The sequence below is a fragment of the Nicotiana tabacum genome, chromosome 11 (assembly GCF_000715075.1).
Source record: "Nicotiana tabacum cultivar K326 chromosome 11, ASM71507v2, whole genome shotgun sequence".
NCBI classification, from domain to species: domain Eukaryota; kingdom Viridiplantae; phylum Streptophyta; class Magnoliopsida; order Solanales; family Solanaceae; genus Nicotiana; species Nicotiana tabacum.
The window spans coordinates 174,652,278-174,724,366 of NC_134090.1; the positions used below are offsets into that span (position 1 = coordinate 174,652,278).

The 72,089-nt window shown below is 40.8% G+C and overlaps 3 protein-coding genes across 3 annotated transcripts; 1 reads left to right on the forward strand and 2 right to left on the reverse strand.

Annotated features, from left to right (window-relative positions):
* Positions 1 to 13,016: 13,016 nt before the first annotated feature.
* On the forward strand, positions 13,017 to 13,589 carry LOC142166136 (uncharacterized). The gene is made up of 2 exons (XM_075224561.1): positions 13,017 to 13,180; positions 13,223 to 13,589. The coding sequence occupies exons 1-2, from the start codon at positions 13,017 to 13,019 to the stop codon at positions 13,587 to 13,589; spliced, it is 531 nt and encodes a 176-aa protein (XP_075080662.1).
* Positions 13,590 to 38,982: 25,393 nt separating this feature from the next.
* LOC107801164 (uncharacterized) lies at positions 38,983 to 39,366 on the reverse strand. The gene has a single exon (XM_016624450.1). The coding sequence runs from the start codon at positions 39,364 to 39,366 to the stop codon at positions 38,983 to 38,985; it is 384 nt and encodes a 127-aa protein (XP_016479936.1).
* Positions 39,367 to 39,491: 125 nt separating this feature from the next.
* On the reverse strand, positions 39,492 to 40,027 carry LOC142166138 (uncharacterized). Its single transcript, XM_075224563.1, has 2 exons — positions 39,901 to 40,027; positions 39,492 to 39,790 (listed from the first exon to the last, which is right to left on the reverse strand). The coding sequence occupies exons 1-2, from the start codon at positions 40,025 to 40,027 to the stop codon at positions 39,492 to 39,494; spliced, it is 426 nt and encodes a 141-aa protein (XP_075080664.1).
* Between the last annotated feature and the right edge of the window lie 32,062 nt (positions 40,028 to 72,089).

Here is a 72,089-nt window from a genome sequence, read left to right on the forward strand (position 1 = left end):
CTAGATATGCATGCAACATGTATTTTTTTTTATTTTCGTTTAATTATAACAAAGCAAATATTTACGGACAAAACACAAATAATTAATAAATGCCACATAAAATCTAAAAATTGCACACTAAGAGAATTTTTGTTTTATTTTTTGATTTATTTTGGAGTAGTTTTCGTGAGGCAAAAAATCACGTGCTCACAGTTTTTTTTAGAAATTCCACCAATGATGATCGGACAGAACATCTCAGAAACTTCTTGGGTGTGTGTACGATGCACAACCAGAACAACGTCTCAGATGATGCCCTAAGATTGAGGGTGTTCAAGTACTCACTGACTGGAGAGGTGAGGAAATGGATTCAAAATCTACTACCCAACTCAATCCATTCTTGGCCTAAACTTGTCTGATCATTCCTAGCTAAATGGTTCCCGCAAAGCAAAAAATCTGAGCTTCGGGATAAAAATTTCTTTTTCAAGCAACTACCGGGAGAACATCTACATGAGGCATGGGATCGATTCAAGTTATATTTGGTGAGGTCGCCAAATCATGGTTTTCCGGATTCCATCTTGTTGGAGAAATTCTACTTGGGTTTGGATGCTATGAACCAATCTATAGCCAAAAATGCAGCTGATGGATCTTTTATGGATAAAACATTTGCGAGGATCATACAAATCCTTGACAAAATGGAAAAACATAACCAAGCTTATCACTCAGAGGACACCACGGGTGGAATTGCATATGGTACTCCTTCCTTGACCAACATGATTAAGCATACCAAGGTTGTGCCCCCTCAATGAAATGTAATGCTCGATCTTTGCCCGGTCAACCTCTATGCCTTGTTTGGAAATGTTGTGGCCCAAAACAATGCCCTTGTCCACCATGAAGTGGCATTTCTCCCGATTTAGCACAAGATTTGTTTCTTCACATCTTTTGAGAACTTGCCTAAGGTTGTCAAGACAATGCTCAAAGGAATCACCCACTACAGAGAAGTCATCCATAAACACCTCTAAGAAATCTTCTACCATGTCTGAGAAGATTGACATCATGCACCGTTGTAAAGTAGTCAGAGCGTTGTATAGCCCAAATGGCATTCGGCTAAAAGAAAAAGTCCCATATGGGCATGTGAATGTTCTCTTCTCTTGATATTCCAAGGCGTTGTTAATTTGATTATAGCCGGAATATCCATCCAAGAAGCAATAGAATGACCTTCCCGCTAACTGATCAAGCATTTGATCAATAAAAGGCATAGGGAAATGGTCTTTGCAAGTTGCACTGTTTAGCTTCCTCTAATCCATGAAAACCCTCTATCCGGTCACTGTTCTCGTTGGTATGAGCTCATTTTTATCATTTTGAATCACGGTCATGCCTCCTTTCTTTGGCACACATTGCACCGGACTCACCCAAGAACTATCGGCAATAAGGTAGACCACCCCGACATCTAACCATTTGATGATTTCTTTCTTTACCACCTCTTTCATGGAAGGATTTAACCTTCTTTTATGCTCCACACTTGGCTTGTTCTCTTGCTCCAATTGTATCTTGTGTTCACAAATTCCAGCCGGAATCATTCGGATGTCCGCTATTGTCTACCCAATAGCTTTCCTATGCTCCTTCAAGACATTCAATTCTACCTGCACATCATTAAACAAAGAAGAAATGATTACCGATAGAGTGCCATTAGATCCAAGAAATTTATACCTCAAGTGCGGTGGAAGTGGCTTGAGTTCAAGTTGCGGCGGCTCAATGATTGAAGGCTTGGCGGGAGGAGTGACTCTATTCTCTAAGTCAAGAGAAAGTTTCTTTGGAGCATAAGTGTAGAACCCAAGTCCTTCTAATGCATTAACCGATTCCATGTACCCCTCCATATCTTCACCATCAAAATTTACCAAAATAGCCGCCAATGCCTCACCAAGGCATTGTTCTTCCATCTTCATCTTCATCCCCTCCATACTGAGATGATTTTGTATGCATTTGGCAACTTCATACCCTTGCTAGCTTGGAATGTAACCTCTTCGTCATTGACTCAGAACTTGGTCTCATTTTGTTCTGATGGGGATCTCTTTGTCAACAGCACAATCAAGGATCACAAAGTCAGTGGGGAGGAGGAACTTTCTCACTTTCACAAGATATCATCGACAATTCCCACCAGTCTTTTTATTGAACGATCGACCATTTGCAACCTCAAACTTGTGGGCATCAGCATACCTAACCCCGCTTGCTTGTAAATAGCAAGAGGCATTAAATTAATGCTAGCCCCATTATCACAAAGAGCTCTTGCAAAATCGCATGCCCCAATAGTGCATGGAATGGTAATAGCTCCCGACTCTTCTTTTTTTTGAACGGTGGTTGTTGCTATGATGGAACTAACCCGGTGAGTCACATTCACCACTTCATTCTTGGTTGTTTTCTCCTTGATGATTGTACACGGTGAAATCAGAAGACTTGATTTCTCGCTGTCGAGACACTTCGGGAGCATGCCCAGGGACCCCGAGAGCAGGGAGTCGTGACCGAATTCTCTACCTCAGAACTCGTCGAAGCCCGACTCAGAGAAAATGAAGAATGAAGCCAGGACAGAGGGGGAAGCCCTCTAGGCACATGGCTACGTCTGACAGGCCCGGCCTATCCAGAGCCTATGTTGAAGCATCATGTCAAGCGATCCCATCATCGTACATTCTAATTAACCCCCACATACATTCAGCCGAGTCTCCCCTAATATATAAAGGGGACTCGCCCCACCTTGTAAAGGGTTGATATTGCTCCATTTATCCACAAGTGCAATAATATCTCTCTCTTTTCTTCTAAGTGGTTCATTCTCACTGGCCCGAGATCGTTTTGGCATTTATTATTCTCTTATCTGTTCTTCACTACGTTTCTTAATATTGATAACATAGGGCCTTGTTCGATCATATCTCCGTCTGTTATCCCATTCCCAACTGCCCTCAGTAGCTCGAGCTTTGATCGGACCTTGGCCTCGAGGTCTTCATCGACCATCTCTGCACCTGGGCAACATGCCCCTTTGGTTTGATTACTGCCCCGTTTTAGCTCGCATTTTGTCATTATACTTCACGTTCTTAGCATTAACTGCTTTAACAACCAGCTCGGGAATAGATCACGTATTTTTAGAATCCCATTTACAAATTTAATTGTTGTTACCATTTTCACGGTAAACAGTTTGGCGCAAAACCGTGGGGCTAAAAATAATAGTAATTATTTTCTTACTGGTTTCGTCACACAAAAGCACATTATCTTTTAAACTTTTTCTTGTCCAAGATCCTTTGATTTCAGGCCAAAATGTCCAGCTCGGTAAACGGAGTTGAGAACGACAACCTCGAAAATCATGGGGAAAATAGCATGGCTCTCCCAGCCGCTGGAGCACCTCCGCGGAATCCTGATATCGCTCCCGGACCGATCCTAGCAGACGGAGATTCACAGAACGCACAACAAGTCGACGAAACTTCACACACCAACAGGAGCGTACGGCACAACGACCAACAGGAAGCACAAAAAACCCCGGCCCGGGTAGAACGGGAAGTTAGTCTTCATGTTATTTTTGAAATGTTGCAGGCACGTTATTTGACTATCGCTCGGCTGCAAAGTCGTCCGGGGTCCCCCAACGCAGTAGTGCCGGAGATGTCTCCTTACAATGAGCTAGTACCCGAGAGATCAAGTAACGACGGGTCGATAACCGATCCTGCCATAGTGCGGATGCTTGGGAATCTCTTTGAAAGGATCGAATCGGGTTCATGGAAGCTCCTACAACAACCGTCTCCCGAGGAAATGGTCCCGGAACTTGCTTTGTAGAAACCCGGAACACCAGAACTCCCTAGGTACGACAGGACCTCGGATCCCTACGGGCGCACCACCACTTGCGCATGCTCATTCAGAGGCAGCGACACCCGAGATGATGAGTTTGATCCCGTCTCATTGAGGAAGTTTGAAGAAACTCTTTCGAGAGAAACCGTGATGCAGCGCCATTTCCTGGAACCTAACCTCACAGACTCGCTTACCGTACCAGCGTGGTCCTCCGCAAAAGTGCGTGCCAGTGCCATCAAAGCAGTACCGATAGGGCCCGATACACCTGAGGCCGAACGAAGAAGAAATGAAATATCGCGGGAAGCCACACCCTATTCCCTGATAGGACGAATGAGATCGCTCCCGATTTTGGATAATCGGCCAACACAGGCCTTAGCCCGAAGCCTAAGCGAAGCATGCCCAACAACTCCGGGTCATCTCGAGTGAAGCCTGATTAGGTACCTAGATGAGGACTGGTTGGATGCCCACACCCGACACCAGCCCCGAATCGTAGCCATGGACAACCCTCCAGTAACCTCCTCGGGTTCGGTATATCCAAGAAGACTCCCAACAAAGAAGCTGATACAAAGCAGATGGAGGTATCGTCCATGTTCGGCGAATGGAAGGAACGACTTGAGATGCAACCTACGTCGCAACAATAGGGAGAAGGCTCTAGGACAGCACCCTCAAGGAACCTCTAATGGAACTAGATTCAACAAGGCACAGTTGGTAGGGAAACCCCGCCCAGCCGAGTGCGATTTCAGCATTGCCATACTAAGCATCGTGATCATTATAAGCGAAGCCGGGAATGCCAGGCGGCTCATACCTGTTCGACCAAGACCCCTTCAAGAGAACTATGGCCCGGTGCATGAACCACGGGACGCGAAGGGTCACAGGATCAAAAGAACGACAACCATGCTATTCAATAGAGGTCGCCACCAAGTATCATCAAGCAGTCAGGATCGAATCCAGCTCCAAGGGAGGAAGGATATCAGGAAAAACGAAGCTGACAAGCCACAACGTATTGACATGACAGTAAAAGGGCAGCGACACCCTTTAAAGATCCATAAAATGCAGAGAGAAGGCGCTCATCACCAGGAAAAGATGGGTCCGGGGAATATACCCAAAGGACACCCTTGCATCCAAGGAAAGGGATGCCGAGACTTTGCCTCGGCCTCGTATTCACGCATTGGTAACCCCTTCCCTCATTTAACCTATTTCAAATAAAGCATGTGTTCATGAGTGCAGGTGGTTCGACCAACTATATCGACGGCGTCAAGCCAAACCCAATAGGGCAGTTCGGACTGACGAACCAAATAACTCCCACACCTCGAATCTTTGGTGGATTCCAGACGTTGATCGCCATAACAATCAGGAAGGCCGCTCCCTCTATATAGCTCGCTTGAGCTCGGACTGGAATACCGAGCCCGCGAAGCGCGGACGTTTTATTCGGATGACAACGGCCACATCGCCCAGAGGCGATTTTGACCCCACTCCGCCAAAGGGATGAAACTCCCCGACAAAGGTGGGACTAAGGCATTAGACAAAAAGCTACACACGACGAGAGAAAATCCCTCACCATATAACCCACCACTGGCATCAACGCCTCCGCCCTCAAAGGGTAAGCAGAACCACATCTTCGGCCAAGCCTGGTTGAACGCGGTGGAAGGCTGCATTAGGGCTCGCGCCCCGAAACGGTAGGAACATACTAGACCTCGAAAACGTAGCCTACACACCCCATAGCAGGGAAGGACTACTCCGCTCCTTTGATTGTTTCTTTCCTTTTACTAACCTACACGCAGGCAGGTAGCCGAGGCGTTCAAAAATTCTAAACTCCACTCGGAGATCCAAGGCCTCTGCGGGACCCGCCGATCTCTCTCTCCTCGACCAGGTTTCCGACCTAAAGGTCACGCCAGAAAGATTATTAGTGGAGCAATGTACCCCCAAGAAAGGAATCCGACAAGATCGCAGTCCTTTCTTCTACAGTCGGACAATGTGTGATGACCTCATCTTAATGGCACCATCCCCTCGGAAGGGCCAATAAATGGCAGGCTAAGTTCCAAAATGGAATCATGTAAATGGATCAGATAATCAGAGGAGTCGCACCCATGCGGGTTGAGCTCACAGCAATAGGACAATATGTGTTTACATCATATATTTATGCCAAGCAATAAAGAATACCTTTTCAGCATTTCGAATTTCGGGAAAGGTGATTTCGACATACTCACGGCAAATGTTTCTCCATCAAATGAGTTCCGATATACTCAGAGACTTAGCGTTAGAGATTTAACAACTTGCATGACCCTAGGGTCGGAACTCCGGGCTCATCAAGCCCTTGGAAGGCAACTCCGAGCTCACGAGAAGCTATCTTCAAGCTTAAACAAACTCGATGACTCAGAGACTGCTGTTAATCGCCATACAACTGGAAAACCCGAAACTGTAAGATACCTAGCGGGTAGACTCGGCGTAACCAGATCTATTCTACAAACTGTAAGACCTCAATAGGCATGACAAACTGTAAGACCTCAACAGGCATGAAAATCCCGAAGTTTAGGCTATACATCACATTTGTAAGAATCCTTAAGGGCATACCCTCGATGTAGGCACCTGAACTATCACTAGGGATCAAAAATGGGTACGGTCAAAACGGATGATACAGCCAAAGTAATGCAACTCGGGGACGCTCGACTGTCTCTAAACAATCGTAGGCCACTACTCCGAATATACTTCGGAAAGAACCGGTTAAAACAGGCTTCCCTTAATAGGCAAAAACGAGGTCTGACCATGTCAGCACCAAATCGCAAGAGCGTCGATCTACTTGACCTACGAGCTATGAACCTTACGAGGTGCTCGAAACATCGCCGACAACGACTTGAAATCGAGGTTCCTCTGGAATTGACGACTGTTCAGGCAAAAATACTATAAAAAGACCTTAACGAGTGGAAACAAAGCCTACAAAAAGCCCACGCACAAAAACAACGTAAGAGCCATTGTCGCCAGCTAAGCAAGACTACGAGCCTCATATTGAAAGGTCTCTACGACCAAACAATGTAAGAGCCATTGTCGCCAGCTAAAAAATCTTGACAACTTGAGGATTAATATGAGCTCGAATCGTAACCCGATTCGGAGACCGGATCCAAAATAATTAACAATGCAAGCCTACGGGACACATACTAAAGGAAACTGTCGCCGACCAGAAACTTAAGGAAATTTAAGGGTCAATTACAGCTCGAATCGCAATGCGACTCGGAGACTGGACCCGAAAATTGTAATATGCCTAAAGGCGGCATAAATGCTGCTATGACCGGCCAGAGAATCATGGAAATTTATGGGTCGATCACAGCTTGAATCGCAACGCGACTCGGAGACTGGCCCCAAAAACTGCAATATGTCCAAAGGCACGGCATAAATGCCACTATCACCGGCCAGAGAATCAAGGAAATTTATGGGTCAATTACAGCATGAATGGCAACACGACTCGAGGACTAGACCCAAAAGCTGCAATATGCCTGAGAGCGCAGCATAAATGTCACTATCACTAGCCGAGTAAACCTCCGGACCAAGCACCTATAAGGTTACTTCGACCCAAAGCACAAAAGTCATCATCATCCGCCCACACAGGCAGGAAAGAGCCTGAGGATCAATTGAATCACGAGTCACAATGCGACTCGGAGACTAAGCCTAAACGGCCAGGCCCGACACAGTGGCCCCAGCACCTGCTCGCGTCAAGGATCGCGCTTAAGAGCCCCCGGATCTTCCCGATCCATTCGGGACCTAGAGGACCTCGCCAAACACAAAAACCGGCCTGACCGGCCAAAAGAAAAAACAAAACAAAAAAAAGAAAAAAGAGAGGTACAGAAGAAATAAAGCTTCAAATTCTTTTTTATATATTACACGCGCGAAAAGGGGCGCATTCTCCATATACGGGCATGTCCTATGTATATCAGAGACAAAGCGACAAAACAACAAAATATACATCTGCGTTAAAGGGATACAGCTTGTCAAATTCACCCTCCGCAATGTCAACAAAAAGTGATCGAGCGACACGCCCATCCACCCTTGCTCAAGCCAATTACTCCGAGAGAACGAAGCCCTTTGCACCGACCTCCTCGAGTACCTCTCTCGGAGATCTACAGTGAATATATTCCTCGATCCTCTTCTCCCGGTCGAGGGCTCACTTCAGTTCATCTTGGGTATCAGCAGCATCTTTCATACGAATCGTCATCTCGCGATCAGCCTTGGTTTGGCTTAATGCCTCTTCTGCCCAGGCATCAATTATCTCGGATCTAACTTTCAAGAGATCAGATTCAAGTTTCTCAATCATATCCACTTGAACTTTGGCGTTGTCATGAGTCAAGCTTAGTTGGGCCTCAAAGGCAGGGACCTTAGCCGAGATGCTCATCTTCTCTAAAGCTCAAGCCTGCACCTGAGCCCTTAGCTCCTCGCAAGCAACTCTGACGCGATTAATGTCGCCCTTGAGGTACTCCAAGGCCTCCGCCTTTTTCTACAATTGATACGGCAAAAGGGAATTAGCCTTAAGGTTAGAAAGGAGCAAAGCACGCACTACAGGAAGTTACCTGCTCCATCAAATAGCTCTCATAGTTTGAGCTCCGGTACGCCTCATATTGCCAATGTTGCAGCTCAACTTCCTTCTCCTTGCTAAGGAGCCCAAGAGATTCACCCTCACCCAGAATTTTTTGAAGCTTGACCCCTTGAGAAAATAGCTCAGACCTAAGACCATCACAGTCTTGCATGAGGAAGATTCAATAGAGGGGGGAGGACACGGGATACAAGGAAACTGTACATAAAACTCACCACAAAGTGAAGCTGATGGATTTCCTCGAAGTCGGAACACACTCCTGTTGATCCTGCCCCTGAGGCCCCAGAAGAACCGACCCCGGGTATAGCATATTTGCTCAAAGGAACCGCCGGTCGGGAATCAGGCACTCCGGGAGCAGTAGACTCGAGCGACGCCCTTTCCTCGGAAATGTGAGCCCGACCAGCGCCACTTAAGGCTCTGTCACACCCCGGGTGTCGATCTCTCTTATCGCCATCGCCCTTCGGCCCGAATGCCAATAACTCCTTCCCCTCTTAGGAAGAATATTGCCCCGTCCTAAGGAACTACCCGATATCTATAAACGGCACAACTAGAAGGGGAAAGGGTTACCTAGGGTATACAAAGGCAAGGCAAAGGTAGCATACGCGCATACCTTGGTATTGCACTCCCCATTTGGTATGGAGTATAGCTCGCCATTTGCGCTCGTCGCAAGATAAATGGGTCACCAGCCTCCGGACCCAGCCGGGCAGGTCATGGACCTTACCCGGCATCCATGAAGTTGCTGCAATAAGGTAAACAACATTATTACTCAGCTGATTTTTGCTATATGCGGAATTTGAAAAACGCCAAACGCCTCACTAACGTGCATAATTTCATCCTTCGGGAAATGGCAAAAACTCCACAGGGATAATATCGGTTGTCCGGACCCGGATAAACCAATTGGCTCACTATCGATCCCCGCTGTCCTCGTCATCAACAATGAAGGGCATGGACTAATGACACATCAGAGTTAGTAGGCCTCGATGATGAAAGGGCTGATATAGCCTGACAAGGTGGTCAAGCGTGAATTCAAGTCCGGCCTTCTCCACGAAGAATCTCATTATCAATGCCATTCTCCAAAACGACGGATGAATCTATGCCGGGGTAACCCGATACTTCAAGCAAAAATCAAGCACAACCTTATTAGGGGGTCCAAATATGAATAGGTACACGCTCAAGAACCCATTAGTAAAGTTTGCAATGCCCTCATATAAGGAAAGCACCTGCAGTGTTACCCCCTCGCTCCAGCCGCAGTACCTCCTTCCCATCTCCAGGTGTTCCTCTCTTATCAAGGACGCCGTCTCCGGAGCAAAATCCCTCGGTTCCTGAACACCAGGAGCAGCGTCCCCCTGTCGCCTGCCGGATCGGCCCCAAAGTGGTTCCTATGACTATGGTGAAACTAACAGGTCAAGGCAAGGGCATGCACCAACACTTTTTACGCCTAAAGAGATGAAGTACCCCGTGCTAAAGCAGAAATGTAGCTATCTAAAAGGGATGAAGTCTTGCCAAGGAAGCCTCAGAAAGATAGCGGACCGAACAATACTCGGTCCCGCTTGCACGGCTACTTTGAATTCACTTCTTGGGACGTCCAGCCGTGTAAGCCCCCAACTCGGAGCAGAGAACCACGTCGAGCTGGGGTATGAAGGTGAGCATCAGTGTATAATCCGAGCCCCCTTTAGAACAGCAGTGTATAATCCGAACGACTGTCTACATAAGGGAGGAGCCGACTTCCCGTCCCTCATCACCTCGGAGCAGCAGCAGTAGCAAGGGCTGGCATACCAACGACCACAGAAATAGCAGGATAGCACGTCTATGTTCGATGAAGGGATACCCCGGAAGAAAGCCACGATGCAGTCTAAGGGAACTCCTCCAAACGGCCTTATGGTCATAAGCCCGTAACATGATGTTCAAGGGTGAAAGAAGATAATTGGAAAGAAAGGGCAAGCAAGCCAACAGAAGCACTGAGATAGGAAAAACAAAGCCAAGGCACCCCCCCCAACAATTTAAAGGGGATTACGACACCGTCATCTAGGCTTTGAAAAACTGAACTGACAGCGGTACCTGTACCTTGGGAAGCAAAAATCAGGGAGTGCGATGAATGAGGTCGAAAAGCACGAGCCAGGGGTCGCATCATCGATATGGTGTTGCCAAAAGAAACTCAAGGATCAAGTGTCAGAATTATTTCCCATCACGTTGTTATAGGAAACGCGGAGACTATCTGTACGCGGCGAAATCAGAAGACTTGATTTCTCGTTGTCAAGACATTTCAGGAGCATGCCAAAGAACCCTGAGAGCAGGGGGTCGCAACCAAATTCTCGACCTTAGAACTCGTCGAAGCCTGACTCGGAGAAAACGGAGAACAAAGTCAGGACAGAGGGGGAAGCCCTCTAGGCACATGGCTACGTCTGACAGGCCCGGCCTATCTAGAGCCTATGCTGAAGCATCATGTCAATCCATACCATCACCGTACGTTGTAATTAACCCCCACATACTTGTAGCCAAGTCTCCCTCCTATATAAAGGGGACTCGCCCTACCTTGTAAAGGGCTGATGTTGCTCCATTTCTCCACAAGTGCAATAATATCTCTCTCTTTTCTTCTAAGTGGTTCATTCTCACTAGCCCGAGATTGCTTTGGCATTTATCATTCTCTTATTTATTCTTCACTTCTTTCCTTAATATTGATAACATAGGGCCTTGCTCGATCATATCTCCGCCTGTTATCCCATTCCCGGCTGCCCTCAGTAGCTCGAGCTTGGCTCGGACCTTGGCCCTAAGGTCTTTATCGACCATCTCTACACCTGGGCAACAGTCCCCTTTGGTTTGATTACTACCCCGTTTTAGCTCGCATTTTATCATTATACTTCACATTCTTAGCATTAACTGCTTTAACAACCAGCTCGAAAATAGATCACGTATTTTTAGAATCCCATTTACAAATTTAATTGTTGTTACCATTTTCACGGTAAACACTGATCAAATCTTTCAAATACTTAGCAAAACCTGGAATCTCTTGAAATTCTTCCACAAATGGAATATTTACCGTTAATTGCTTGAGAATGTCAGAGAACTTCTCGAGTTTGCTATCATTAATCTTTCTAGCAAGTCTTTGAGGAAATGGGGGAGGAGGTCTAGGAATTTGTGCTAGACTTTTTAAAGTCTCTTTCACCTTTTCCTTATCCTTCCCGATTCACTTCTTGAAGTTTTAACTCTTCCGGGACCTTTTTAGCTTCAACAATAATTGACACTTCAACTTGTGCCTCAACTTCTTGTTCGGAATCTTCCACTTTGACCAATTATTCATTCTCTCCTTGAAGTACATTCCGACTACGAGTTGTAATTTCCATGCAATGAGAAGTTGGACCACTCCCACTATCTCTTGGGTTTACATTTGTGTCATTTAGGAGTGTGCCCTTTTGCTTCGGATATTGCTCTCTTGAGAAATCTCTCATTTTCATTTACAACTTTTTAATAGATACGGTATGATAACCAACAAGCTCGGTCATATTCCTCATTGAAGTGTCGGCCCGTTCTTGATTTTGCAATACTCGCTCAAGCATGTTTTCCAACTTGGAATCACTTGAAGAACCTTGATTTGAGTATTACCCTTTTGGTGGAACATACGGGTTTGAACTACGATTAGAAAAGTTGTTGTTGTTACTCCAATTCCCTTGATTTGAACTACGTTGGTCATTTCGCCAATGTTGATTGCCTTGTCCTTGCGCATTAGGCCTCCATTGATTTTGTTGTCCTGAACCTTGGTATTGTTGCCTTTGATAACCTCCTTGGGTGTTGTTGACATAATTTTCTTCCTCATAATCTTCATTTGATATGGGTTGAACATCCTCCACCACATTCACCTTTTTCGTTTGGCTTTCAATGAACATCTTTGTCAACACATTGACGTTGGTGGCAAGTCCGGCGATTACTTGATCTCTTTACTGCGCCAAAATTTGATATGCTCAAATTATACTTTAATTAAATAGTGTAAGGTGGTCGGTGTAAAATATAATAATTCAACAAGGTTGGGGTCGAATCCCGTAGGGAATATGCGTGAAAAGGTTACTTGAATAGTGTGGAACTTGACTTAGGTCGTAGTTATCTTCTTAACTCACAACTATATCATTCTCTTGTACGTTAAAGGAATAGAATTACGACCTAAGTCAAGTTTCACACTACTCAAGTAACCTTTTCACGCCTATTCCTTGTGGAATTCGACCCCAACCTTGTTAGGTTATTATATTTGACACCGACCATCTTACACTATTTAATTAAAGTGTACTTTGAGCGTATCAGAAGCTCATGAGGAGAATCCTCAAAATGTTAAGAAGAACTAAGCTGAGATGGAAAAGGCAACAAAGACTAATCAAGCAGGTAGAAATAAGAGTAGTTACAATACTGAATCAAGGGTTGCACAACATAAGACACAAAGGGAAGAATTCAAAGTACAAATGGATGATGCGCAAAAGAATGTAGGGTGGGTTCAACCTTCAAAGCCTAGGAGATCACCTGTAGTAGGAAAGGATGCAATGGTTGTAGCAAATCCATTCCAAGCATTAGGTAGGGAAGGTACATCAACTTCAAGGGGTGCAAAAATTGGGGGAGTTTGACAGAGGGGATAAACAGTATTCAAATACTGAAAATGGTTAATATACTAAGCTGGAATGTGAGGGGCCTAAATGGGCTCAATAAGCAGAAGGAGGTGAAACTCATATGCAATGAAAATAATGTAGGCTTGATTGGTCTTTTAGAGACCAAAATAAAGTTTAATAGAGTACCAGAGATAGCAAGAACAATTTTTGCAGGGTGACAATTTTCTACTAATCATGAATCTCATTATAATGGCAGAGTTTGGGTGGTGTGGAGACCAGATATCTATAATGTGACTATCAAAGGGATCATATCTCAGGCTATCAGTTGCCAAGCTACTTTTGTACCTTTACAGCTAATTTTTCTGATAACTTTTGTGTATGCTTATAATCTAAAAGAAGACAGGAAAGAATTATGGAAGTACCTTTGCTCCATTAGCCAAGGTAATAATATTCCTTGGATAGTGTTAGGTGATTTTAATGATGTCCTTCATACAGGGGATAGAATAGGGGATAATCCAATATTGTATGTTGAAGTAGTTGATTTTTCAAATTGTATAGATAGTTGTGGGTTATCAGAGCTGCCTAGCATTGGGGGTCAGTACACATGGAATGATAGACAATAGGCAGATAGAGTATTTTCCAAGATAGATTGGGTATTTGTCATTGGAGAATGGATAGATGTAATGCCAAGGTGTATAGTCAACATACTACTAGAGGGAATAAGTGATCACTGCCCAATCAGAGTCTCAATTATACAAGATCAACCAGTAAGGAAGACCTTCAAGTACTGTAATATGTGGAGCACATATCCACTCTTTCTGGAGATTGTTAAAGGGAGTTGGAATAAACAAGTTCAAGGATATATCATGTTCAGGGTGATCAAAAAGCTGAAATCACTCAAACAAAAGTAGAAACAACTAAATAAGCAGCATTTTAGCAACATCCTAAAAGATGTCCAAGTGACAAGATCCTTACTATTAGAAATCTAGGGCAAACAACAACTGCAACCACAGTATCAGAGTCTTCAGACATAGGAGAAAACATCATATCTGAGATATAAGAAAGCCTATATTCTAGCAAAAATGTTTCTTCTACAAAAGAGCAAGGCTACTTGGATTAGACTTGGTGATGATAACACTAAGTATTTTCCACTCAGTAATCAAACAAAAGAAGCTACAGCAAGTAGTAACACAGATACATGATGAACATGGGGTCACTCAAACAGACCCTAATGCAATAGCAGGGGGTTTTGTTAAATTTTATCATAAGTTACTTGGTGAGGTGGAGGGGAATAAGAAGTCATGCTTATATAGGATCCCTGAGAAATGGCCCCATTCTTGAAGCAGAACATCAAATTAATCTAATTAGAGTTTTCATTGAGAAGGAAGTCAAAGATGTTATGTTCAGTATATGTATTAATAAAAGTCCAGGTCCGGATGGGTATGGTAGTGGTTTTTTCGGAGATGCATGGACCATTGTTGACAAGGAAATAACAGAAGCAGTGTTAGAGTTTTTCCAAAATGGGCAGCTCCTGAAATAGATTAATTCAACAATGATAGCATTGATTCCTAAAGTTGATAGACCAATGGAAGCTAGTCAATTCAGTCCAATTTCATGTTGCAATATGGTGTATAAGTGTATTTTAAAGTTGTTATGTAAGAGATTACAGGTTGTCTTACCATTGGTGGTGAATGACACACAAGTTGCTTTTGTTCAAGGGAGGTCAATGATTCAGAATGTATTAATATGCCCTGACCTGCTGCGACACTATAAGAGGAAAACTACACTAAGGTGTATGATGAAAATGAACTTACGAAAGGCATATGATATGGTTAGATGGGAATTCATTGAAGAAATGCTACAAGGATTTGGGTTTCCTAGAAGATTTGTTAAATTAGTTATGAATTGTGTGACTTCAACAAAGTTTTCAGTGAAGGTGAATGGGGAAGGGTATAGATATTTTGAGGAAAGGAAACCCACTCTCTACTCTATTATTTGTCATGGTTATGGAATATTTCTCAAGGGTAATGAATAAAATGGCCCAACTTCCGGATTTCAGATTCCATTCTATGTGTAAAAGTTTGGGACTGACGCACTTAATTTTTGTAGATGACTTAATGATCTTTTGTAAAGGCAATGAAACCTCCATCAACAGATTCATGGAGGCACCTCAGCATTTCACCAATACAACTGGCCTTGTAGCGAACTTGGATAAATCTAACATCTTCATTGTAGGGGTAGATGAAGAGACTAGGAATAGACTAATTACAAGAACTAGCTTTGTAGCAGGAGTGTTTCCAATGAGATACTTGAGGCTTCCACTCTCTCCAAAGAAATGGAATAAACTGGATTGTATGCAACTAATTGATAAAATCACTACTAAAATCAAAGCTTCCTCTGCTACGCATCTATCATATGTGGGACGATTGCAAGTTATCAAGTCAGTATTATTCTCCCTCCACAACTTTTGGGGTTTAGTATTTATCCTGTCACAGAGTATACTTAAGCAGGTGGATAAATAATATATAGAATACTTGTGGGTCAGTATAGATGTCAAGAAGAAAGTTTTTCTAGTAGCATGGGAACATGTATGTTTACCTAAGAAATATGGAGGTCTAAATGTGAAAAATTACCGAGTGTGGAATTTGGCATCAATAGGAAAGCTACTATGGTCATTAGCTGAGAAACAAGATATGATATAGGTCAAGTGGGTACACATGATCTATATGAAAAATGATACTGATATCCGGGAATACAATCTACCTACTAACTGTAGCTGGTATTGGAAAAAAGTTGCATAACGTCAGGCGAGGCATGGCAAAGTGGTATATAAATAGGAAATATTCTTTGTCAGGTAATGGATAATACTCTGTCACACTTAGCTACTTGGCTTTGCTTGGTGTAAGATCTATAGTGGAAGGATCAAAGATAATATGTAGTAGAGTATTGATGCCAAAACATAGTTTTATGTTGTGGTTAGCAGGACAAGAAAATGCTTACCAAGGAGAGAATGATTAGGATGGGACTTGTGTATGAAGATTCCACCTGCTATTTATGTGACACTGTGAATTGGAAACAACACAACACCTGTTTGGAACATGTCCATATGTTACGGATATATGGGAACATATATCTAATTGGATGGGACTAGGCATTGTGCGAGGGAAAGTGATGCAAAGCATTATGAGAATTAGGAGAAAGCATTGGAAAATATTTCAAAAGGAGATCCTCACTGCTGCGCTAGAGGCTACTGTATATCATACCTAGACAACGAGGAATTAGAAAATCTTTAGAGACATTCTAGTGAATAAGGAATTTGTTATACAACAGAATAAAAAGGAAATCAGGGAAAGAGTATATATTTTACAAGGAGCACATAGGGCACATAGATGTAGGATGTTCATACAGAGGATATGTAATTAGTTTCTGTTATTCTGAGGCCTTACGTTATCGGAACTCTTCTTAGAATGAGGTCGAGTATATGGTGATGTTTAGGTGTATTCTTTGTTTTATTTATGGTAATATTTCACATTTATTGCCAAAAGAAATAGCATAAGAGGAGACTTAGAGCAACGGTAAAGTTGTCTCTATGTGACCTACAGGTCACAGGGTTAAACCGTGAAAGTAGTCACTAATTCTTGCATTAGGATAGACTCTCTACATTACATCCCTAGGAGGTACAGTCGCCCTTTCTCAGACTCTATATAAATTTGCGATGCTTTGTCATCGGGATACCCTTTTTTGCCCTTCTGGAAGGGGCGGGGCAGGAACTAGGGTAGGGGTTAGGGGGTGGGTCAGTAGGCAAGGGAGGTAAAGGGAACAAGGGTGTCTATAGGTTGAGAATTGAGTCATGGAACGTAGGTACATTAATGGGTAAGTCTATAGAGTTGGCGAAGATCCTTCAGAAGAGGAAGGTCAATATAGTGTATGTCCAGGAGACAATGTGGGTAGGGTCGAGGGCGAAGGATGCAGACGGGTATAAACTTTGGTACTCAGGAGTCCAGAAAGGTAAGAATGGATTGGATATCTTGGTGGATAGAGAACTTAGAAGAGTCTGTGGTTGAGGTTAGACGTGTGAATGATAGATTGATGATTATTAAGTTGGTGGTTGGAGAGTGCACCCTAAACATCGTTAGCACCTATGCACTGCATGCGGGCCTAGATGAGGAGGTTAAATGGCGCTTCTAGAAGGGGTTAGATGAGATTGTGCGCCAAATCCCACCTGCTGAAAAGTTATTCATATGAGAGGATTTCAATGGTTATATTGGGTCGACCGCAGGTGGTTATGGGGAGGTGTATGGAGGCTTCGGTTTTGGGGAGAAAAACGAAGGAGATACCTCGTTGTTGGACTTCGCTAAGGCTTTTGGGTTGGTGATTGCAAACTCTAGCTTTCCGAAGAGGGAAGAGCATTTGGTTACTTTTTAAAATGCGGTAGCAAAAACTCATATTGACTATCTCTTCCTTAGGAGGTGTGACATAGGGTTGTGCAAGGATTAAGAGGTGATTCTGGGTGAGATACTTGTGACGCAGCATAGGCTCTTGGTGATGGACATTGGTTTTATGTTAAAGATGAGGAAAAGGTCTGCTCGAGGAAGACCGAGAATTAGGTGGGGAGCCTTAACTAAGGATAAAGCCTAGGAGTTGGAGGGGGCGGGTGTCGGCTAAGGGAGCTCGGAGGAGCAGTGGTAACGCGAGTACTATTTGGTTAGCGATAGCAAACTGTATAAGGGAGGCTGCAATAGAGGTGTTAGGGGTCTCGACGGGCGTCTCTAGTAGGCACAAAGGAGACTAGTGGTGGAATGAAGTGGTCCAAGCTAAAGTGGAAGCGAAGAACGCAACGTACCTAAAGTTAGTGGGGAGAATAGGTGAGGAGGATAGGCGAGCGTGCATGGAGAGGTATAAAGTATCTAGGAAGGAAGCTAAGACGGTGGTCACGGAGTCTAATACTGAGGCTTATGGTCGTGTGTGCGAGGAACTGAGGGAAAAAGGTGGGGAGAAGAAGTTATTCCGGCTGGCCAAGTTGAGAGAGAGGAAAGCTCGGGATTTGGACCAAGTGAGATGCATCAAGGACAAAGATGGTATAATATTGATAGAAGATGCCCTGATTAAGAGGAGATAACAGACTTACTTTCATAAACTTCTGAATGAAGAAGGGGATCGGGATATTGTGCTAGGCGATTTGGACCATTTCGAGAGTCTATGAGACTTTGGGTACTGCAGTCGTATCGAGGTTGAGGAGGTCGTGGGAGCTATGTGTAAGATGAGTAAGGGAGAGCGACCGGGCCAGATGACATTCCTGTGGAACTTTGGAAGTGTGTGTGTCACGACCCAGACCAATGGGTCGCGACGGGTGCCTGAGTCCTACTTGTCAAATACCCCTAAGCATGCATCTAAGATATAAACCTGAATAACATCTATGCATTAGGAAAATGACCTACATGAAGGAAACCTGCTATCAAGGCATATGTACGTATACCTACATAATACAGTGGGCGAGCCGGCAAGGCTGCTATAGATAACTATAAATCCAATAACTGAACGTCGACAAGGCCACATACAACCCAACTAGAGATACTGTCTACAGACCTCTAATAGAAACATAACTGTACAAAGACGGGACTGAGCCATGTCATACCCATATACATATATACATATATACATATATATATATATATATACACACACAAACATATCATACCAAAATCAAAAGCAGCTCCGGATCAAGTGGAGTACGCTAACTCTCGCTGATCAGGGATCCTAAGAAAGGAGGCTGTCAGCTTGCTACCTGCACCTACGGGCATGAAACCCAGGCCCTATAAAATAGGGAGTTAGTACGAAAAATGTACTAAGTATGTAAGGCATGAAAATTAGTACATAAAAGACATAGATGAAACGTGGAATACAGAAACACATCTTTAAATCTGAATAACTTTGTAAATTTTGAAATGCTTATAATGTCATGCACGTGCGTATAAATACTGTGCCATGCACAGATATTGGTGTACATAGTATCATCAAGCCACTAAGGGCATCCCATTATATCGTGTCGGCCACTATGGGTAACATCATGAACATATACCAGCTGATTAGGTGGTGGTGCATATATAACGCCGTAACCTTTTTGCATATCCCATATACATATATTTACAGATATACGCATATATAATGTCATATGGTCATGGGTCAATGCACATGTATAAATGAGTGAAATGCATGAAAAATACGTAATAAGCTCAATATTCCTTCCGGATAAACTTTTCCAACTGCATATTATTCTGAGACCCATGAACAGAAGATAATAATAATTCTCATGGGTAATCAAGAATATAGACACCCCTACTATTTCTATGAATAGAGTAATTTATGGAAACTGTGTGTTTGCTCGTTTCTTCAGTATAATTTGGACCATGCCAAAAATGAGGCCACCCTAGCCCATTGAGTGCTCTACCTCGGGCCATCGACATCATACGCTCTACTAAAATAGATTTCGCGGAAAACCAGCTATATCCGATCTTGGTTGGCCTTTCACCCCTAGCCACAAGTCATCCCCGTATTTTGCCACATACGTGGGTTCGGTCCTCCAAGGCCTGTTAGAGCTCTCTTCAACCTGCTCATGGCTAGATCGATCGGTTTCGGGTCAAATAGGAAGAACTAGAAGATTCCACCTCTGGAAAGCGCCTACACCTAATGGCTTAAGCCGCTGTTCCCATTTCCTCGCTGACCCATCATGCAAAAGGTACGCCGTTAGAGTGAGCGGAATGAAGCTTCTGCTTCTGTGAAATGTGTTGAACGAAATTCTGCTTGAATCTCTTGAAATTTTAAAATGAAATTGTGGTTGCTCTTTGAAATTTCAATCGAAATTTAGCAAGAATTTTGGACGAAATGACTTCTGTTTCAAAGTACTTGGTTTCCAGCAAAAGACACGAAATAATTTGGTTTCAAAGTTCTTGGTTTCAATGTTTTTAGGACTTGGTTTCAAAGTTCTTAGGACTTAAATTTAATCCATGATTTAGTTACATTATTCAAGATCCATGTTCTGATCCTAAATGAAAATAAGATTCCTACTAAAGTTCCATTTTACCTTACACATGGATTTAATGACTTATGAGTCATGTTTAGCCATTGTAGTTTCATGCCACGTGGGAGAGTGGGTGAAGATTATTAATCTTTACCCATCTATTAGTTAACTGGGTAATGTCCTGTTACCCGGTAATTAACCAATTACCCGCATAATTTAAAAATTATCTCAAATTACTTAAAATTCTACTTATTTTTAATATACTTTATATATATATATATATATATATATATATATATATATATATATATATATATATATATATATATATATATATATATATATATATATATTTATATGGTACCTTGTATCGTACTAGGCCATAATTATCGGGTAGTATCGCTCGACCCGCACTTTATCCTAAATTGGCCATTTTCAACGAAACTCGTTTTCGTTAATCTGTGTACCCTTTATCCTTTATGACACTTATTTATCGCTTGTTATAAATAGCATAAGTAAGTTAACATCAAGATGATCTCATCCCCGGGTCTACGTCAGTTAACTGAAAACGAAATTTTAAGGTATGAAAACGTGAGATGTAATAGTGTGGGGAGAGCAGGTTTGGAGTGGTTAACTAGGTTGTTTAATGTTTTTTTAAGGCGAAGAGGATGCCGGATGAGTGGAGGTAGAGTACAGTGGTTCCATTGTATAAGAACAAAGGTGATATCCAGAGTTGTAATAATTATAGGGGTATCAAATCATCGAGTCATACCATGAAAGTGTGGGAGAGGGTGGTTGAAGCGAGGGTGAGGTTGATAGTGTTTGTAACCAACAACTAGTTCGGGTTCATGACGGGTCGCTCTACTACAGAAGCTATACACCTTTTTAGGAGGTTAGTGGAACTGTACAGAGAGAGGAAGAAGGATCTGCATATGGTATTCATTGACCTAGAGAAAGCGTATGACAAGGTTCCTAGAGAAGTTCTCTGGAGATGCTTGGAGGCAAAAGGTGTGTCGATTCCTTATATTATGACGATTAAGGACATGTATGATGGGGCTAAGACTCGGGTTAGGATAGTAGGAGGTGACTTTGAGCATGTTCCGGTTGTAATGAGGTGACTCGGGTTATGGACGCGTTAACACACCATATTCAAGGGGAGGTGTCATGGTGCATGCTATTCGTTGATGACATAGTTCTGATTAATGAGTCGCGAGCCAGTGTTACCGAGAGGCTGGAGGTCTAGACACAGGCTCTTGAGTCGAAGGGTTTCAAGCTGAGCAGGACGAAGACAGAATACCTGGAGTGTAAGTTCAGCACTGAGCCGGGGGAAGTGGGCGTGGATGTGAGGCTTGAATCACAGGTCATCCCAAGTAGAGGCATCTTCAAGTACCTTGGATAGGTTATTCAGGGGGAAGGAAGATCGACGAGGATGTCACACACCGTATTGGGGTAGGATGGATGAAGTGGAATTAGCATCTGGAGTCCTGTGCGACAAGAGAGTGCCACTTATACTCAAAAGTAAGCTCTATAAAGCGGTGGTTAGACTGGCTATGATGTATGGGGCTGAGTGTTAGCCTGTTAAGAACTCACATATCCAGAAGATAAAAGTAGCAGAAATGAGGATGTTGAGGTAGATGTGCGGGCACACTAGGATAGATAAGATTAGAAATAATGATATTCGGGAGAAGGTGCACGTGGCTCCCATTGATGACAAGATGCGGGAAGCGGGGCTAAGATGGTTTGGGCATGTTCAGAGGAGAAGCCCAGATGCTCCGATAAGGAGGTGTGAGTGGCTGGTTGTGGAGGGCATGAGAAGAGGTAGAGGGCGGCCTAAGAAGTACGGGGGAGAAGTGATCAGGTAGAATATGGCGAGGCTTCAGATTTTTGAGGACATGACACTTGATAGGAATATGTGGAGGCCGAGTATTAGGGTTGTAGGTTAGGAGGTAGTTGAGTCTTGCCTTACTTCGTGCCATTGTGAGACTAGTCTAGTAGGGTTTTTGTCTAAGATAGCCAGTGGCAATGTTATGTCTTACTATTTCGCCTTTCAGTGCATGACCTATTTACTAGCTATCGTTTTTGCTTTGCATATTTCTTCTGGATTTCATGTTGTTCCTATTTTTCCTATGGTTTATGTGGTGATACTAATATTGTCTCATTTTGTCTTTTTGTTTTCTTGTGTCGAGGGTCTTTCGGAAACAGCCTCTCTACTCCTTCGGAGTAGGGATAAGGTCTGCGTACACACTACCCTCCTCAGACCCCATTAATAGGATTTTACTGGGTTGTTGTTGTTGTTGTTTGTTGTAACTTAAAATAAATGAAGAAAAATTGATTTCACATAATTAGTTCCATTTGGATAAAAGTGATTCGAAATTTATTAGTTGCATCTCGAGACTGAAGCATAGTTATTGATGAGAATAACATTAGTTGCAACTTCCAATATGAGGCATCTAAAGAAAATGAATTTAATATTTTCAAAAAAATAATGTCATTAGATCTTCCTATTTTAGTTGAACAAAATATATTTAAAAATTTATCTCCGTGTTCTTTTCTTGGTATGATCTCATCTACAATGCAACTATCTTTATTTTAATAATTCTCATGTTAGGTAGGTAGCTCATATCCTGGATATGGTTTGAGGGTTAAGAGACTTCTTTATTGTTAAATTCACATAATTTCCTTTTTCTTGTTGCTTTCCTTATAATGGTTCAACCGACTGAGTGCCGTTGTAGGATGGATGGGGCCCTTCATCTTAATAATAGCTTTCGATATTAAGCCTTAAGAATAGAAGAAGAAAAATTAGTAAGGAGCATTTCCTCTTTTAGTGGACTTTACGCAGTGCGAATCGAATTTGTATATATATATATATATATATATATATATATATATATATATATATATATATATATATATATATATATATATATATATATATATATATATATATATATATATATATATATATATATATATATATATATATATATATATATATATATATATATATATATATATATATATATATATATATATATATATATATATATATATATATATATATATATATATATATATATATATATATATATATATATATATATATAGAACATGGAACATGGGAAGTAGTGGCTAAGGTTATCCTTTATTCGTTTACATTGACTTCAACTTCTATATTACTTCTCAACGTCGCTATTGTAGTTTATTGATAAAATAAAATCTTTTGTTATGCATTAATTATATCTAATGTTGTTCTACAAAGTTATTTCTGCTGAATATGTCAAAAGTTCATCCCACATCGGTGGGGGACTTCCTTTGGGGGAGAATTTCACCCTATAAAAGAAGGCCTAATGTTTAGGATTTAAACACACCTCTCATTTGCCTTTTATCTTCTTAAGGCATTTGTATCTTCTCTCTTTAGTATTATTTCACTTGTAATTTTGGAGTGGAATAAAATATTGATTGTGTCCGAGGAAGTAGGCAAAATTGGCCGAACCTCGTAAATTCTGGTGTTCTTTTATTGTTGTCTTATTGTCTTGTTTATTATTTAGTGGTTGTCAAAATTTTTGGTATAGTAGTTGTGACTCATTCACTCTATATACATTTGGCTTCCGCAACAATTGGTATAAGAGCCAAGGTACTGTCTAAGTATGCTCTGTGGTTGCAGCATAGTCTGATCTTCCACATCAGAAAAGATTTATCTTGGTAACTGAGTCAAGGTTCTGTCTGAGTATGCTCTGTGGTTGCAGCTTAGTCTGATCTTCCACACCAGAAAGAAAATAATCTTGATTTTTGTCATCATCTATTAAATAATATTTGTGTCAAAGATGGGAGACAATAAACAAGAAGAATCTACATCAAGTGTCAACAATACGTCATCATTGGCGTCTTCGCTTATGACAAGAATTGTGTCAAATTCAAAATTTGTGGTAGAAATTTTTGACGGGTCAGGACATTTTGGGATGTGGCAAGGTGAGGTTTTAGATGTCCTTTTTCAACAAGGGTTAGATCTTGCCATTGAAGAAAAAAGACCATATATTATTGGAGAATTATCAACCGTGTTGCTTGCTATCCTACCTTGCTAGAGAGCAGAAATATCCATACACAAAGAAACTTCTGCAAGTAAATTATGGAAAGCATTGGAGGATAAATATTTGAAGAAAAACAGTCAAAATAAATTGTACATGAAGAAGAGACTGTTGCACTTCACCTATGTTCCTGGTACCACGATGAATGAACATATCACCAGTTTCAATAAGTTGGTCACAGATTTGCAAAATATGGATGCAACTTTTGATGATGGTGACTTGGCCTTGATGTTGTTGGGGTCACTTCCTGATGAGTACGAGCACCTTAAAACTACTCTACTCCATGGAAATGACGAAATTTCTCTCAGAGAAGTTTGTTCGGCTTTGTACAGCTATGAACAAAGAAAGGGAGAAAAACAGAAGGGCGGAGAAGGAGAAGCACTGGTTGTGAGGGGTCGTCCTCAAAATCAAATGAGGACAAAGAAGGGAAGATCCAAGTCAAGATCTAGACCTAGCAAAGATGAATGTGTCTTTTGTCGAGAAATGGGGCACTAGAAGAAAGAATATCCGAAGTTGAAGAATAAGGCCAAACATAACAATGAAAAGGCCATTATGGATTCAAATTTAGCTGATTGTGATGATTCGGACTTATCATTAGTTACAACAGAGTCATCAACATCATCAGACATATGGTTGATGGAATCGGCTTGTAGCTATCATATGTGTCCCAACAGGGACTGGTTCGTAGATTTTCAAGAAGGACAATACGGAGTCATCCACACAATGGACAACATCCTTCTTACCTCATATGACATTGATTAAATATGATTAAGGAACCATGATGGAATGATTATAACATTAACAGATGTTCGATATGTACCGAATTTGAAGAAAATTCTCATCTCTGTGGGAGCCCTAGAATCAAAAGGGTTCAAAATCATTGCAGAAAATAGAGTGATGAGAGTATGCTCCGGTGCACTAGTGGTAATTAAGGACAATCGGAAAAACAATAACATGTATTGTTATCGCGGTAGTACAGTTATTGGGACAACGATAGTGACATCCAGTGGCAAAAAAGAGGTAGAAGCAACCAGGCTATGACACATGCGCTTGGGACATGCTGGAGAAAAATCCTTGAAAACTCTATTAGATCAAGGATTATTAAAGGGAGTAAAAGCTTGCAACTTGAAATTTTGCGAGCATTGTGTCAAAGGGAAACAGACAAGGGTTAAATTTGGTACAACGTTCCATAATACTACAGGTATTTTGGATTATGTACACTCTGATGTTTGGGGTCCTTCCAAAACACCTTCATTGGGTGGAAAGCTCTATTTTGTAACCTTTGTTGATGATTTTTCCCGAAGAATGTGGGTGTATACAATGAAGAGCAAAGATGAAGTGTTGGGAAATTTTTCTCAAATGGAAAACAATGGTGGAGAATCAAACAGGCAGGAGGATCAAATGTATTCGCACATATAATGGAGGTGAATACAAAAATGATCATTTCAATAAGGTCTATGAAAATGATGGCATCGTCCGACACTTCACTGTCAGACTTACACGACAACAAGATGGAGTGGCAGAACGTATGAACCGGACCTTGCTAGAGAAGGTACAATGTATGTTATCCAATGCTGGCTAGGGCAAAGAATTTTGGGCTGAGGTAATTACATATGCATGCCACCTCATTAATCATCTACATCTGCTGCTATTGATGGCAAGACACTATTTGAAAAATGGCATGGAAAGCCTGTTGTAGATTTTGACTCCTTGCACGTGTTTGGCTCAACTGCATATTATCGTGTGACAGAGTCAAAATTGGATCAAAGGGAAAAGAAGGCTATTTTTATGGGAATTACTTCTAGAGTCAAAGGATACCGCTTATGGTGTCCTATGACAAAGAAAGTAATATTCAGCAGGGATGTTACCTTTGATGAATCTGCTATGGTAAATAAGGTAACAGAAGATACCAAACAAAATGAGGATGCTTCTGGAATTTGAGGGAAAATTTATTTTTCCTACAAAAGAAGCAGAGGAGGAAATAAATGAAGATTATCCTCTGGAAGAAGAGCCAGTAGAGAGGGAGATTCCAACTCAGGAACCTCAACAACAACTTGAATCAATAGCAACCAGCAGGCCAAAAAAGGCAATAACAAAACCTGTTCGTCTTATAGAGACGGTTGCTTGTGCCACCTCAATTGTAGCTGATGATGTTCCTACCACTTATAAAGACGCAGTTCAAAGTTCAGAAGAAGATAAGTGGAGGATTGCCATGAATGATGAAATACATTCCCTTCATCAGAATCATACATGGAGATTGGCCAATCTCCTGAAGGGCAAGAAAGCAATTGGGTGCAAATGGATTTATGCAAAGAAGGAAGGATTTCCTAACCAAGTAAATATTCGCTACAAAGCAAGATTGGTGGCCAAAGGATATGCTCAAAAGTAGGGAGTTGATTACAATGAAGTATTTTCTCCAGTTGTAAAACATTCCTCCATTAGAATTATGTTGGCTTTGGTAGCACAGTTGGATTTGGAACTAGTTCAGATGGATGTAAAAACTGCGTTTTTACATGGAAACTTGGAGGAGGAAATCTACATGACTCAGCCAGAAGGATTCAAAGTTGCTGGAAAAGAAAATATGGTATGTAAACTTGAAAAATCATTGTACGGATTGAAACAATCTTCTAGACAATGGTACAAGCGATTTGACAAGTTTATGTTGCGACAAGGGTACAAAAGAAGCAAATACGATCATTGTGTGTATTTGTGCAAGCTCAAAGATGGTTCCTTTATATATCTTCTCATATATGTTGATGATATGTTGATAGCTTCCAAGAATTTGGAAGAAATTGATAAATTGAAGATTCAACTGAAGAAGGAGTTCGAGATGAAGGATTTGGGTGAGGCAAAGAAAATTCTTGACATGGAGATAATAAGAGATAGGCGTTCAAAGAAACTCTGTTTAACTCAAAAGGAATATTTGAAGAGAGTACTACAACGTTTTGGCATAGATGAAAAGACTAAGCCAGTTAGTACTCCTCTTGCTCCCTATTTTAAGCTAAGTACTACTATGTCGCCAAAGGATGAAGCTGAACGAGAGTATATGTCAAGGGTACCATATGCAAATGTTGTTGGTAGCTTGATGCATGCAATGGTCTGTACGAGACCTGACACTTCACAAGCTGTTGGAGTTATTAACAGATATATGCATAATCCAGGAAAGGAGCATTGGCAAGCTGTGAAGTGGATTCTACTGTATATTCATAGTACTATAGATGTTGGGCTAGTTTTAGAGCAGGAAGACAATCGGTCTGTAGTTGGATATTGTGACTCAGATTTTGTGGGTGATCTGGACAAACGAAGATCAATTACTGGTTATGTGTTTACTTTTGCAAAGGCACCATTTCGTTGGAAGTGTACTTTGCAGTCAACAGTTGCTTTGTCTACAATAGAGGCAGAGTACATGGCTATTACAGAGGCTGTGAAAGAAGCAATTTGGCTTCAGGGGTTGCTAAAAGAGCTTGGTGTTGAACAAAAAAGTATCGCAATTTTTTGTGATAGTCAAAGTGCTATTCAATTAGCGAAGAACCAAGTTTATCATGCAAGGACAAAGCAAATTGATGTTCGGTATCATTTTGTACGAGAAATCATAGAAGAAGGTGGAGTTACGGTGAAGAAAATTCATACTACAGAGAATCCTGCTGATATGTTGACAAAAGTGGTAACTGTGGTCAAGTTTCAACATTATTTGGATTTGATCAACATTGCTGAACACTGAAGATTGAAGATGAAGACACCGCCAAAATTTGTTATTAAGAGAAAATTGAAGATGTGGAATTTTGCCAATGTGGAGATTTGTTGAATATGTCAAAAGTTCATCCCACATCAGTGGGGGACTTCATTTGGGGGAGAATTTCACCATATAAAAGAAGGCCTAATATTTAGGATTTAAACACATCTCTCATTTTCCTTCTTATCTTCTTAAGGCATTTGTATCTTCTCTCATTAGTATTATTTCACTTGTATTTTTGGAGTGGAATAAAATATTGGTTGTGTCCGAGGAAGTAGGCAAAATTGGTCGAACCTCGTAAATTCTGGTTTTCCTTTTATTGTTGTTTTATTGTCTTATTTATTATTTGATGGCTGGCATAACTTTTAGTATAGTAGTTGTGACTCATTCACACTATATACATTTGGCTTCCGTAACAATTTCGTCAAACATCCAAACCTTTAAGATAGCCTTGTCCAAAGTCCACTGGGTTTCCCTAAACCCAAACGGACATCATCACGTTCTGTGCATTTATTTGGAGAACTAAATGCTTCATGCTAATTGTTGATGATAAATAGTCGAGTCTGGTGGGAGTAGGGTCTAACCCTTTTGTTTTGCAGAAAATGAGGCACGAGGTCCCCAGCTTCAGCATGGTTAGCACACCCTCACTCTTACTAGACTGGTGGAGGAGTCTTCCATCGAATGACTAAATCAACTGCTAAACCTAGCGAAAAGTTGGAATATCTTGAATACTGTCTACTGGAATTGGAAGGAAAAATGAGGAAGAGAGTCACCAACTGCCAAAACACTGAGGGAAACGAAGGAGAACAGGGCAAAGGCATTTTTACTAATGAACCTACGCGAACTGGAGGATTTGATTAACGAGAGCATTCAACCTGAGGAAGGTCCTTCTGGGACCAAGTAGATAGGAGTTTACCTTTTTCTCTTTATGGATGTAATAAGGCCAATGACCATTAGTGACTTTTATTTCTTGTTTATTTAGTGTCGTTTTGGGATTCGTCTATTTTTTATCAATAAAATGAGGTATTTAGCATCCTAAGTTCTCCATATCAATTTGTCTCTAGGCCTACCTCGGGCACAAAGAGATCCCAAAATTAGGACATGATTTACATTCCCACACTATGTGTTTAAATATTGCAATACTTTTTATAATCCTCACTAACTTGATTACCTTTTGTTTTTATTTTTATTTTTATTATTTCCTTCGCCAAAGGTTAGTTCGTGCACTCTGGCAACATTATCCTATTCCACGAGATCCAGGGGACCTCCACCCACTCCTCCTCTTAGTCATGTAAAAAGCAAGAATAAAAGCAAGATAGAAGATTTGAACAACGTCAGAAAGGAGAATCCAACTGAACGGGTAGAGGCCACTAATGGCCATGGTACTTAGGTTCATCAAGAGAATGTATCCCAACTTGAACAAAAGCTGTTGAAACTCCAAGAAGAGCTCGATCAGGTTCGGAATCTAGCAAGCCTTTCATTTTCCCTCACCACCCCAGATATCAATTTCCCCAACACTTAAAACCCTACACCACCTCAAAACGTCCCAAAACAACAGAATCATCCTGCTCCTCACCATCACACTATTCCACCAATGACCCAATGCAACACCTGTCATACCCCGAACAATACTCCGCTACTTATCCCGGAACCCCAAAACTCCATAAACGACTACTTTCACACCCACTATAACACCCCTATCTATGTGGAGACCATGCCACACACCACCCAACCTATCTCAAGCACACCCGAGTCTGATGAAAAGGATTTTCTTATCAGGAACCTGGCTGAGGAACTTAAGAAATTGACTAGCCGGATTCAAGGCATAGAAAGAAGCAAGGGAATTGAGGGGATGGACTATGAGGATCATTGCATACAGCCTGATGTCGAACTACCCAAGGGGTACAAACCTCCGAAGTTCGAAATGTTTGACGGTACAGGTGATCCAAGGGTCCATTTGAGGACGTACTGTGACAAGCTGGTTGGAGTAGGGAAAGATGAGAGAATCTGCATGAAGCTGTTCATGAGGAGTTTAAAAGGAGATGCGTTGTCCCGGTATATCATCCAAGATCCAAAGAAGTGGTCAAGCTAGGTAAGCATGGCGTCCTACTTTATGGACAGGTTCAGGTTTAACACAAAGAATGCGCCGGATGTGTCCTATATTTAGAATCTAAAGAATAAGCCTATAGAAACCTTTCGCGAGTATGCTACTCGCTGGAGGTCCGAAGCTGCCAAGGTTAGACCTGCCTTGGAGGAGGAACAGATGAACAAATTCTTTGTCCGGGCTCAGGACCCGCAATATTATGAACGAATAATGATGATTGAGAACTACAAATTTTCCGAAATTATCAAAATGGGTGAAAGAATTGAAGATGGTATCAAAAGCGATATGGTTACAAACTTTGAGGCCTTGCAAGCTACAAATAAGGCTTTACAGTCCAGTGGTGCGTCCAAGAAAAGGAACGTAGGGGTCGTGATGGTTGCACAAAGGACCAAATCTCCCTTTAAATACCAAACGTACCCAACACCTCCACTCACATATCAACCAACCCCAAATTACCAAGAACCTTTACCCTCATACCAAACTCCACCACCAACTTATCAATCACCTCCACCTCCTACATATCAGCCTACTTCACCTAGATACTCCCAACCCGCTCATGTCTACCAAACCTATAATGCTCAACCATCCCACTATCAATCACCTCCTGCATGCCAAAACTTCCCTAGACCCAACCTAACTTTGACCGCAGACCTCCAAAACAATATATGACCATTGCTGAACCCATTGACCAGTTGTACGAGAGACTCAAAGCTACTGGTTATGTCACCCCCATCCCTGCTGCAACCCCTGAGAACCCTTCTCAGTAGGTTAACCCAAACAAATCCTGTGCATACCACTCCAGCATGAAAGGGCACACCATCGATGAATGTCGTTACTTGAAAGACAATATCAAGTCTTTAAATGATAACAAGATTATTTTGGCAAAAGAACCCGCTCCAAATATCCACAAGAACCTTCTGCCAGACCATAAGAGTGGAGGTATCCACATGATTGAAATAGAAGATGATTGGGATCCCAAGAGATCGATCGGGTTGATCATAGAAGGCGATGACCCAAAGAAGCCAATAGTTACTCTCAATCCAATCATAGTCCAGATTCAACCATCTGAGGACGTTGAGGTGAACATGTCTGTGCTACTCGAATTTGAAGCAACATCGTCCGCAAAAACACCAGCACCTATTGAGGTTGAATTTGTGTCTCCGACAAATACACACGTACCATTTGAGGTTGCAGTTTTACCACCCAAGGCACATGCTTCGTTTGGAGTAAGTATAGCCACACCAATCCCAGTGGCAATGTCGATCATGACACCATTCCATACAAAGGTTGTACCCAGGGATTATACAGCAAAGGCGAGGAGAAAAGGCAAGGTTAGGTTCGAAGATACCATTGCAGCACAGGGTATGACGAGAACCGTTAGAGTTTATACCCCTGAACATCTAGCTGAGTCTAGCAAGAAAGACTCTAACCAACCACCTATCATTGAGATGGGTCCAGACAATCTTTGGAGAAAGATACAGGCCAAGGAATACTCGGTCATCGACCAGTTGAACAAAACACCGGCGTAAATCTCTATTCTTGCTTTGCTACAAAATTCTGAGGCACACAAGAATGCTCTATTAAGGGTACTAAGTGAAGCGTACGTGCCAAGCAACATCACCAGCGGGGAAATGGCTAATATGGTAGGAAAAGTGCTGCAGCGCCATAAGATCACCTTTTATGAGGACGAGCAGCCACCTGAAGGGTTGGGGCACAATAAGGCGCTGCACATCAACTTGCAATGCGAAGACTATTTTATCACCATAATCCTGATCGATGGAGGTTCCAGTTTCAACATTTGTCCACTAGTAACACTCAAGAAGTTGGGTAAGGGACTACACGAGATAAAAGATAGAGCTATCAATGTGAAAGACTTCGATAGAGATCCACCATTGGTGAGATTGTCCTATGCTTGCAAATGGGACTAACATGGTTCGATGTCGATTTCCAGGTGATAGACGCGCCAGCATCTTATAATCTGCTATTAGGGCGGCCATGGATTCATGTTGCTGGGGCCGTAGCATCAACACTGCATCAGGCAGTAAATTTCGAATGGAATCACCCATAGGTGATTATTCATGGAGACGGTATCCACCCTATATATAGTCGTCAGGCCATTCCAATAATCGGAGGAAGAAGGAAGCTAGGTGGAGAGACTTACCATCACATCGAACGGGTAAATGTTGTTGACAAGGACAAGTGGTGGGATAACAAAATCGAGAGTATACTTAATTGGAGTAGGTACGATCATGGCAAAGGGCTCGACAAGAACCTCCAAGGAATCTCTAAGCCCATAAAACTCAAGAAACATGGCACTACTTTCGGTCTGGGAAATGATTATACCTGGGAAGAATTCAACAACTGGTCACCACCATGGCGCGGTCCTTATTATCCACTAGAGCAGCCAATACCGCATTTGGAGCAGACTTTCCAACAGGCCGACATTGTTTATGGGTCAGACGAAGAAGAAGCACTGGCAGCGGTGAAGAACTTGTTCCTAGAGGACAATGACATAGACTGTTGTGTTGTTCTCGAGGAGGAGGGGGGAGGAAGGACCTTCCATACAAGCTGTGAGAAGAGGGGCACGCCTCAATAACTGGACCAGCAGGACAATGATATGCTCAAATTACACTTTAATAAATAGTGTAAGGCGGTCAGTGTCAAATATAATAACCCAACAAGGTTGGGGTCTAATCCCACAGGGAATAGGTGTGAAAAGGTTACTCAAATAGTGTGTTACTTGACTCAAGTCGTAATTCTATTCAGTTAATGGTAACAAGAGTATGAAATGATTTTGGTTTGAAGTAATGACTAATTGTAATGTTGAGAATGTAAATAATTTGATTAGAGAAACCAAGGTTGTGTTCTCTTTAATGAAGTGTAATGCTATCAGTGTTAATATGATATATTTCTAATGGAAGGTCCCTTTTTGATATGCAAATGATGTCTAAATGACTATCCAATATTTTCCAATAGTTGGATAGTATTTCCTCTTTATGATTTTTCCAAATATAAAAGAGTTGCAATTAGAACAATCAATATATGCCAAATAAAACCCACTTATTCCTAAGAGATTCTATTAAACGAGGTTTAAAGCCTTGAGTCTTTGATATTTACTTCTACCAAATTCTAACCCACTTTCCAAGCAAAGCAAGAATTTAATGGCACTTGTTGATGTTTGCAACCACCAACAATAAATGAAAAATGAGAAGTAAATAAATATCAACCAACCATTATATATATATTCAATGTTAAACATCCATTAACATAACACCCATTTAGGGTTCACACCCTTAGTATTTAAAGTTAGCTACTCATACTAAAATACAAAAACAAGAGAATATTAAATGCCATAAAGCTTACAAAGTGAAAGATTCTTGACCCAAAAGCTTCCAAAAGAGAGGAATATTAAAGCCTTGTATTGTAGTCTCAAAGTCAAACAAGATGAGCCCACCAAACCTCAATAAATCTATTTATAGAGGACCAAAATTTGGGACAAAATACGGACAAAAATCCCCTTTCCGGTTAAATATGCGACCACATATCTGTTGCATAATAGACATGTGGTCCGCATTCTCTTCATGCCCATCGCACTTCAGAACCTTAGTTTCCAGGCCATCATCGCATTGTTGATTTGCGGTCTGCATTCCAGATATGCGATCGCATTTTGCATCACATTTTCCACCATCAGCATTTCTCTCCATGAGTTTGCGGTCCATTATGCGGTCTGCAAACCTGTTATGCGATCGCATTCTGAACCGCATTTCTTGCACTGGACTTTGGCCAACATTCTGTTGTGATTTGCGATCCTTTGCACATTATGCGGCTCGCATGTAGGATTTGCGATTGCATCTTGGACCGCATATCCTCATTTGTGCTGCATCCTGCTCTTTTCTTGACTTTTTGTGGATTTTTGCTTTCATTTCCATGCTCTTAGGTCCTTAAACCTCATGTACTGCAAAAACACTAAAATTACATAATTATAGGAGATAATTGCATTCAAAACAAGCTAAAATCTAAGCAATTTGCATTAAAATGTGCCGAAATTCTCTGGCACATCAACACCCCCAACTTAAACTCTTGTTTGTCCTCAAGCAACCAAAATGACACTATCCTATTTTAGACTCCATCTAACAAATATGAAACAATAGTGACCGTGGATGGTGTCCTTTGTTAGTACTACAAGCATACATTTTCGATTGTTTACCCTTCCTGAACCATCAATATTTACAAGGGACTAATCAACTTGTGAAACTTTGAGCCTCGACCAATTTGACAAAATGTTACCCTCAACTGAGTGCACTTGTATTTGATTCCAAAAGCTCAACTTCTGTCCAACCTCACAGTTCATGTGTCCTCACTAGAAAGAAAGTTCCAAAATCACAATATTTACAATGATAACAAAAAGGGACGAATTTACAAATACACTCACTCTCTGAAAGAATTTCAAGTGTTACAACATACCATACCATAGGCTTGCCCTTATTTTAATTCATCACATAATTCTAAGAACGCTCGGTTGGAGATCCCATAAGGACTTTTTAAGCTTTTAATGTAGGTTTAGGGAAGGGTCGGATAAGCATTTAGGTACAAGTGACTACACCCTCCTTGAACACTAATCACATTTTTCTTTCTTGTTGCTCTTTGCTTCTTTTCAAACCACATAGCCTTTATTAGCTTCAACGTTTCCACCATTTAGCCACCTTAACTACCCCTTCAATTCTTTTCAAGACTCCATATATATATAGACAAGCAATTCTTATTTTTCTATTTTTTCTTATATACTTTTATTTATGAGCTTGAGCAGTTTCACACTTTGAGGTTCACTTTCCTACGCTCATTGTACAATCTTGCCAATTTCCGACTTTACACCAAATCGCCAACTTAGGATTTTAGCCTTATTCTCAATGCTCAAGGGGGGACGAGTTCAAAAGAGGGAATTATTTCACAAAAAGGGAAAGGTTTGTAATGAGGTAGCCAAAGAAAAGGTTAAAGGCTCAAATGGGATGACTAGTGATACTATCTATACAATGGGTGGCTTGAAAGGCTAACTGGTTTTCTGAAAATCACAAAGACTGCCTAAGGTCATTTCTCCAACCAAATGTAATTATTATAAGCATCGAAAAACCAATCGGGAAAGTTCTAGATGGCAGAAGCAAACACAAGAATTATTTACATAAAGAACTCACACACATGGTACTCGAACTGTTTGGCTCACATAGTTTGAAGCCCTCGAGTCAACACTTGGCAACTCAAAGCTTTCATCATATATACATGTATAACTCTAGGTAGACATAGAGCCACAGAGCGAGCCTCAAGTTCACACAGTTGATATATCTTTCTTTTTTTCAATGGAAGGGTATACGCTATATACAAACACACACTATATACAGACACACATGCTTGAGACTAGACACGTACACCAAATCGGTCAATATGTTTCATTCTACTGTCTTGGTTCTACTATTACACCCTTGGAAAAGAACCCGGTGAAGAAAAACCAAGGGGAATTCATTGCTAAGTACTAAAGATGGACAACTATACACAAGGATAACATAACTTATGTACCGAAAGTTATATATACAAACTCGGGAATTACACAACATAACTTATGTGCGGAAATCACAACACACTAATATATACAGAATCATAGAATACACATGAGTACATACAAAAGCATAAACATGTACAACAGTTGCCAATGTCACAAAAGTATATACAATGCTACCACCCCCAACTAAAAGGCATGCATTGTCCCTAATGCATAAGAACATAGAATAGAGTTAAAGGGGCTCCCTGGGGTGCACTAAGTGCTATGGGAGTCGTCAGCTGGCTGAGTGATGGTGGGGTCGCCCTCTGATGCTGAAGCTGGGACCGATGAGATCTCGGCTTGAGGAGGGACCTCCACTGATAGAGGAGGGATCACTAGCTGGCCCAATACTGGAGCTGGGGACTGTGAGCTGCTAGCCTCGTCCATTGATGGCTGAGTGGCCGATAGATCTACGGGGGCATCCATATATGCTAGAGAATGTTGTATCACCATCCGAATTGCTGTTTGCTCCTCATCCTCAGCTGTAGGAGCAGCAATCTGCTTGCCCTTCTCTTGAGGGCCGTCATCATTCGTGGACCATGAATCCTCCTCATCCTCGCCCTCATCAGCCTCCTCACCCTGGGACTCAGTAGAGCGTCCAAAAACCTCCTCATCATGAATATCAATACGTACAAAAGGAGCTGGAGGATGGGAAACCTCGGTAGTCGGAGGTGCAATGTCTGTCATCAAAGTGGTGAAGTCAAGACCCAAATCTGGTGTTGCTGTGTCTGCTCCCTACTCACCTTCCTTTGGTAGGAGGGATGATAGATCAAACTCCCAAGTCTGCATCTTGTAGAGCTCGGTCTTTATAGTGGCAACCTTCTCCCAGAGCTTAGGCAGGTCACAAACCTCACCTCGCTCTATCTTCTCAACCATCAACTCAAGCTGTTGCAGGCAATCCCCATAAGGTATTTGTTGTTGTTGGAGGGCTGTCACTGAGGACTGTATCGGAGTCAAGGCCTGTTTGATGAGGTTAGGTAAGGTCTTCAGAAGTTGGTCTACCTTAGCATTGGCATGCTGAGCAATAAGACCAAACCTCGAGATGGATGGCAGTGCAGCAGAAGGCTGAGCAATGGTAGACTGAGAGGCGGGCTATGCAGTGGAAGTGGATGCAACTGGAGCCTGAGGGGACACAGGATTCTGGGACTCGAAGGGCTCTACATCAACTGGAATCGAAGTCTGAATCTCTGGGGGAGTAAAAGAATCACTAATGTGCATGATGTCAATATCCTTCAGCACCTTCCCTGTCTTGTCAGAGTGTGACATGAGTGGAGCGTTCACAGCCTTGCAGAGGGCTGTGATCAAACAGGGGAATGACAGTGAAGTGGTCGTCTGCCTTGCTCGGATCCCTAACTCTATGAAGATAAGGGCACCCACATCGATCTTGATTCCCATCATAATGCATGCAATGAGAAGAGCCTTCTCACTGCTTATATCAGTCTCACTTGTGGACAGTATGAGTCGACAGGTAACAAAACTAAGCCAAAATCGACCCTCTCGTGTGAGATCCTCCTTGAATATTTTGTGTACAGGATTGATCCAAGCAGGGGTACTCTTTGCTATCACAGATGATATCCAACTCCGCTCATTCTCCCGGTTTGCCCATTTGGCTTGGTACTCAGTTGTGCCCGGGCTCCAATCAGGGATGTCAAATTTATTAATAGTCTTAGCGCTACAGCTCACGTCTTTCCCCCTAACTAATACAGTATCACAGAATACCCTATTGCGCTTGTGGTGAGCAGCCCTGGAAGATCCGTATGAGGCATAAAATTCATGGACAAGGGTCTTATTGTATTCATCCGGTAGCTCAGTGAAACACTCCCATTTTCTAGCTGTTATGTTCTCCCCAATGTGGGGGTGCTAGTCTTTAAGTCTGTTCATGCTCACTTGTTTCTCGACAAGAATTTTTTTCTTTGTTAGCCCTTCTCTATAGAGCTCCCTAGAACCATCGATTGCAAATCGGAGTTGGTAGTCATCGCCCCTTTTTCTTCTCGCCTCTGCATGTAGTTCTATTGAAGGCAAGGTCTCCTCCTCATCATATTGGGAGGGACGTGCCACAATAGGATCCTGTCGTGGACGTTTTGATGGTGTTGCCTGACGAAGGGTGGAGGCCCTTTTCTTGGAAGAGGATGCGTGTTTCTTGGGAGCCATGTCTGCAAAGAAATACCATGTGATCAATCGAGTAGGCAACAATGAAAAACAAAGAAGAAGTTCAGAATGCGATAGGTATGCGGTTGCATAACCACTATGCAGACCACAAACTTGTCGCAAACTTCCAAGCTCTTGAAGTGATACAAGTATGCGATGGGTTATGCGATCGCATAACCACTATGCGGACCGCATAATCATCGCAAACCTGATTGATCAGTAAACCAAATCATGAAATGCGATCGCAAATTCCACCGCAAAGTAGGAAATGCAATCGCAAAATGGCCGCAAAACTCATGTTGTGAAACTAGGTGCACTGTGTCAGTATGCGGTGAGTTTGCGGTCCGCATATCAACTATGCGATCTAGGGTTCGTTATGTGGCAGAAATGCGGACGGCATTTTGATTTTGCAAACCGCAAATGCCATCGTTCCCAAACGAGTTAATCCTACCCTCAACAATGGTGGTCCTATTTCCTGCTACCCAACACCCCAAACATGTTTCCTTCCCAAAAGATTATCACAGTGTGCCAACCAACTACTTATCAAACACAATCAAAACAAAGAACGAAAATAGAAAAGAAACATAGGAGAGATAAATATGAAATTGAAAAGGAAAAATTAGGGCAAGGAAACATACCAGTGAAGATGAGCAAGCACACTAGGGAGATGAATTCTCAAGTGGTTTTGTCCTTTCCTTTTCAGACTTTGTTTGCCCCCCCCCCCCTTTTTTTGGTTTTCATTCTTTTTTGCTTTGTTTCTTCTGTTAGACAAAAAAACTTTTTGTTTTGTTTTGAATGTGTGAGAGATGAAAGGATGCGAAGACATACCTGACGATTTTGCGGTGGATAAGTCACATAACACATTATGCGACCGCATATGTGTTATGCGGTGGATTCAAGTGAGATGCTGAAGGGCCAAAAATGCGGCGCACTATGCGATCGCATAGTGATGATACAGTCCGCAAAGTGCACCAATTTGTCGCATTCTTACCACCAATATTAGTCAAACTCACTGTTTTGATTTGTGACCAAATGCGGTCCGCATAGTGAATATGCGACCGCATTTTTGTAGCAAACTTCACATGGTGATTTTTCTTCCCTTTATTGTGCAATCTTACCCAGAGTTATGATCTTTTGAATCCCCTGCACTCTAATACACACTTTAAATTGCTCAATTAAATCTATCTACCACAAAATTAAAAATTTAAAGAACAAAAAAGGTGTTACCACACATGGGTTGCCTCCCATGAAGCGCTTGATTTAACATCGTGGCACGACGAAGATGGTGTTTCTTCTACTTCACTCATTTGTCGGGCATGGACCATCTTGGAGAGCCAACTATTCCACCAAATGTTTATCTCCATTTGTACCCAAGTAGTGCTTGATTCGGTGACCATTGACTTTGAATGTCCGGAGCCCATCCTCCGATGCTAGTTCCGCAGCTACAAAAGGAGAGGCATTGACCACTTTGAATGGACCGGACCATTTTGATTTGAGCTTGCCCGGAAACAATTTGAGCCTTGAGTTAAAGAGCAAAACCAAGTCACCCGACTTGAACACTCTTTTAAAGATCTTCTTGTCATGGACGAACATCTTCCTTTCTTTGTACACAGCTGCACTTTCATAAGCATGGAAACAGAATTCCTCCATTTCATTGAGTTGTGTTAACCTCAATTTTGCAGCTTCAACCCAGTCCAAGTTCAACCTCTTTAGAGCCCACATGGCTTTGTGCTCCAATTCCACGGGTAGATGACAAGCTTTGCCGAAGACTAACCGATAAGGAGAAGTACCATAGGAGTTTTGTATGTCGTGTGGTACACCCACAATGCGTCATCTAGCTTCCTTGTCTAGTCGGTCCTGTTTGCATTAACAGTCTTTGCTATAATGCTCTTGATCTCGCGGTTGGAAACATCAACATGACCACTAGATTGGGGATGATAAGGCGTGGCCACCTTGTGTTTGACACCATACTTCTCTAGTAACCCCGTGAAAGCCTTGTTGTAGAAATGATACCCACAATCACTAAGAATGTCCCTAGTTGTGCCAAACCGAGTGAATATGTTTTTCTTCATGAATGTGGTCACACTTCTTGCCTCGTTGTTTGGTAAGTCAATTGCTTTAACCCATTTGGACACATAGTCCACAGCTACCAAGATATATTTCATCCCACAAGATCTCACAAAGGGACCTATAAAATCAATTCCTCACACGTCGAAGATTTCGATCTCCATCACAAAGTGCATTGGCATTTCATGCCTCTTAGAGATTGATCCTTGCCTTTGACATTGGTCACAAGTCTTGACCATTTGATTGGCATCATGATAGATTGACGGCCAATAGTAACCATATTCAAGCACCTTAGCCGTCGTTCGATTTCCTCCATGATGACCCCCAACCGGTTAGTCATGGCATGCCTTTAGAATTGGCATAATCTCTTCTTCTGATATACACTTTCTAATAATATTGTCAGCACAAACACGGAACAAGAATGGTTCCTCCCAATAGTATTGCAGGCAGTCTCTCAATAACTTCTTCTTTTGATAGGATTCCAATCGTCCGGAATAAGGTCACTAACCAAATAGTTAGCGATATCGGCATACCACGGAGCAAAAGTGCTAGATAGTGCCAATATGGGTTCATCCGGGAATGCATCGTTGATTTCAAGATATCCCTTTGGTCTCCCTTCCTCTTCAAGACATGATAAATGATCCGCTACTTGATTTTGAGTTCCCTTGCGATCCTTAACCTCGAAGTCAAATTCTTATAACAACAAGACCCATCGAATCAACTGAGGCTTTGCATCCGTCTTTGCCATGAGATAGCGAAGAGCAGCATGATCTGTGGACACTATCACCTTAGATCCCAACAAATAAGCCCGGAACTTCTCAAAGGCATAGACAATGGCAAGAAGTTCTTGCTCAGTTACCGTGTAATTCATTTGTGCCCCATTGAGTGTCTTGCTTGCATAATAGATCGAGTGGGGAACCTTGTTGTGACATTGGCCAAGCATTGCTCTAATAGCTACACCACTGGTGTCACACATGAGCTCGAAAGGAAGAGACTAATATGGTGTGACAATAATAGGTGTCGTGGTGAGCCTTTGCTTCAATTCCTCAAAAGCTTTGAGGCATTTCTCGTCAAACACAAATTTGGCATCCTTCTCAAGGAGTTTGCACATAGGATTTGCAATCTTGGAGAAATCCTTGATGAAGCGCCTATAAAACCTAGCATGTCCCAAGAATCTTCGAACACCTTTAACGGAAGTAGGTGGAGGAAGCTTAGAAATAATCTCGATTTTTGCCCGGTCAATCTCTATGCCACGTTTTGAAATTTTATGCCCCAACACAATGTGTTCCATGAAGTAACATTTCTCCTAATTGAGCACAAGATTGGTCTCTTCACATCTCTTAAGCACTTGTCTAAGAGTTTTAAGACATTTCTCTAAAGAATCACCTACCACCGAGAAGTCGTCCATGAAGACTTCTAGAAAATCCTCCACCATGTCGGAGAAAATGGACATCATGCATCTTTGAAATGTAGCCAGAGCATTGCACAAACCAAATGGCATATAGCTAAAGGCGAAAGTTCCATAAGGGCAAGTGAATATCGTTTTCTCTTGATCCTCCAAGACTATGTTGATTTGGTTGTAGCCGGAATATCCATCAAGGAAACAATAGAATGACCTTACCGCTAGCCAATCAAGCATTTGATCAATAAAAGGCATAGGGAAATGGTCTTTGTATGTGGCACTGTTGAGCTTCCGATAATCCATACACACCCTCTAACCGGTCACCGTTCTTGTTAGGATGAGCTCATTTTTTTTATTTTCAATTACGGTCATGCCTCCCTTTTTCGGCACACATTGCACCGGGATCACCCAAGAACTATCGGCAATAGGGTAGACTACCCCGACATCCAACCATTTGATGATTTCTTTCTTTACCACCTCTTGCATTGACGGGTTCAACCATCTTTGATGTTCTATACTTTGTTTCGTCTCACTCTCCAATTAGATTTTGTGCTCGCAAATTCCCGCGGGAATCCCTCGGATGTCTGCAATTGTCCATCCAATGGCTTGCCTATGCTCCTTCAAGACTTCCAATAATTGTTGTACCTGCACATCATTCAACAAAGAAGAAATAATTACCGGTAAATTATCATTTGAGCCAAGAAATTTATACCTCAAGTGTGGTGGAACTGGTTTGAGCTCTAGTTGTGGTGTTCGATAGTAGAAGGCTTTACGGGTGGAGTAGCTCTATTCTCCAAGTCGAGAGACAACTTTGCCGGAGCATAAGTGTAGAACCCAAGCCCTTCCAATGCATTTACCGATTCCACATACCCCTCCATATATTCACCATCAAAGTTCACCAAAATAGCCGCCAATGTCTTGTCGAGGCATTGTTCTTCCATTTTCATTTCAACCGCATCCTCTACTTCATCAACAACATCGATAACCGAGATGCTTTCATACTCACGCGGTAGTTTCATACCCTTGCTTGCTTGGAATGTAACCTCTTCGTCATTCACACAGAATTTGATCTCATTCCGTTCTGAATCAATTAGTGCTCTTCCCATGGCAAGGAATGGTCTCCCCAAGATGATAGGGATCTCTTTGTCAACCGCACAATCAAGGATTATGAAGTCGGCGGGTAAATGAAATGTTACCACCTTCACAAGTACATCATCAACAATTCCCACCGATCGTTTGATTGAATGATCGGCCATTTGCAATCTCATACTTGTGGGCCTTGGCATACCTAATCCTACTTTCTTGTAAATGGCAAGAGGCATCAAGTTGATGCTAGCTCCATTATCGCAAAGGGCTCTTGCAAAATCATGTGCCCCAATGGTACAAGGAATGGTGAAAGCTCCCGGGTCTTATTTCTTTTGAACGGTGGATGTTGCAATGATGGAACTAACCCGGTGAGTCACATTCACCACTTCATTTTTGGTGGTTCTCTTCTTGGTGATCAAATCTTTCAAATACTTAGCAAAACTCGGCATCTATTGAAATGCTTCCACATATGAAATATTCACCGATAATTGCTTGATAATGTCCTAGAACTTTTCAAGTTTTATATCATCAACCTTCCTAGAGAGTCTTTGAGGGAATGGAGGAGGAGGTCCAGGAATAGGTGGAAGAGTTTTTGGTGTCTCTTTTACCCTTTCCTTTACCTCTTCCCGGTTCTCTTTTTGGACTTGCACATCTTCCGAAATCTTCTATATTTCAACAACACTTGGCTCTTCAACCTCAACCCCTTGTTCGGACTCTTCTACTTCAACCACTTGTTCACCCCCTCCTTGTAGTACCTTCCCACTCCGAGTAGTAATCTCCATGATATGAGAAGTCGGACCATTCCTACTACCCTTGGGGTTCGCAATTGTGTCACTTGGAAGTGTCACTTTTTGCTTTGGATTTTGCACCCTAGAAAGGTCTCTCATTTGCATCTCCAATTTTTGAATGGATGCGGTATGAGAACCAACAAACTCGGTCATATTCCTCATAGAAGTGTCGGACTTCTCTTGATTTTGCAACACCCGTTCAAGCATGCTTTCCAACTTAGACTCACTTGAGGAACCTTGATGTGAATATTGACCCTTTGGGGGAATATAAGGGTTTGAACTCCTATTTGGGAAGTTGTTGTTATTGTTCCAAATACCTTGATTTGAGCCGCCTTGGTCATTTCTCCACTGTTGGTTGCCTTGCCCTTGCGGGTGAGGCCTCCATTGATTCTGTTGTCCTTGATCTTGGTAATGTTGCCTTTGATATCCACCTTGAGAGTTGTTGACATAGTTTGCTTCCTCAAAATCCTCATTTGATATGGGTTGCACATCCTCAACCACATTTACCTTCTTTGTTTGGCTTTCGGTGAACATCTTTATCAACACATTGATATTTGTAGCAAGCCCTGCAATCACTTGATCTCTCTCTTGATTTTCCTTGATCATGTTGTTCAAGGAAGGATAACCATATGTAATTCGACCTGTGTATCCTCGGAGTGCCATGCTTGATTATGTTTTGCCATTTTGTCAAGTATTTGTGTCACCCTTGCAAATGATTTGTCCATGAAAGATCTGTCAGTTGCATTCTTGGTTATAGACTGGTTCATCGGATCCAAGCCCGTGTAGAATTTTTCCAACAAGATAGAATCCGGAAAACCATGATTGGGAGACCTCACCAAATATAATTTGAATCGATCCCATGCCTCGTGTAAATGTTCCCCTGGTGCTTGCTTGAAAAAATAAGATTTTATCCCGGAGCTCATATTTCTTACTTTCGAGAAACCATTTAGCTAAGAATGCTTGGACAAGTTCAGGCCAAGAATGAATAGAGTTTGGTGGCAAATTCTGAAGTCATTTCCTTGCATCCCCAGCTAGTAAGTACTTGAAGCACCTCAGCCTTAGAGCATCATCCGAGACATTGTTCTGCTTATGCATCGCGCACACACCCAAGAAGTTTCTAAGATGTTGTGTAGGATCATCTTTAGTGGAATTCCTAAAAAACCCTTCCGCTTTGAGCATAAGGATTAAACCATGTTCCACCTTAAAAGTTGCAGTGCCAACGGCCGGAGGTACAATAGCATTTGTATCCTTAATATACTCCTCTATGTCCGCAAAAGCATTTTCTTCCATTTCCGCCTCCATCTCTTCTTCATATTCGGCCATGTTTTCCTATCAACACCAAGCAAAACAAGCAAAGTGTGATGGATTAGACTAAGATGTAAAGTCAAACACACACTAATTAGTAATTTCAAAACCGTATTCCCCGGCAATGGCGCCAAAATTTGATACACTCAAATTACATTTTAATAAATAGTGTAAGGCGGTCAGTGTCAAATATAATAACCCAACAAGGTTGGGGTCGAATCCCACAGGGAATAGGTGTGAAAAGGTTACTCAAATAGTGTGTTACTTGACTCAAGTTGTAATTCTATTCAGTTAATCGTAACAAGAGTATGAAATGATTTTGGTTTGAAGTAATGACTAATTGTAATGTTGAGAATGTAAATTATTTGATTAGAGAAACCAAGGTTGTGTCCCCTTTAATGAAGTGTAATGCTATTAGTGTTAATATGATATATTTCTAATGGAAGGTCCCTTTTTGATATGCAAATGATGTCTAAATGACTACCCAATATTTTCCAATAGTTGGATAGTATTTCCTCTTTATGATTTTTCCAAATATAAAAGAGTTGCAATTAAGAACAATCAATATATGCCAAATAAAACCCACTTATTCATAAGCGATTCTATTAAACAAGGTTTAAAGCCTTGAGCCTTTGATATTTGCTTCTACCAAATTTTAACCTACTTTCCAAGCAAAGCACGAATTTAATGGCACTTGTTGATGTTTGCAACCACCAACAATAAATGAAGAATGAGAACTAAATAAATATCAACCAACCATTATATATATATATTCAATGTTCAACACCCATTAACATAACACCCATTTAGGGTCCACAACCTTAGTATTTAAAGCTAGCTACTTATATTAAAATATAAAAAAAAAAAGAGAATATTAAATGTCATAAAGCTTACAAAGTGAAAGATTCTTGACCCAAAAGCTTCCAAAAGAGAGGAATATTAAAGCCTTGTATTGTAGTCTCAAAGTCAGACAAGATGAGCCCACCAAAACTCAATAAATCTATTTATAGAGGACCAAAATTCGGGACAAAATACGGACAAAAATCCCCTTTTCGGTTAAATATACGACCGCATATCTGTCGCATAACAGACATGCGGTATGCATTCTCTTCATGCCCATCGCACTTCAGAACCCTAGTTTCCAGGCCATCATCGCATTGTTGATTTGCGGTCTGCATTCCAGATATGCGATCGCATTTTGCATCGCATTTTCCACCATCAGCATTTCTCTCCATGAGTTTGCGGTCCATTATGCGGTCCGCAAATCTGTTATGCGATCGCATTCTGGACCGCATTTCCTGCACTGGACTTTGGCCAACATTCTGTTGTGATTTGCGATATTTTGCACATTATGCGGCTCGCATGTAGGATTTGCGATCGCATCTTGGACCGCATATCCTCATTTGTGTTGCATCATGCTCTTTTCTTGTTTTTTGTAGCTTTTTGCTTTCATTTCCATGCTCTTAGGTCCTTAAAGCTCATGTACTGCAAAAACACTAAAATTACATAATTATAGGAGATAATTGCATTCAAAACAAGCTAAAATCTAAGCAATTTGCATTGAAATGTGCTGAAATTCTCTGGCACATCAGACAACCAGAGCCTGGCGAGCCTCGGGGTAGCAAGGCTAAAAAAAGAATCATGCACTATTTTTATTTTACTAAATGATTTTCTTTTCGCATTTTTCAATTCCCGCAATAAGATCTTCAATGTTCAAAACAGTTATGCAATTTATCAAATCATTTTGACTTTTCTTATGAATAAACACTCAATATCATTTTCTCTCATTACTTTACTTATACAGCATTACTATTACTTATCTTAATGAACCAATGACTGTGACATGCAACGAGACAATGCAACAAATGGACATTGATTCAAGGAAGATGACATACCTGACGAGATTGTTAAAGAAGTTGAGAACTTTGAGAATAGACCTAAGTCCAACCTGGACGAGACAGAAATTGTTAACTTGGGAGATGTAGAAAACGTCAAGGAAACACGAATCAGCGTTCACTTATCGCCATCAGAAAAGGAAAAATACACAGAATTTCTAAAGGAATATGATGATATATTCGCCTGGTCGTATGATGACATGACTGGTTTGAGTACGTCTATTTTGGCTCATAAACTGCGAACCGATCCGACATGCCGGTAAAGCAAAAGCTCAGAAAGTTCAAGCGTGATATGAGTTTGAAAATCAAGGAAGAAGTCACTAAGCAAGTTAAAGCTAAGGTTCTTAGGGTAGTAGAATACCCGACATGGTTAGCTAACATCGTGCCAGTGCCAAAGAAGGACAGAAAGGTCAGAGTAGGTGTCGACTACCGGGATCTCAACCGAGCCAGTCCGAAAGACGATTTCCATCTGCCAAATATACACATCTTTATTGACAATTGCGCCAAGCATGAGCTACAGTCATTTGTATATTGCTTTGCTGGTTATCATCAGATCTAGATGGATGAGGAAAATGATAGAGAATCACAGATAGTGGCACGAGAAGTTATCATTTGCTCTTCTAAGGTATCGTACCACAGTCCACACATCAACTGGGCCAACCCCCTATATGCTGGTTTATGGTATAGAGGCAATCATTTCCGTCGAGGTAGAAATTCCTTCCCTAAGGATTATATAAGAAGCCGAGCTCATTATAAGACGCAGAGTGGGTGAAAAGTCGTTATGAGCAACTAGCTCTTATAGACGAAAAGAGAATGAATGCATTTTGCCATGGTCAACTCTATCAGAACAGAATGTCCAGGGCCTTCAACAAGAGAGTCAAACCAAGACAATTCACACCGGGGCAGCTGGTGTTAAAGAAAAATTTTCCGCATCAAGATGAAGCCAAAGGGAAGTTCTCTCCCAACTGGCAGGGTCCATACATGGTTCACCGGGTTCTGACAAGAGGAGCCCTCATACTTGCAGAAATGGACGGAGAAATCTGGCCAAATCTAATTAACTCAGATGCAGTCAAGCGTTACTATGTGTAATCTATATGCTTCCCTTATATGATGTAAATTGAACTACGCCTGACCTGATTCCCGTTTAAGAGGGGATACATAGGTAGCCCTATGGGTTTGGTCACAATTCAATAAAATTTTATTTACCCCCACAGTTGGAAACTGGGGAAGAATTTTGAGGAGGACCCTCAAAATTCTAAAGTAATTTCAGCCAATCGACGCAAGCAACAGTCAGAAGCATCAACCCATTAAACTGGGGCAGAATTTTGAGGGGGACCCTCAATATTCCATAGCTAGAGAGGTTGCAATGTCCCGAGCTATGTCGCAGTCATGGGTTCATCTGAAAAGCTATCTTAATTATATACTTATGTCATATTTTGATGAAATCATGCATGTTTATTACTAAAATTGCTTTGTTTAGCAACGCTACCCCAATGATACATACAGTATCACTAGATCAAAGCCGAGCAGGCACTTGGATTGTGAAATCATCAAATATACTATACATTCATGGGACAAACATTATTTAGGAACACAACTCTCCGAACCGTACACTTCCAAACATTTGCTATCAGCATACACCGGTGATGCCCTGTATGTCACAATAATCCCAATAATTGCAACACCGCAATCTGCTATCAGCTAAGAAAGCTCTACTACCATTTGCCATTTTATTTCTTGTATAAGGCTATTACTCTGCCTTCCGAGGTTAAGCTCTACCTCCATCTGCATTTGCATTGCATAAGGCTACCATTCTACCTTCCGAGACTAAACGATGTCTCCATCTGCAGTCCGGCATAAGGCTACCATTCTGCCTTCCGAGACTAAACGTTGTCTCCATCTGCATCTGCATTTGCACTGCATAAGGCTACTATTCTTCCTTCCAACTTGCATAAGGCTACCATTCTACCTTCCGAGACTAAACATTGTCTCCATCTGCATTCCTGCAAAAGGCTACCATTCTGCCTTCCGAGGTTAAGCTCTACCTCCATCTGCATTTGCATTGCATAAGGCTACTATTCTGCCTTCCAACTTGCATAAGGCTACCACTCTGCCTTCCAAGACTAAACTCTATCTCCATCTGCATTCCTGCATAAGGCTACCATTCTTCCTTCTGAGGTTAAGCTCTACCTCCATCTGCATTTACATTGCATAAGGCTACAATTCTTCCTTCTGAGACTAAACGCTGTCTCCATCTGCATTCTTTCATAAGGCTACCATTCTGCCTTCCGAGACTAAACGATGTCTCCATTTGCATCTGCGTCATTGCATAAGGCTACTATTCTACCTTTCGAGGTTAAGCTCTACCTCTCTCCGCATTTGCATCTTTGAATAAGGCTAGTATTCTGCCTTCCGAAGCTAAGCTCTGCCTCCAATTTTCTTCAAGACTAAGCACTATCCCAAGCATCATTTATTTCGTTTCTCTTACGGGCTAAGCTCTGCCCTTCAATTTGCAAGACTAAGCTCTGTCTTGTTCGCATCATGCTATTGCATCTTATGGGCTAAAAAATCGCTTCATACTGCATCTCATGGTCTGAAAGATTGCCAAATTATCCAAAGGCGTCATCGTTCGGAGACACCATCTTCATACCCCGAGAACACCATGTCATGGCCTGAGGATCCCTTTTAATCTTTTGCATATCATTATTCAAAGACATCATGGTTCGGAGGCACCATCCTCGTAGCCCGAGAGCATCATTTCATGGCCTGCGAATCCGTATTGTACGCTTCATGTCCCAGGATGGGATGGTCTAAGGACGTCATTCTAACCATCTGAAGACAACATTCATGGTCCCACGGGAATTTGTATCATGTTTATATTTATGTGCGATATACGCTTGTATTGTTTCTAATTGCAGGTACATCGGCGAGCAATGACCATCCCGGCAAGAGCGATCCCGCTTCAGTTCCCGCAGCCATGTCGAACCTAACCATTCCCATAAGTCGTCCGCTCACCCCGTCCTAGATATTGCGTCCGTTCTTGAAAAATCTCCATTGGCATACTTCGTCGGCGGATCCTGAACTACATACGGCCGGATTCCTGTAAAAGCAGGGATATGTAGGCAGCTTAGAAATCCAAGGTACGACCTAAACCTCTTCGAACCGTTTCGCTCGGTCAAAATTGGCCATCATATCTTTACCCGACAACTCTTTCATCCTTTCCGGGTAAAGAGTGGCAGTTGTTGATACTCAATTTTTCTCTATATATTTTTAATATGCAAAATAACTTCAAAATGGCATATATATGCATATGTAAGCATATCCAAGTGTTTTATTATTTTTCATAATTTTTAAAGGTTTTTAAACCAATTTATTTCCCTTTTTTATCCATAAAAACCCAATAATTATTTCCAAAATTATTGTTTTGGTAATTCATTTGTTGGACTTTTTTATTTATGCTAAAATATAGCTAATGTAATTTTTTCATATTTGTACAAATTTATTTAGTATTTTTAAGCTAAATTGCACATAATTGCAATATTAGCCCTTTTAAGATTCAGTTATGTTTTATATTCATAAAATTAAGTCATATATTTTTAAATTATTAATTATATGTCATAAATCATTTTTGTTCTTTCAATTTATTTTCAAAATTAATTTACTATTTTTTATAATTTAAAAAGAGAAAAATTGGCTATTTAAATAATAGCCCAATTACATTTCAGTTTTAGCCTAAATCTGACCCCAAATTAAACCCAATTTCCCGGCCCAATTCCCATTCAAACCCTACCCCTAACCCAATGAAATGACCCAATCTGGATTCTCTACCTACCCTCTTAATCCGGGTCGTTGATCATTCAGATCAATGGCCAATATTTGCCATTTCCATTTTTAACCTTAAACGACCCCTAAACCTACCTCATTCTTCACCAAACACTGCCCTTGAATCCCTCTTCTCTCAATTCTCTCTAAAACCTCACACGAACCCTAGCCGTCGCCATCTAATCCCAGCCTAATCCACCTCAACCCCTGTCTAATCCATGGCCTCTCATGGCCATTGGAGATTTGTATCAGTCTCCTATGGCTCCTGGGTGTTTGTTTCTATGGTTTCATGGCCAGACCTCGAAGGGATCTGGTCCAGTCCTTGCTCGACTTCTGTTCATGGCCTTTCTCCGACCATCCATGACCTTTCTCCGGCCATTCATGGCCTTTCAAGGCAGATCCTTGACCTTCCTGGTTAGATCGGTAACTTTCAAGGTCTTTCTCACCTTTTCTGGGTTTTCCGAAATCCTAATCTTTAAGATCTTTCAATTTTCTTCAGATCTATCTTAGATCTGTGCTTACTACGAACTTCTTAAGTGTTTTCGTGAAGGTCTCTCGATTTTCTTTCAAAACAACTCTTCATTTTTTAACGATTAGGGTTTTCCTTTAAGTTCTTTAAAGATCTTGTCTCTGATTTTAATGTTGTTCATGATTTTGCTATGTTTAAAATGACTTGCTCATGTTGTTCTTCTATCTAATTCAGCATGTTAAAAACCCTAGTTCCTTTTTTATCTGAGTTCTGAAATTGTTTGCCTAAACGTGTGCTTATTTTAAGTTCTTTGTTTCTGACTATCTTCTCCTTGTTTGACTTATCTGATTTGAGTTCTTTTTGTCTCTTAAACTCGACTACTATCGAAGCCCTAATTTCTTAAAAGGGGTTTCTTCTCATTTATTACTACTGTGAGACTTTTACTTGTTTCTGATTTATCTTACCTGATACTATGTTCTTCTTCACTGTTGATTTTATGTGACTACTTGACCTACTTGACTACTGAGCTTCGAATATTTTTCTTACTACTGAATCCTAGCTTATTTCTGTCACTACTATATGTTTGTGTTATCTCTTTTTCCAATATGCTTGGCCTTGCATGTTTGATGCTTCTGTTCACTCTATTTATATACTGAAGTGCAGAATCATGTTTCTTCCATGATTGATCTTGATCTTGCGACTGATTGCAAAAGCTTTTCTTTATGAACCCTTATTTCACTCGCCTGTTTAAAATTAATTGATTTCTTTCCCTTTACTGTGATGTTTTACCTTGCTGAATCCTTTCCCAAAATAAGCCTATTTTGTACTTAGACTTGATTGTGTACTTCATGCTTTTATTGCCCCTTATATGGCAATAATCAATCAGTCCCCAAAACTGATTTCTTTCCTTAATTAAACCTGCTACTACCCATTAAACAGTGATTCCTTAATTAAAGAGAATCACTTGTGTTAATTGATTCTGGCTTGTGATTGTTTCCATGTTTATGTTAAGACTTTACTTATTATATTACTTTTCACTCGTTTTCAAAAACTATAAATACCCACCCCCTCTTCTTTCAAAGACACGAAAAAAAATTGAGTTCAGAACACACACTTACACTTAAAACTTTCTCTCTTTCTGTACTACTATTTGTGCTACTACTTTGTCTACCCGGCGGAAGGCCAAGGCTAGATTGTGGAATCTTGCTTATTTCCTTCTTTCTGCACTTTGCTTCTCTACTACTATGTCCTAGTTAATTTTCAAGCATCAACAACGACATGTTCCTTTACCTGTTTCAGTTTCTTTCACTTTTGCCTGCTTCTGCTCATGTTTATGCAGTCAAGTTACATTACTAGCATGCTGTAATATGCTCCCACCCTTTTTAAATTAATGTTTCCCTATGTATGTACTCTATCAGTCACTTGTTATGTGTTTGCTAACTTATGAATCCCAAACCCTATATCCCCTCTATGTGTTTGTTTGTGGGCATGTCAGCATCAGATACTGTTGTGCATGACCCAAACCTGACCCTTTCTGGGGTCACATGCTTCATATAATGTACTCCCAAAACCCCTTTGACCCATTTGTGTAACTACTAATCTTGTGTAGTTTGAGTTTTACTCCTACTGTTTTCAAATCACCCTTACTACTTACTATTTCCAACTCAGTTTTAAATAAATCTCTGTATTCTGCACTTCCACTATATTTTTAGAACCTAGGTTCTGCCCCTCTTGTGTGTGCCTTGCCTTGGGACCCTTGAGCTCTCTTTGAACTTGGACACATAAGGGCTGGCACTTCCACACTGCACTCATTTCCGTCTGGTTATACAAACCTGGGTGTAAGCACTGCCCGAGGTCCCTTGAGACCCTTAGGAAACTTTGACACACCCAGGTGTGAGAAAGGCTTTGAACATCTTTGGCATTTGAGGTTGTTTATTCCATAATTCAGAGAGGAAGTCAAGAATCAGGCTTCCTATGGTTGTAACTTCTTATTTTGCACTTTTCTAATGTAATTCAGTCATTTTTGGTCTGTAATAGTTTGTAACAAATATTGGGGTTGGCTAGTGAAAAGGGATGGGGTGATTATGCATGTTTTAGCTATTAGAAGGGTAGATAACATGCTTATAGGATCTGTTTAATAAATTCTGCATGTTATACTTCCACACTTAGATAACATACCTATAGGATCTGTTTAATAAATTCTGCATGTTTTACTTCCATACTTCGACACCATTCCTGTACGATCTAAATGTCTATAATCAGACATCATGCCTACAAGGTTAAAATCAGCTTTGAAATTATATGTCATGTCTATAAGATTAAAATCAATATTTTTATAGAAATCATACCTATAGGAACTTCGCTGTAATCAAATAAATCCTGCATGTTTCATTTCATGATCAATTAGATACCACGCCTATAGGACCAAAATCAGCCTTTAATACTTAGATACCATGCTTGTAGGAATTAAAATCAGCTATAATATAAATCATGTCAATAGGATCTGAAACTAGTTTAGTTAAAAATCAGTTTGACTCGTACTGTTCTGAATCAGTTTAACCAACCTACTCCTTTTATTAATACGGTTTAGAAAGCATGCCTATAGGATCCAAATCACATGTTTAAAAATTAACTACTACTCTGCTGCACTTCTAATCAGTAATAGATATCATCCTTATAGGACATCGCCAATACACACTTAGGCAAGCCTTAGGTAATAATGATAAAACTGAACCCACCTTTATTAATTAGCAACTGCTACAACCAGCAGGCAGGCCTGATTCGGACTTTTTATCTGAGTTATGTAATAAATTGGTTTGCTTCAACAATTAAAACACCCTGCCATAGTACTTTAAATTCTGACCCTAATTGTGTTTAAGTCATGCTATTATGTGCATTGTCTGCGGAGGTATATATGAGGCTCTTAATTGTTTATATGTTTCCACTAATATACAGTCTTACGTGTTTTGTATGTCGCCTTAGCCTTTTTACCTTTAAAACCCAAAAGTCAGCCTAAAATCCTCCCTCTTATAGGAATAGTAGTCCTAAATTCCTCCGGGACTGATAGGAATGGGATGGGTAATATCATGCAATAGGTCGAGACTAATCCATGCTTTAATACCTTAATGGGATGGGAAGGGTAGATATGGATATGATGACCGGTGCGCTAATACCGCGTGTATCCCCTCTTCTGAGGAGTGTCATACCGGGTATCACATTAATGTGATCCATATTATAAATAAACCTAGGACCCCCCTCCTTTTTATATTCTCAAGTATTTGTAGAACTGTAACTCCTTTTCAAAATTCGCCTTTTAATAATTGTTTCCAAACTCTTATATATTCAAACTTAAATCCCCTACTATTTGAGCCTATATTTGTCTGTCTGCTAATTGTACAAAATTCACAAAACTGTCTGGCCGGGAACCACACTTGTGGATCCTGAAGGGTGCCTAACACCTTCCCTTAGGATAATTTCAAACCTTACCCTATCTCTGGTTATCAAACAAACTTAGAAATGAACCCTATAGGTGTCCTAATGCACCTTAAATCATTAGGTGGCGACTCTTCAAATGCAAACCCAGTTCCAAAAAGGAATGATTGTCCTACCCAAAAAATGTCATAAACCCAATTTTCCGATGCAAAGAGAGAAAAAGGGTGCGCGATATCCATCAATGTGCCATTGAGCTTTGGAGAAAATGCCCGGTTATGCAAAGTTCATGAAGGATTTGGTGATAATGAAGCGGTCAATGAATTTTGAAACTATAAAGATGACTCATCAAGTGAGTGAAATTGTGCACTCAATGGCTCCTAAATTGGAAGATCTCGGCCCTTTCACAATCCCTTGTACCATTGAAAGTGCCGAGTTTGCTAAAGCTCTTTGTGATCTTGGGGCAAGTATCAATTGTGATGATGAAGAGATGGAGGGTTATGTGGAATGTGTGAACTCTTTGCAAGGCATGGGATCGTACACTTGTGAGACCCGCAAATTGTCTTTGGATCTTGAAAATAGAACCACTCCTCCAACAAAGCCTTCAATTAAGGAGCCTCCCATCTTGGAGTTGAAGCAATTACCTCCACATCTTCCATATGAATTTCTTGGCCCTTCTTCTATTTTACCGGTTATTCTTTCCTCTTGTTTGACTAACGTGGAGGTAGATTCTACATTGGAGGTGCTACAAAAGAGGAAGAAGGCTATTGGATAGACATTGACGGGTATTTGGGGAATAAGCCCCGCATTTTGCATGCACAAGATTAACTTGGAGGAAGGTTCCAAACCATCTATTGAACATCAAATAAGACTCAATGAAGCCATGCAAGAGGTCTTCAAAAAGGAGATCATCAAGTGGTTGGATGTCGGGGCTGTGTACCCTATTTCCGATAGTTCATGGACTTCTCCGGTTCAATGTGTCCCTAAGAAAGGGGGCATGACGGTGGTCACAAATAATAAGAATGAGTTGATTCCTAAAAGAAGGGTGACCGGTGGAGAGTGTGTATGGACTATCGCAAGCTCAACAAAGTCACAAGGAAGGATCATTTCCCACTTCCCTTCCTAGACTAAATGCTTGATAGATCGTGCTTTCTATTATTTCCTTGATGGGTATTCCGGCTACAATCAAATTCTTATTGCTCTGGAGGATCAAGAAAAAACTACTTTCACATGTCCTTATGGTACTTTCGCATTCTCGCAGATGCTATTTGTGTTGTGCAATGCACCAGCGACTTTTTAAAGATATATGATGGCTATCTTCACGGACATGGTGGAGGATATCCTTGAAGTCTTCATGGATGAATTTTTGGTGGTCGGGAATTCTTTAATGATTGTCTAACAAACTTTTATAAAGTGTTGGTAAGATGGTAAGAAACAAACTTGGTGCTCAATTTGGAGAAATATTATTTCATGGTTAAGGAAGGCATTGTCCCTCAAAGAATTGCATTGAAGACGACAAGGCAAAGATTGAGGTGATTTATAAACTTCCACCTCCAACTTCAGTCAAAAGCGTGTGGAATTTCTTAGGCCATGCGGGATTTTACTGGCGTTTCATCAAGGACTTCTCTAAAGTGGTGAACCCATTGTTCAAGCTTTTGGGGAAAGATTCTAAGTTCCGTTTCAATGATGATTGCATGAGAGACTTTGAGTTTCTAAAGCTCAAGTTGACTACTACTCCCATCATCACCGCTCCAAATTGGAGTGTTCCTTTTGAGCTCATGTGCGATGCAAGTGATGTAGCGGTGGGGGCTGTTTTGGGGAAATGAATCAACAAGATCTTTCATCCCGTTTATTATGGAACCAAGACCATCAATAGTGCCCAATTAAACTACACCGTTACAGAGAAAGAGCTTCTTATCATTGTGTTTTCTATTGAGAAGTTCCGCCCGTACTTGATGGGTGCAAAAGTAATTGTTCATACGGATCATGCGGCACATCGCTATCTTATGTGCAAAAGAGATTCCAAATCCCGGTTGATGAGATGGGTACTTTTTTTGCAAGAGTTTGATATAGACATCCAAGATCGAAAAGGGAGTCAAAACTAAGTAGCGGACCACTTGTCTCGTTTGGAGGAGGAGGGGAGGCTGCATGATGGCCTTGAAATCAATGACTCCTTCCCCGATGAGCAACTTTTGGCTATTTCGATGAAAGAGGTGCCTTGGTCAGCGGATCTAGCAAATTATCTTGTGGGTGGTATCATTCCGGTTGAGTTCTCTTCAAACCAAAGGAAGAAGCTCAAACGAGATTGTCAAGACTATTATTAGGATGAACCATACCTTTTCCGGCTTTGTACGGATGGAGTGATTAGAAAATGTGTACCGGAGGAGGAACAAGTTGAATTCTTGAGGCTTGTCATTATTCGTCGTATTGTGGTCACCATGGTGGAGCAAGAACGGCGGCCAAAGTGTTAAGTTGCGGTTTCTATTGGCCCACTCTTTACAAAGATACAAGTGATCTCGTCAAATGTTGTGATGAATGTCAAAGAGCCGGTAGAATCTCAAAGAAAAATAAAATGCCCTCACTACCATTTTGGAGATTGATATTTTCGATGGGTGGGGTATTGACTTCATGGGTCATTTTGTGAGTGTAGACATGTGATTTTTTACCCTCCCCAAGATTTTTTATATTTTAGCATGTAAATATTTAATTTAGGCTTAATATCGCTATTTCAACTAATTTTGACTCTTTTACTTTATTTTTTACAAGAAAATGAAAATTACAAAAAAAATAGTTTCATTAAAGTTTTGTAGTCATTTTTAATTTTGGAAAATACCAAAAATAGGTTTGTTTTAACAGTTAGTCTTATTTCAATAGTTATTTTATTTAAGTAGGGTTAATTAGTAAATAAGGTAGTATTTTAGTCTTGTTCACGAAGAAAGAATAATATTTTGGGCTCAAACAACCCATTTTAAGCCTAATTTTCGGACCTAGCCCATAATTCTTAGGCCCAAACCCCATAACCTAAAAAACTACAAAATACCTAGACTCTAAGACCTAGACACACAACCATCAGTGCCGTTTTTCAAAGATAGACCCCCCCCCCAATCGGAATTCCTCCTTCTTCGAGAGAACAGAAAAAACCATAGGGGTCATCTTCCTTCTTCTCCAAAAAAGAACAACAGACCCCTAAGAGAGCTATAGCTGCAATAGACATACGACCCCCCCCCCCCCTCCCCCCCCCCCCCCCCCCCCCCGCCCTTCCCGCCTTTCTGGATCTTCTTCAACGAAAGGAGACAAGACCCCGCACCCAGCGGATTCGATCTTCTTCTGCAGCCAAAACAATAGAACTCCACAGGGCTGCATTATCTTCCTCTTATCCAAAAACAACAGACCTAAGCAGCTAGGAAGGGAGAGATCAAAAATTTCTAGCGGCTGTTTCTTCGCCTCGTCTCCAAGCCATCACTAACTCTCTATGACCCCCATCAACTTCTTCTTTGTCCCTTCTTCAACGACCACCCACTGAACCTAGGAGCTGAACGCTACAAATTCTATCACCACCATACCCCTAACCAGCGACCACCTCGACGCTGCCCGGCGAGCTCGCCGGAAAACGAACCAACAGCCACCACTCCACTGTCTTGCCTTTTTGTTTAGCTCCCTCTTTAGTGTCAATGGCTTTAGAAGCTTATGCATCACAAAGCACTGATAAAATCCATTCAGATGTTCTCACACAAGCTCGAATATCCTGTTACAAGGCAAGAGATGCATTTTATTCATGCATGGAAAAAGAATCGAGTAAAAAGCCTACAGAAATTGCTACAGTAGGGCTTTTATATCCAATTGAATGCAAGAAAACAAGAGAGGAATATGTGAAACTATGCCGACCCACCTAGGTTAAGCATTTTGCGAGGAAATACTATGCTAAGAAGAGAGTGGTTGAGATGCGGTTGGGTCGAGATCGTGGTTGTTCGTTGAGGTTTCGATCACGATCCAAATTAGGTCCGAATTTCTGTTTGTCGGAAACCTTTTGAGGTCCATTTCCTCTTCCTCCTTTATGTTATTGTTTTTAGTTATTTGTGAAGATTTCCTCTGTACTTGTATGGATTTTATCATGCTTGATTTACTTATTTAGTTATTTGGGTTTAATTACTCGTGTTTGATGTGTGCCAATAATTGATATCGAATTGTTCATTGGTGACGTTGCTAGCTTGAAAATGTAGTTAGATTAGGTTTTGAATTTGTTTTGTTAAAAGAAAATTGATCTATCATTGTGGTTGTGGACACGTTCGCGTGACATGATTACAATCTAAAAAAAATGAAATCGGAGTATGTGTTAGCGCAACTTCGACAAACTCTCTTAATAATAACTAAGCGTTATCGATTGTGGACACGTTCACGTGACATGATTTTTGACGCGCCAAATGAAATGAGTACACGTACGCGTGACTCGTATTAGGATAATTTTTTAATTAAAAGAGGTGAAAGCAAATAGGTTCTAAAATGAGTAGTTATACAATAATAAACCAAGTATGATCAAAACGACTATGCTAAAACCACGGAACCCAGGGAATACCTTCTCCCGGGTTAACAGAATTCCTTACCCGGATTTTTGTGTTTGCAGACATTAATACAGAGTCAAATCTCCTCAATTCGGATTCTAAATCGGTGACTTGGGACACCATGAATTATCCCAAGTAGCGACTCTGAATCTAATAATTAATCTCATTTCGATTGTCACTTAAATTGGAAAAAACACCCTTATATTGGAAAAAACACCCTTATATCTGCTTCCAGCGGTAGTAAAAAGGATGTGTGACAGCTCTGGCGACTCTGTTGGGGATAAGAACCCGAAAATCTCGTTCAAGGTTCAAGAATTCGAGCTTGTTAATATGATTTTTACTTGGCTTCATTTATTGTTAATATTACTGTATTCTGCGAACCTTTTGTGCTAACTGCTGTTTGTTTACCGCTTTGATATTGTTTGGATTGTATTAAAATGCCTTATTACGCCACCCCTCTGAGTCTTCTAAAAATGGTTCATACGTTTGCGTGGCCCGCTTTTTCTGTAGAAGTTATACCAAATAGAACGAGGCTAGGCCAGCAACAAGGTCGGGTAGACTTCAGTGCTCCTAGTACATTGCCCTCTCTTCGGCTCGAATTGTCCGCTTGGGTAAGCCAGTCTAAGAACACAACCCCATATTTAAACCTAGCATAACGTAACCTCAGGCCGAATCCCTAGTAGGAACGTTTGTTTGCATCAAGCGCATTTTATGTTGTGGACTCAACACAGGGGTTGGGTCCATCTAGAACAGGTGTACCCAAAATAACAAACCATCTTAATGCATCCTATGTGCTATATGTTGCATTTCTTCAAGGGTAAAACGGTCATTTTTGGCGGACCAATGATAGTTGAGGGCAAATGAAAAAAGAAAAAAAAAGAGGGTGAAGTGTGAAAACAAAGCAAGTAGGGCCCAATTATGTTTTCTGTCCCATTTTTGTTAAGAAAAAAGAAAACATGAAAAATCCAAAAAGATTTTACACTTTCCAAAAAGAAATTCAAAAAAAAGGAAAAAGAAAATCCAAAAAGAGTTTACATATATCATAATTTTTCAAAAAAAAAAAGAGACAAAAACATATTTTCTCTAAATTAGTTGTTTTTTTAATTCTCGCTCGTATCCAACATGCCCGAACTACGCATACCTGATTCTCGTCTTTCGGGGCGTGATATGTAGGCAACCCACATAGGGTCCGGTCTTCCTAGTGAATCTTAGATTCTTGGCTTCGCGGGGTCTTAGCCAAATCTTGCATTTTTAGCCACTTTTAACCACATAGATTAATTTTAGGAAAATAGTCACAATCATATTTTGAATATGTCCAACATGAAGGGTTATTGTCTCACATAGTGTTCTAGGTCTTTAACTTTATTTGGTCTTAATTTTCTCATAAAGGTGTGGATTTACTTGCCGGAGTTTGAGCATGATAGAGCCCGAGGACAATCCAGTCAAGATCGCTCATTCAGGAGTTTGCTTAAGGATTGTTTTTTAATGTTATGTTTTGAGTCTGTTTTATTTTTATGTCATCTTTTACCTTCTAGTTTTGTACATTAATGCCAAGTCTTTTAGGTGATATTAGAGTCTGCCATAGTCTACTTAAGTTTGTTGAGTTTTTTGTTATTGTATTTCCTATTTTGTATTTGAAAAAAGATGTGTTATAAATTAAAAATCCAAAAAAAATTGCATTTTTATATTTCCGTTAGAAGTTTTCTTTAGAATACTAATTTTAGAAATTAAAAAAAAAATCAGTTGAGGTGGTTTTCATTTAGGAAGTTAATATTTAGAGCTCAAAATAGAAAAAAAATTGTTTTTATATTTCCTTTAGTATATTAAGACTAAAAAAAGAGAGAATTTCCTTTTAGTACCTCTTTAAAAGTTTTCTTTAAGATATTAATTTCAAAAATTCAAAAAGATTTTCTCTTAAGGTTCTCCATTGGGAAATATATAAAAAAACAAAAAAATATTTTCTTTTTATTTTCACTAGAATTTTAGGATATTATACATAGAAGAAAAAAAAACATACTTCATCGTGTGTTTATCTTCAGAGTTTTTTCCTTAGGTAATCAAAAACTGAAATTCAAAATATTTTTCTTTGGTTTATTCTTTAGATTTCCTTCCTACAAAAAGAATCAAAAAAAAATATTTTTCCCTTCTAGAATTCTTTTCTTAAAATTTCCCATATAGTATTTGTTTCAAAAACAATATATGCTCGTTAAGATTGAGTTTAAAATAGGTTTAGAAATTTTTTTAAAAAAAGTTTTGCTTCTTTTCTTTCTCTTTTCTCATCAGAATATTCATTAAGGTAAAAAAAAGAAAAGAAAAAAAAAGAGATCGTCAGTTTATTTAGTCTATTCTCGACTCTCCCGAACTATGCAAAGATCTAATTCATGTGACGTCATTATACGTAGGCAACTTACATAGGGTTCGATCGAATCATTTTTTTTTTAAAATGAAAAAAGAAGGGAAAAAAAAAAGATAGATGATATTATAGGATGTGAAAAATGAGAGGAAAGAAAAGAGTGATAATTAGAAGAAAAAAAAGAAGGAAAATGAGCAAGCAAGTGCTAGAAAAGAGAAGATTGAAATGAACAAAATTGGAATGATGCCAAGCGACCTTGTGACCCTAGAAGTCATTCTACAACCGTTAATTGTTGCTGGGTGCATTGCACGCAATGTGATATTTTTAGTTGTTAAATGCCCTAATGCTAACAGGATGTCCCCATTTTGTTCCTTTTGTTATCTTCATTGAGCAGAAGGGTGGTTGGTTTGTGGTTTTTAAGTAACTCATCCATACAAAACAAGGTCAAAGAACAAGGTAATCATGGCTGGCAAAGAGTTGAACACGGGTGTTACTGATCCGTCTAAGGAGATGGTTGAGTCAGAATCTGAGTTGAAAGAAGAGGTCTTAAGGTTGAAAGGACAGATGGCCAAAATATACCAAGCCTGGATTAGTGGGCGTCCTCCATCATTATTTCTCACTAGCTACCCTAAAAGCCTTGTCACCATTCCGCCACTGCCACAAATCTAGATTCCCACTGCTGCTGATATCTCCCCACAACCTTTTCACACTCCACCCGCCAAAACCACCTCATATCCCGCTACTTTGGCCACTCATGCTTTTGTAGCTCCTCCACCAGCTACTTTTCCTCGATCCTCTAACGAGACTGTGCTCAAAGTCCTCGATGCCCAACACTATGCTTCATAATCAATTTTCAAGGTCTCGGTCCATACTTTCATGCTCCTCATTTTGATCCTCCCGGTGAGATTGCAAAGCCTACTAAGACAGTGGAGCAAGATGAGATATCCAGAAAGATGAAAGGGTTTAAGATGCCAAAGTTTAATTTGTATGATGGGCGTGGAGATCCAGTAGCCCATCTGAAGGGTTATTGCAATAGAATGAGAAATGTTGGGGGAAAGATGAGTTGATGATGGCATATTTCAGTGAGAGCCTAACTAGGCCAGTTTTGGAATGGCATACTCGTCAAGATGTCGGTAAGTGGCTTACATGGGATGACATGGCTCAAGATTTTGTGCGACACTTTCAGTTCAATATAGACATTGTCCCAGACCGCTCCTCCCTATCTCAAATGGAAAAGAAACACAAGGAAAGCTTTAGAGAATTTTGGTTCAGATGGAACGAACAAGTTGCTAGGGACAGTCCTACCATTGATAGAAAAGATGTTGCTGAGTCCCGCCAATGACAAGATTCGGGAGGCATTCTTGCTAAACGCTTTCAGCCTCAATACTGACCCCATGAACATCCCTGAACTCCACATAATTCACCCCAGTATTATCCTCCTAACAACGTTCGGTCATCTGTCCAACCACTGGGTCATTCCTCATGGCGAGCGCCAGCACCGCATAATGTACTTTTGCCTTCACAGCATTTTCGAGCATCCAACAACTCTAGAAACCTGGGGCATGGAGGGAAACAAAGGTAAAGAAAAGTTTCAAGCCAATCGGAGAATCCTATACAAGCATATTTGGAAAGTTAAAACATTCTGGCCTGATTGAGCCGCTCCTCGGCTATACTCCGGACCCATATGCAAAAGGTTTTGATCCTACTGTACGGTACATGTACCACTCTAATGTCCAAGGGCATAGCATTGAAGATTGTCGTGCTTTGAAAAGGGAAGTAGAAAAAATGATTCCAGAAGGGATAATTGTGATCAATGACAGTGATAGTGAATATGCAAATCCTCTTGGGAACTTGCCGACTGAGGTTAATGATATTGAAATTGGTAATGGTTTTGGTGATATTGATGTGGAACTCAGTGGCTAAATTTTGAGCTTGGTGATTGGAAAGACACTCTTTTCTTGGCTAGTTAGGGAGGAGTTCTGGTGGTTTATTTTATTGTCATTTCTGTTGTCCGGGTTATTTTAGGGTTGTAATCCAGATATTGTCTTGTGACTCAAACCCTTCTATCCTTTTATTTTGCCTAGTTTGTTTAGTCATAGTAACTTGTTTAGTGTTGCCTAGGTTTGTTTCAGGATTGTAACCCCAATTTATTTTGCTTGTTTTGTTGTTCCAACCCTGTCACCGTTTGTTTGGTGTAATGCTCTGTTTTCTGTTATTTCTAGTCATTTTTTTGTTTAGTTCTCTTCTCCTTTTATTGTTCTTTTCATGCTGGCTCTAGTGACATGACATGCATGCATAATTCTAGGCCTGGTCTAAAAGGTTAGTTTAGTCATGAAGCAATTTTGAAGATGATAGGGACACTTGAGGGAAATAAGTACAGATTTGGACATTTTGAGATCATTTAAACCCCGAACTGTGTGAAACTGGGGCAGATAATTTGGGAAGTTAATAGAATGACAAGAATTCATTAAAGGAGAGTGCATCCAGGACAATTTGAAGCAAGCAACTTTGAGTTCAAGTGCATCTCAAGTTACAAGATAAGTCAAGAAAAGTTTCTCCGAATTGATGGAGGATATCCATTGTGAAGAGGGAATCACCCAACGAGGGTTCTGTACTTGACAAGGCGATAAAGAAAAGTGAAAGGCATATTAACGATATCAATGCCGAAGCCGCAAAAGAAATATTATGCATGATCTTTAATTTTCATCCTCAAGTTGCATGTGTCATACTTGGTGTTTTTAGAGATTGGGAGGCCCTCTCTCAGCTATTCAAACTTTTTATACCCTTTGGTACCCATTTTGAGCATGTACTGATTTCTTTAACCTCCCCTCTTTTGGAATCAAGTTAGAGTCATACGAAAAAAAATGTTCATGTCCCCATAGCTTTATTTTAGAAAGTTCATTCCAAAAAGAAAATTCAACAACAAAAAAAGAGAAAAATAGAGTTAAAGAAGAAAACAAAAAGAAGAAAAAAAGGAAGAAAAAGAAAAAGAAAAAAAAGGAAAATAGTAACAAAAAGTAGTCTTGTGAACTATGTTTGACCTGATTCTTGTCACCACAAGATACGTAGGCAGCCTTACGGTTCGGTCATACCAAATAAAATATTTCATAATCCCACGAAGTCGAGAGTGGGGCAGTCTTTCTTAGAAATTCCATCTCAGAAGAAAAAGAAAAAAAAAGAATCAAATTCCTTTGTTTTAGAAATTGGGGCAAAGTTTTAAAGTGGATTCCAAAAGTTGTAAATAAATTAACCCTGTTATCTTAGTTATTTTGAGCCTTTATGATATCTTTTCTTTCTAACCATGTTCAAAAGCCACATTACAGTCCAAACAAGACCTCCCAGATAATCTTTGAGAGTGCTGAGTTTAGACATGCCGAGAGCATATGAGGTTTTTACCATGGTTAATGCCTTGTCATCTGCAGAATCAGAGAAAATAAGAAGAAAAGAACAAAATGAGAGAGTCTTATTGGTGAAAACCTTCAAAGGCACCATAAGGCGACGGTGAGTTGAGAGAAAGAACAAAATGAGAGAGGCTTGATGGTGAAAACCCTTCGAATAAGGATCGTGAATCAGACTGGATAATCAGAGCATTGAAGCCCAGTTTCATGACTCAGAGGTACAACAAGAGTTGAACATTAGGCTTGCTTGACAGATTAGGCCACTTAATCCAAAGGTGCATATCATGGTCATTAGAGTTGGTATCCACATCTGATAAGTTTCTACTTTGTAGCTTTCTTGTTAGGAATCATCTCTTTCCATTATCCTTTACTCTGTTTTTTTTACTTCCTCTTCCTGAGTCTGTTTGGTCAGAAAAAGTGAGAAATGACTTCAAAATTTGCCACCAGATTTCCAATTGCACAAAATGGGATCTGGCTAGCCCATCAAAGTGGCATAAGTCAGGAAAGAACAACATGCGCGCTAAGTTGGTAACAATCAACGTGCTTTGGGATTTATATGAAATACAAAGGTTTGGTATATGTCAATTCATGAACAATGCAATAGATAGAGGGTGTTGGGTTTGAACAGATCAAAGGTATTTTCTGTGATAAGGTTGACAAAGAAAGTGGTTAACCAATAACAACCAAGGTCTTCCAAGTGGAAATCAAAGTTATCATGGCAAGTGAAGGAGCAATAGACCTCAAGGCCAAGGCTAGTGTTTTAAGTCAGGAAAGAACAGTATGGGCACTGAGTGGGTGGCAATTAACATGATTCGGGATTCATTTAAAACACAAAGCTTCGTATATAGATAAATGGTATTGAGTTTGTACGGATCAGAGGTATTTTCCGCGATAAGGGTGACAGAGAAAGTGGTCAGTCAATAACAAGCAAGGTCTTTCGTGTTGAAATCAAAGTTATCATGGAAAGTGACGAAGCAATCACCCTCAAAGTCAAGGCCACAAACCAACCACCTTGTTTAAACTCACAAGTTTTCTTTGATTGAAACAGGGGCAGGAAATTTCATTTGTTCTGGAGAAACCTTCCGTGAGGAAAGTAAGTGCCAGAAAGGCTCGGCAGTAAGTTTCCAGTACCCCCCTGGATAACGGGATTTAGTAATTTTTGAGACCCTCGCAAATGAAAAGTTCTGACGAGAGTTCTACTTTTGGGAAGTATAATTTAGCATTTAAGTTTTTCACTTTTGAGATGAGACTTGGTTTGAAATTTTCAGGATAAGGGAATTTAGCTTAGAACTTATTTTGATAACAAGAATCGGTTAACACTCACAGATGTTCCCAATATCAAATTGGGGCAGAAAAATTTCTTTTGTTTTGTCTGTTTTGTTGTAACCAGGCACCCACCTGGAGAACAACGAAAGACAACACGAGTTTCAAGAAGAGGACAATTCAGGTTCAGCAATCAGGTGCCCACCTGGAGAGCAACGGAAAATGGTGCAAGTTTCAAGGGAAAGCAGTTCGAGTGTCAGCAATCAGGTGCCCACCTGGAGAACAAGGGAAGACGGCACAAGTTCAAAGGAAAACGGGTCAAGCTCAGCAATTAGGCGCCCACCTGGAGAAAAAGGGAAAATGGTTCAAGCTTAAAGGGAAAACAGTTTCAAGTAACAAGAGGAGATGGGTCAAGTCCAGGTGTCAGGCGCCCACCTGGAGAACAAGGGAAAGCAGTTGAAGTTTCAAGGAAAGACAGGTCAAGTTTAGCAATCAGGCACCCACCTGGAGAACAAGGGAAAACAATTCAAGTTTCAGGGAAAGACAGGTCAAGTTCAGAAATTAGGCGCCCACCTGGAGAACAAGGGAAAACAGTTCAAGTTTCAGGGGAAAGAAAAGCAGTTCAAGTTCAGCAATCAGGCGTCCACCTGTAGAACAAGGAAAAGCAGTTCAAGTTTCAAGGAAAAATAGTGCAAGTGTTGGAAATCAGGCGCCACCTGGAGAACAAGGGAAAGCAGTTCAAGTTTCAAGGAAAAACAGGGCAAGTGTTGGCAATTGGGCGCCCACCTGGAGAATAAGGGAAAATAGCACAAGTTTCAAAGGAAGACAGTTCAGGTTCAGAAATCAGGCGCCCACCTGGAGAACAAGGGAAAGCAGCTCAAGTTTCAGGGAAAAGCAGTTCAAGTTTCCAGGGAAAGGAGAGCAGTTCAAATTTCAGCAATCAGGCACCCACCTGGAGAACAAGGAAAGACAATTCAAGTTTCAGGGAAAAGCAGTTCGAGTTTCAGCAATCAAGCACCCACCTGGAGAACAAGGTAAGACAGTTCAAGTTTCAAAGGAAAGCAGTTTCAAAGAAAAGCAGTTCAAATTTCAGGAATCAGGCGCCCACCTGGAGAACAAGGGAAGACAGTTCAATTTTCAAGGGAAAACAGTTCAAGTTTAGCAATCAGGCGCCCACCCGGAGAACAAGGGGAGACAGTTCAAGTTTTAGGGAAAAGCAGTTCGAGTTTCAGCAGTCATGCACCCACCTGGAGAACAAGGGAAAGCAGCTCAAGTTTCAAGGAAAGCAGTTCGAGGTTCAGCAATCAGGCGCTCACCTAGAGAACAAGGGAAAATGGTTCAAGTTTTGAAGAAAGACAGTTCAAGTTTTGGCAATCAGGTGCCCACCTGGAAAATAAGGGAATTCACTTCAGAATGCAATTCAAGTCAGCAACAAAAGAAGCTCGCGGCAAGAATGCGAGTCAATAGTCCTATATGATCAACAGAAGTTAGTCACAATCCAGAATAGAAAAAAACAAAAAGGCAAGAATTGAATCCAAATGCAGAAGTAGATGAAAGATGTGAGCTGCTCAATACATGATGGAGGTCACAAGCACTACATGTCCGGTCTTGATCTAAAAAGCTTAAGAAGAACGAGCTAGCACCTGCAACTAACAAGCACAAAAGTTCAAATCTAAAGTCTGCATGAAGAACCGTTCAAAACTCAAGATCAAGCTTCAGAAGACTTATAGATAGGAATCTTTTAACTCGTAGTTGACAAGTTGAGCTAGTCTTTTTCATTTTTTGATTTTTGATGTAATAACAGGACCGTGGACCGGAACCTCGACGGAACGGCACCTCGACCGACTCTCCACCTCGGTATACTCCATCATCTCACTCACTTCTGAACTACACGTGGCCTGATTCCTTTATAGCCAAGGATATGTAGGCAACTCAGATACCAGGGCTCAGTCACATTCTCCTTCCTTTTAGTTTTTGGTCTCTCTAAATAAGGGTCGGGTCAAAAAATCTGTCTAGTCGTTCTTTGTCTAAAAATACTTCGTATTTTCAGTCAAAGAGGGGCAACTGTAGACATGTGATTTTTTACCCTCCCCAAATATTTTTATATTTTAGCATGTAAATATTTAATTTAGGCTTAATATCACTATTTCAACTAATTTTGACTCTTTTACTTTATTGTTTACAAGAAAATGAAAATTACAAAATTATAGTTTCATTAATGTTTTGTAGTCATTTTTAATCTTGGAAAATACCAAAAATAGGTTTGTTTTAACGGTTAGTCTTATTTTAATTGTTATTTAAGTAGGGTTAATTAGTAAATAAGGTAGTATTTTAGTCTTGTTCACGGAGAAAGAATAATATTTTGGGCTCAAACAACCCATTTTTAAGCCTAATTTTTGGACCTAGCCCATAATTCCCAAACCCATAATTCCTAGGCCCATACCCCTTAACCTAAAAAACCCTACAAAATACCTAGACTCTAAGACCCTAGACTCTAAGACCTAGACACACAACCATCGGAATTCCTCCTTCTTCGAGAGAAGAGACAAAACAAGAGGGGTCATCTTTCTTCTTCTCCCAAAAAAGAACAACAGACCCCTAAGAGAGCTATAGCTGCAATAGACATACCAGACCCCCCCCCCCCCATTCTGGATCTTCTTCAACGAAAGGAGACAAAAACCCTCACCCAGCGGATTCGATCTTCTTCTGCAGCCAAAACAATAGAACTCCCAAGGGCTGCATCATCTTCCTCTTATCCAAAAATAATAGACCTAAGCAGTTAGGAGGGGGGAGATCAAAAATTTCCAGTGGATGTTTCTTCACCTCGTCTTCAAGCCATCACTGACTCTCTATGACCCCCATCGACTTCTTCTTCGTCCCTTCTTCAACGACCACCCACTGAACCTAGGAGCTGAACCTTAAAAATTCCGTCACCACCACACCCCTAACCAGCGATCACCTCGACGCTGCCCGGCGAGCTCGCCGGAAAACGAACCAACAGCCACCACTCCACTGTCTTGCCTTTTCGTTTAGCTCCCTCTTTAGTGTCAATGGCGTTAGAAGCTTATGCATCACAAAGAACTGATAAAATCCATTCAGATGTTCTCTCACAAGCTCGAATATCCTGTTATAAGGCAACAGATGCATTTTATTCATGTATGGAAAAAGAATCGAGTAAAAAGCCTACAGAATTTGCTACAGTTGGGCTTTTATATCCAGTTGAATGCAAGAAAACAAGAGAGGAATATGTGAAACAATGCCAATCCACCTGGGTTAAGCATTTTGATAGGCAATACTGTGCTACGAAGAGAGTGGTTGAGATGCGGTCAGGTCGAGATCGAGGTTGTTCGTTGAGGTTTCGATAACGGTCCAAATTAGGTCCGCATTTCTATTTGCCGGAAACCTTTTGAGGTCCATTTCCTCTTCCTCCTTTATGTTATTGTTTTTAGTTATTTGTATAGATTTCCTCTGTACTTGTATGGATTTTATCATGCTTGATTTACTTATTTAGTTATTTGGGTTTAATTACTCGTGTTTGTTATGTGCCAATAATTGATATCGAATTGTTCTTTGGTGACGTTGCTGGCTTGAAAATGTAGTTAGATTAGGTTTTGAATTTGTTTTGTTAAAAGAGAATTGATCTATCATCGTGGTTGTGGACACGTTCGCGTGACATGATTATGATCTAAAAAAAATCGGGGTATGCGTTCGCGCAACTTCGACAAACTCTCTTAATAATAACTAAGCGTTATCGATTGTGGACACATTCGCGTGACATGATTTTTGATGCGCCAAACGAAATGAGTGCACGTACGCGTGACTCATTTTAGGATAATTTTTTAATTAAAAGAGGTGAAAGCACATAGGTTCTAAAATGAGTAGTTAAACAATAATAAGCCAAGTATGATCAACGCGACCGTGCTAAAACTACGGAACTTGGAAATGCCTAACACCTTCTCCCAAGTTAACAGAATTCCTTACCCAGATTTTTGTGTTCGCAGACATTAATACAGAGTTAAATCTCCTCGATTCGGGATTCTAAACCGATGAATTGGGACACCATGAATTATCCCAAGTGGCAACTCTGAATCTAATAATTAATCTTGTTTCGATTGTCACTTAAATTGGAAAAAACTCTCTTATATCCCTTTCCGGGGTATTAAAAAGGAGGTGTGACAGTGAGTTCTTGTGGAAACACCTACATTTTGGTCGTGGTTGATTATGTGTCCAAATGGGTTGAGGTCGTTGCGTTGCCCAACAATGAAGCGAGAAGTGTGGTAGCGTTTTTGAAGAAGAACATTTTTACAAAATTTGGTACTCCAAGAGCTATCATAAGTGATGGGGGATTGCATTGTTGCAACAAAGCTTTCGATATCTTACTAACCAAGTATGGTGTCACTCATAAAGTCACGACCCCTTATCATCCTCAAGCAAATAGTCAAGTGGAAGTCTCCAACCGAGAGATAAAATGTATTTTGTCCAAAACAGTGAATGCTAATTGGACGGATTGGTCAAAGAAACTCAATGATTCTTTATGGGCTTATAGTACGGCTTACAAAACACCCATCGGAATGTCTCCATACCGGTTGGTGTTTGAAAAAGCTTGTCATCTTCCGGTGAAACTTGAGCACAAAGCCATGTGGGCTTTAAACAAGTTGAATCTTGAGTGAGATGTCGCTGCCAACTTAAGGGTGGCACAATTGAATGAGTTAGATGAGTTTCGGTACCATGAATGCACAAGTTCGTCCTTATACAAGGAGAAGATGAAGTATCTCCATGACAAGTACATTCGGAACAAGGAGTTTAAAGAAGTCGGTCTTGTGTTGTTGTTCAATTTTCGGGTTACGGATGTTTTCAGGAAAGTTGAAGTCTAAATAGAGTGGCCCAATTGAGGTTGTGGGTGTGACACCTTTTGGTGCATTGGACCTTAAAAATAAAAATGATGAGGTGTTTAGAGTTAATGGTCACTGGGTGAAGCACTATCTGGGAAAAGTTGGTGATGGCCACGTCGTGGCGCTTCTTCATTTCAAGTGATGGTAATTTGCATCGTGTCGCGACGTTAAATCAGGTGCTTCTTAGGAAGCAACCCATGTTTCTATTTCTTTTCTTTATATTTTTCTTTTTTTTTAGATAGGTCTTGTTTTGTGCTGACTAGTTTTGAAGTGTGTTGCAGGAATGAGTGTGCTTTGCAGGAACTGTGCTCAGAAATATTGGCTAAGTATGAAAAAGTGCAGACTGCACATTTATTGTGCGGACTACACATTTATTGTGCAGAGCGCACAATTTCAAATGCCATAGAAGAAAATGATCTACAACCGCATAATTCTTGTGCGGACCGCACAACTGGAAATCAAAAGTTGCACAATCTCTGAAGTTTGCCTGTAAGAGAAATTGCCAACGTGTGACAGCACAAGGAAATGTGCGGTCTACACCAAAATCTGCGGCCGCACTCAAAAAGGTGCGGACCGTAGATCATCAAAGGATAAATGTGTAACAGGTAAAGGAGTGTGGACTGCACATGAAATTTTATGGCTGCACTCATCTCTTGAACCCTTGCCTAACCCATTAAGTATAAATAGTGTTCTTCACCCTACTGTTGAGACTTTACACACTCTGAGAAATTAAAACAAAGGCAAAAACACTGCACTCAATTGATTCAATCATCTAGCACTTAGATCATCATCTTTAATCCTTCCTTAACACCTTCATCACTGGTATGTTCATATCACCTTTAGAATTTTCAAGTTTCTTAATTTTGTTCATAATTAATTTGGTTATTTTTAGACCTATTGTCGAATTCATCATCATGTGAGCTGGAATTTGTGTTGGGTAACTTCCTATTTATTATTTGGGGGATAGGTATACTATTTATCATGTCTAAATTGCTACTGCCATGTCTAAATTGTACGTGAATTAGAAATCCTAGAACTTTGCCCGATTAATTTTGAATTGGGCATCTGCACATGGAATTGTGTGGTCCGCAGATCGTTAGTTTAGGTCACTTGGTTTAGCTTGATTGTGCGGTCCGCAAAACTTGAACCACAGCCAGAAAAGTGTGTAGGGCCGCAGATCGAGCAATTCACTATCTTCAAAGAGTTGTGATTTTTTAGATTTCATTATGCGGCCACACCTACAATTGTGCGGATCGCACTTCAGATGTGTGGTTGTACTCAAAATTGTGTTGACCGTAGAATCATCATTGTGGCCAAACTTTTAACTTGCGCAGTCCACGCAAACCCATCTGCGCCATACTCAAAATTGTGCGGACCGCACTTCCCTACCCTGCATACTGTTTTGTTCTGCAACTGTCTGATATTCTGAACTTGAACTATAACTGATTCCTATTGCTATATATTGTAAATAATGGTTAGGTCTCGTGGATGTGGTGATACATCCAAAGGGAAGGGTGAATCCTCCCGAGGCCGAGGCAAGAGTACCCTACCACTCTCCGTGCAAAGAGTTATAGCCAAGAATGCGACAATCGGGAGAGTCCCAAAGCCTGCTAAGTCTAGTTCATATGTCCCATCTAGGGAAGTATCAAAGGGCGACTCTGTGCAAGAGCAGCCTGATGCTCAATCACAGCCAAAGCAGCTTCAGGGGAGATTTCAG

Bases quoted from the DNA above. Each gene is read 5' to 3' on its own strand.
- LOC107801164 (XM_016624450.1), bottom strand. From the start codon at position 39,366: ATGTGGGCTCTAAAGAGGTTGAACTTGGACTGGGTTGAAGCTGCAAAA.
- LOC142166136 (XM_075224561.1), top strand. From the start codon at position 13,017: ATGGTTAATATACTAAGCTGGAATGTGAGGGGCCTAAATGGGCTCAAT. The intron at 13,181-13,222 runs GTGACAATTTTC...TTATAATGGCAG, and splicing joins GCAAGAACAATTTTTGCAGG to AGTTTGGGTGGTGTGGAGAC.
- LOC142166138 (XM_075224563.1), bottom strand. From the start codon at position 40,027: ATGGAGGAAATCGAACGACGGCTAAGGTGCTTGAATATGGTTACTATT. The intron at 39,791-39,900 runs GCATGAAATGCC...ATATCTTGGTAG, and splicing joins CAAGGATCAATCTCTAAGAG to CTGTGGACTATGTGTCCAAA.